At 32.4% G+C, this 72089-nt stretch overlaps 2 protein-coding genes across 5 annotated transcripts in view; one reads left to right on the top strand and one right to left on the bottom strand.

Moving 5' to 3' along the window:
* LOC148628058 (fibrinogen-like protein A) overlaps positions 1-5156 on the bottom strand; it is a 6031-nt gene extending 875 nt beyond the window's left edge. For 2 of the 4 annotated variants that reach the window (XM_088584126.1, XM_088584150.1), the window contains exons 1-7: positions 5065-5156; positions 3956-4024; positions 3317-3388; positions 3074-3145; positions 2572-2631; positions 2210-2358; positions 1519-1642 (exon numbers count right to left, since the gene is read on the bottom strand). In XM_088584126.1, coding sequence (XP_088440252.1) covers positions 1519-1642; positions 2210-2358; positions 2572-2631; positions 3074-3145; positions 3317-3388; positions 3956-4024; positions 5065-5125 — 607 coding nt within the window. In that variant the 5' untranslated portion in view covers positions 5126-5156. The remainder of the gene's footprint in view (positions 1-1518; positions 1643-2209; positions 2359-2571; positions 2632-3073; positions 3146-3316; positions 3389-3955; positions 4025-5064) is intronic. The other 2 variants (XM_088584135.1, XM_088584143.1) reach the window with 2 other exon arrangements.
* Positions 5157-30279: 25123 nt separating this feature from the next.
* Positions 30280-63223, top strand: LOC148628057 (nischarin-like). Its single transcript, XM_088584118.1, has 17 exons — positions 30280-30479; positions 31949-32032; positions 33255-33437; positions 34176-34224; positions 36117-36212; positions 40354-40421; positions 40970-41065; positions 42809-42904; positions 44435-44560; positions 45270-45465; positions 47006-47064; positions 48109-48237; positions 55400-55510; positions 57195-57246; positions 59011-59147; positions 59794-59828; positions 60638-63223. The coding sequence occupies exons 1-17, from the start codon at positions 30405-30407 to the stop codon at positions 63111-63113; spliced, it is 4068 nt and encodes a 1355-aa protein (XP_088440244.1). The 5' UTR covers positions 30280-30404; the 3' UTR covers positions 63114-63223.
* The last annotated feature ends 8866 nt before the right edge of the window (positions 63224-72089 follow it).

The raw sequence follows: 72089 nt of genomic DNA, 5'->3' as shown, positions 1-72089 counted from the left end.
TTTTTCTGCTAAATTGTTTTTAAATATTAACAAAAATATTAGGGCAACAATACAGTCGAACCTTGAAGTGTCGAACTCGGATTAGTCGAAATCTCGTATAACTCGAACTAATTACAAAGTCTCAACAAAAATTCCCTTATTCCAATACAATTTTACCTCGGATGACTCGAACTCGGATGAATCGAAACCTCAGATACCACGAAGTAATCAATCAGTCCCTTCGATAGGACTTCGATGTTAATTAACCCTGATGTCTCAAAGTCAACTAATTAGTCGGAAAACCGATTGCTTTATTACGAACCATGATCGAAGTGTGTTTTAACAACAATTAGCATGGCTTTTAAAATTAAATTGTTGACACTCTTTATGGTTTGATGTGCTTATTTAACTAATTTAAAATTGCGCGTGTTGTTAAAAGAAACGAATTGTATTAATAACACGTCGGAATTTACACTAACAGTGATATCGGATATATTGATATTTTGAAAAAAAAAAATAAAAACTATAGATGAATTGTAATGGTATCTGACTATTAAATCAAACATCAAACAGACGATAGTAAGGGTATTTCAACGACTACATTCGTTTCGCTAGTGAATCTGAAATTTTATCATAATATTGTAGAGCACATGTTTTGACAATACTCCTGATTGTGAATCAAACAAAGCAGCATGTTATGAACTATGACGTTTTTGATATAGAAAAAAATAAAAAGAAAATTTCACTAAAACACTCGGTGCCATGATATACAACATACAAAAAAAATATCTTCGGATATGAAACGAATGACATAACGAAGTACCGTGTAAAGTGAAGTACATGTACACGTTCAAGCATAACAAATGATGTAAATACAGAAAAAAATCATGGACCAAACTAATAGTATTTCTGGTTTATCATCGACCTCGGATTACTCGAACCTCGGATAACTCGAACACTTTTGCATGGTCCCTTCGACTTCGACTTAACGAGATTCAACTGTAGATCCTGCCTTTGTACGTTTTCCTATGACCTGTTCTTCAAAATTGCAATCTTGCCTATTTATTTCAAATTTGATCTTAGCGCCGTCAATAAAAATAAAAAGGTAGTTTCCTAATTTTTTCTGAGCATTTTTGTCTTTGTCTATTATTTTTGTATCGACAATAACACTGTGGTGACCTGAACTGAAAAAAAATATAGTGAACGTTTTAATTTTCGTGGTATACTAATTTTCGCTCTTTCCGCGAATATGCTCATTTCACAGACTCTGCGAAAATTAGCAACCGCGAAAATTAATACATTTACAATATACAGAGACCGGTGAATTATGGTTTACTACAATTATAATGTTTGCATACATAAACAATATATTACATCCATTAAATGTAGTTACTATATATAACTACATTATACAAATGCTTCAATGATCAAATGCTTAACCATTATTAAGTCCAACGCTTTTTATGGAAAAAGCAAGTTTAAATTCACATTGTATTGAAACTAACAAGAATAAATTATAATAAAAATGCATCCTCCTACCCAGCCAGAACTCTCCTTTCAAATCTCCAAACCCGTCTTTATACTCCTGCCAAGTTCTTCCAAAGTTAGTAGAACCGTCTATTCTCAACTGTATAACCTTGATTGATTTTTCCAATAGAATACACTATGGTATTTTAAACGTATAATGTGACAAAAGGTTAATAAAACTTAAAAGAATAATTGCTTTTGAACAATTATAAGGTATATCCATTCTATTCTGCCTCTGCACTGAAGTATAAAAATATCACATACAGTCTCTTAACTTATTTTCAAATAAATAAAATTGTTATTTAATAATTACATATCAAATATTTGAATGTATCTAAATTAGTTTCAAAGATATGAGAAAATTCATTATGAGGTTGTTACCCCATCCTGAAAAAGGTCACTTATGTTGAGTTGCCGAGTGAAAGTCGCAATTCCACTCTCAGAATGTTATTTTGTTACTAGAAACATTTGACACACGCTGAATGTCCCTCAAATATGGAAACAGTTACTTGTTTTACGTATTTCATGTTTACATTTATATGACGGAGTGCAGAAAAAAGTAATTGATAATATTTAAAAAAAAATAACAAGTATTTTAGTAGTCTTTTTTAATAAAATGTTTTGTTTGTCAATTTCTCCTTAAATAACAAAATAATTGTGTTATAAATTAATAATGTGAGCATCAAAATAATAAAAATCTTACTGTCCATCCTCCACCATCTACGTCCATATTACAATATGCTTTGAAAATCTTGCCACTGTCTGACTTTAAGTTATAAACACCAGATTGCTTCTTGTTTCTCAGCTTAGAGCAGTCCTTTACGGCTTTTTGTGGATATTTTTGGCATTCATCTTTAAGGAGAGTTTATGAATACTTTTAACAAACACATTAAAAAAAAGAAAAGAAAACCATAGGTGTGGTTAGAACTTGAATTGTAACCCGATTTGTAGAAAAACAATCGTGTCAGTAAAACTTGTAAAACTAATTTTCTAGTGGTAATCAATTAACAAAAGAAAAATTATTTTGTTTTGATTACAAACTTCAAGCATTTAAACATGACATACCTCTCATATCTCGTTTTAGTAATTGCACTAGTCTTGTTAGCTCTTTTCGGCTTTTACTTTCTAAATTAGATTAAAATCATACATATTACTTACGTAGTCCCGTATAATTTAAACGATTGTCTCAAATAGTCGATAGCCATTATTTTTTATTCAATATTTTGTTCAATACATTTGACAGGAATATCAAAAATACTAATTTGAACACAAAGAAGTAATGGAAACAATATTCCCTTCCTATTTTCTTTTCGTTATTTTGCGAAAAATATAAATTTTTGGAGGAACTTGTTTAGAAATAAACCGAAAATGACTCCTATAATTTTTCTTTAATGTATAACAAATTATTTGGTATTATTTGATTTATTCTTCGAAAATTAGCTCAATGGACTCTCGTACATTAATTATAATACAGGTTTTATTTTATTCAAAAATGATTTTGTTTCGTTGGTTATACTTATTCGTGTAAAATCCTAAAACATATGTATAATTTTTTAATGTTACTTACCAGAAACTATCCAATTTAATTCTTCCCTCAACTTTTTGTTTGTCTTCACAATCTCTTTATATACACCAATATCTGGTTTTAAATACAAGTTTAGTTCAATTTGTTTAAGTCGCTAAAATAATTATTGCTGTAAATTATTTGTTACTCCCAGTTAAATACTTAACATTGTACAAATTCTAATTGACAGTTTTAATATTATATATATGTGTATCACTTGATACAATGAAAAACAAATATACTAGCCTTTAAGGACTGTCTTTGTGTCTTTAAGGAGCTCTTTAAGAGTCATTTTCGAGTTATTTCTTAAACAAGTTCCTTCAAAAGAAATCAATGAAAATGTAACAATAGTATTTAAGTATATCTGAAAAGATGTATTTTCTAGAATGGTAAAATCACTTTTTTTCAAGTCATACAAAATGCATCACTAATGATTTTGCAGCTTCGCATCGATTCTAAATATTGAATTCGTATGAATAGCTTTTATAAACCGATTTGACATTCTAAAGAAAATTTCTGTAATCAGAATTTTGTATAAAATACTATAAATAGCTCGATTTATTTTTTTTTTCACTCTTTGCGTATCTGCTTTTGAAAAGTTGCATGTTCTTGAAAACAAAACAAACTATCGATTTTTACAAGGGAGACATGATTAAAGTAACTGAATATTTTACAGATTCTGCCTTCAAAGGAACCAAGGTTATAGCGGTAAAATTGAATTTCGTATAGAATTTATCGAAGGAAAACTAGTATTTCCCACTTTGTATTAACCCAATATCCTTATTTTCAAAACGATTTGAGTTGTAAAAAAGAAAAGTGTTTCCTGGATAGTTAACCAATAGTATGTACACAAAAGTTTAAACTGAAGTTATTTAGCAATCCTACCTTGAAGTTCATCCATTATGTCATCAACTCTGGTTTTGTACTTGGATTCTTTTTTCGCCCTTTGTAAATCTTAAATAGGAAACAGTGTGCGCTACCGTTTAAAGTTGGAATAGCCAATAAATTATAATTATGGTTTTGTTCCTGTCTTGTCTGTTTTGCTTGGTTCATTTAAATAAGTGTAGTTAGTATCGTAAACAATGTAACAACACAGTAAATAGAGAAATGATTATTTATAATGATTTTTTTTATTTTGACATTTTTGTTCGTACAAAATGAAACACGATAACATAATTTAATTATCTTTAAATTAACTGTTTCATTTGAAATTTTTTTAGATCTATTTATTTATTTTGCCCTTTGTAATTTTACTGTGTTACTGAGTCACTTCCATCAATTCAGTTGCCATGCAGCGTGAAAAACTTGATTTAAAATTTAAAAAAAAGTATTCAAATATCAACTGTCCACTGTCAAAGGTATCCATCCATGAGGCATTATAGGCTGTGATTATAGCAAAAAAAGACAAAAAAATATCAACTTTGTTGTTATACCATAAAAATGACTGCTTTATGGCTTTAGTTAATTGTAATGATGTCACAATAGTGCCAAAATCATATGTTGTTTAACGAAAAATGACGAGAATTGTAAAAATTTTACAAATAGACACATATACATTCAAAACTTTTAACGCCCAAGAAACATATATATTTTCCAATATAATGATTTATATACTGATGAATGTTTTCACTAAACACGAAGTTGTTTCATGGATGAGAACACCAGTTTCTACACCAGAAATATGAGCGAAAAGTGACAATAACCGAAATTAGGTAAGTTTTAAGTAACTCATTTTTATTAATAAAACATTCAGAAGTCCTACATGTTTTCTCAGTCGTGATGGATTCAGGTCTCTAAATGCACGATTTACACTTTCAACACTTGATGATTACATTTCAATTGTATTTAAGGCTTATAAGAGCTGCATGCGTATGCCCCTTCTTTTTATTTCTAAAAGCTTATTTTGCCTTAATTTAACATTGAAATAATTGTTATTCAATAATTCTCTTTGATCTATGAACGAAGTCGAAATAAAAAGAACGGGATTTGCTTACCACCCTGAGTCTGTAGAATACACAACAGAAAACACAAAACACAGCCAAATACCGACCACATTATTGATATTGATTAGCTAAGGTACAACATCAAAAATATTTAGCCAAACAAAACACACTGTATATTAAATTGTAAAAAACATCAATACAGGCTGTCTCTTATAATTATTGCTTTGCATGTAGAATCATGTAACTGATATACGATAGATCATTTTGTATTAAATGTACAATGCTTACAAATCTAACTAGATATCACACTATTCTAAAGGATTGTAATAAAATTTCATTCAGCAGTCAAAATATAAACAGTTCAAATTATAATTGTCTACTGTTATTCCAAACTTTTCTCATAAATTGATTGTCCAAACAATAAAAAAATCAGAATATATTAATAAAGGCTTTGAATTTATCAGGATTGCTGGTAAATAAAATGATCATTCAGTTAAGAAAACTGTCCTTACTTATTTTATTAACACTGAACTTTCTTTTATTTGCTATATTTAATAAAATCCAACCTGTAAATATTTTCTTTAATTGTAGTGAATTATGCACAAATGTAAACATTGAGGAAAATATGCCAAGTCTTGAAATTGAAGTCACTAAATGTAGATGTATGGCCCCAGTTACCATGTTATTACATGTATTCTCAATGTCGTTAAAGACCGAGAATTGAACACCTCAAGAAAGGCCTAAGTATCGTCCTCCAGCCACTATCGCTTGGAGTAATTGTCGATACATCATCCAGGATTCACTCCATTCGTATTGTATGAAATAGATAACACGTGAGAAATTAGACAAGAAAGCATAAGATTCTTTCTTGAAAATAGCTATGAAAATGGTTTACATCCGAATAAAACATTTCGAGGAACACTTTACTCCTAATAAACAAAATAAAAACCGTATTTCCCGAATAACACTCCAATTGAAAGAACTCAGCAAAGAATTGTTTTCGTTCCTGCCTATAAAGATGCAAAAAATATTATAGTTATTTGTGGTAAATTTTATATTGAAATTTTACAAACAGAAATTACGAATTCACCAACATACCATCTGACTAAATTTTCAGAAATTGAACAGAAACTCGTTGCTACCTCTTTACATATATTACATATAAACCTATAACTAAAATCAAACATACAAAGTAACAAAAGCAAATGAGCAACTCGGACTCCACTAAAAACATGAGAGCATGGACCAGGTGCGACGGTAGGGTAAGCGTCCTCTGCTTTTCTAGAAACACCAGCCGAGTTACTCATAAAATACAAGTCCGGGGTAGACGAGGAAACTTGCACAAATTCACCAGCAATCAACCTTTGACTGATACAATTGAATGGGAAAGGGGCTATAAATATATTGTTTATCATGTTTGTGTCGTGTGCAACTGAAACCATTCTGTCCCCAGCGATATAAAATGTATTCAAATCGTGCAACAGTTGCACTTTTTAAACTTTATTAAAATCCATTCAAATTAATGCATATTGAGATGGGGCTTTACTCGTTTTAAGACCTACCCTTAAAGCTATGTTTGTCAGCATCATTTTGGTACTTTTACATGTATATCAGACCAATGAGTTCTGTTTTTACCTTTTTCTTTATGTTAAAGCTGATCAAAAAGAAAGAATTTTCGGTACTCCTTTCAGCATGTTATATATTTTCAAAGGATTATACATTTTCCCTTCCACCTTAAGGTCTTTTTGTTTATATTCCTTGAACATCTTTTTTTTCAATAATATTTTCTCATACAATAAGACAAACCATCAATCCATATAAAATGAAGGGTAATAACAAAAGTACCGAACTGATACACTCTAGGATATAGTCAAATGCAATGACAAAAGGAAAGTCTGTACAAATCAAGGCAAAAACCTATCATTTTCATGTATTTGAATTTATCATAGAATGTTTACAAGTACCATTGCAGATAAATTAATAATAAGAGCATAAACTAAATTTTCCTTATATTTTTGCATTAATGTTATGGTGTCTTGATATTGGCTTTCCTATATTATTTAAATGATATAATGCCTGTCTTAAATTAGACTAAAACAAAGTCCGAAACAGTTTTTTGCATTATTTATTTATTTATTTATTTATTTTTGCACTACACCTTGTACCCAAATTTTAGAAGATACCATGTTGCTTACATATGCATTTAATTATATGTACGTGTTATTTTGATTATTATGAGTTTGTATTTTTTTTGCTCTCATTCATAGGCTTCATTCTCTCCGCACGAGCGAGTGATTAAACCCGCTGCGTGCCAGGAAATTAAAATGTCGCTTGAAGACTCCCACGTTTACCACTCTAACCATGTTCAACATGTTTACAGTTGTTAGTCCTATTGTTGATCAATTAAATACTTGTTGATTTACGAACGTTATTTTATATTTTAAAAGATTAGTTGGTAGTGTATAAACTTATCATAATGGTATTGATATCGATGACACAATGACTTGATGACTGGAGGTCCTTCATTTCTCTCGCGGATTAAGGAATTTTTCCACTGTCGATAGTTAGGTTTTGAATTTAAAGGGGAAGTCCTTTATGTTGGGAGAATTAAGAGTGTAGTTTAATTTATTTTTTATGTTTTTTCATGGAAGAAACACATTCTCCTTCATTTCTCTAGGGTATTAAAGGATTTCTCCACTCTCGATAGCTGGATTTTAAATTTTAACTATTTCGATTGGAAAAATCCTGTAATCTCCTCGAGACTAAAGGAGAATCTATTTTTAATTATTGTATTACGTATTGTTATTTTTTTCGCTTTACAATTAGATACCAACCTGCCGATTATTTTTTTTTTCATTTTTCAATTATAGGCCATTTTATTTCTATAGGATAATGAAAACAAAAATCTTTAATAATCAGATATTCATCAGAATTTATAACATATTTTTGCAAAAATATTTCTAACATCATACGAACGTTGAAACCGTTTACCGAAAAAACAACAAACAAAAAACAAACAAACAAAAAATTGTAAAATAAAAAAAAAGATTTTCATCACTAATGCAGAATTTTGATCTAATACCGTATTTATTGTAGGAGTGCTCAGGTAAAATGAATAGCGCAGGACAATGTCAACAAACAAACAAATAGAAACAATTTGCTTTTTTTGTGTTCAATCCATTTAGGGGCTTTTAATATTTAAAATAGGTCATTGCACGTCATGCTGAAAAGAGACCCATATCACATCTAAATTGGCGTTTACTTTTATCTGGCCACTCCTGCAAAAACATGGACATTTTAGTTGAAAATTTCGCCTTAGGGTTAATTGGAATGTTTTGAGTAGCCAGAATGAGAAAAAGACTAGGTGGAAAGAACAATTTGATAATTCATTAGTAGGTGAAGGTGACATGACAAATAAGACAGATACATGCCAGAAAAAATCGTTCTTGCGTTTCTCCGACATATACTAAACCACATAAGTTGCATTTTAATCCATATATTAATTTTGTTGATTTGCAACTTAAGTCATCGTGACTTCTTGTATGGAAGATCTTGTTTGTAAGGAAGCTGGAGAAGTAAGTCAGTTATAAGAATGTTGCGTGTTTTACAATTTTTAATTGCACATTTTGATATGGTACAATGTGGTTCGTCATCGTTGTAGTCAAATATATCATTTAAAGTGATGGAACATGGTTTGATAATTAATTTGAGAAACAATTTGCTTTTTGGTATATATTAGCTTGACATGTGGTCAATCCAATAAGAAGCTTTTAATATTAAAAATATTTCATTGCATGTCATCCTTAAAATTGACCCAAAGCACATGTTTTTTTATTTATATACAAATGGACTACAGTTACCTACCTGGTGTTCCACTGTACCCTCCCACAGTCAGTTGATTTTTCGAAGATTCTCCACTGAAAGTCTTGTAAACGGCATGCTATGTTTTTCCTTCCAAATTTGCCTAGTCAAAGGATGGTAAAACTCCTGTACGAAACTTTTCATATGCAGTGTTAGTAGAGGGCGAAGAATAATAATTGTTCTTGGTTACAAAAGGAGTGAAATAGGGCTGTGCTATGTCAGGGTTCATTTTCCTATTAGTAATTGATTTCATAATAAAAAGAAGAACCGACAGGAATAAAATGGAACATCACAACAAAATTGGGGGATCTAGACTTCGCTGCCGATCTGGCTCTATACTGTGAAAGTACTTTACTTCGTGGGTGTCAATTGTCGTGGTTTAGGGGAAAATGACAAGTTCGTAGATTCTTGATTTTGTGGATTTGAGGACTATATCATACAAACGAATGGGAAATTTTATTTTCATTGGGAACCAAATTTCATGGTTTAGCAAACCCACGAAAACCACGAAAATTTGTTCCCCACGAGCAATAACACTTTCACAGAAAGGATATTTAAAACAAGACAAAAAGACTATATGTGAATGCAAACCAAGTTGGTCTCAGATCAACTCCAAGAAAAACTAAGGTAATGAGACTGAACTCCAACATCCAGGAAAAATAGATAACCATGAAATAGAGGATGTTGAAACATTCACTTACCTCTGAGGCATTGTAACATCAGCTGGAGGATGTTGCTATGAGGACATCACCAACATATTAGGAAAATCAAATTATAGTTGAGGCGGTTAAAAAAATTGAAGTTTTATGTTTTAAGAAATGAGTGGATTGGTGGTACGGTATTAAATGTTTTCAAAGCAGAACCACTGATTACACCTCATATTTCTGGATCCTCTCAGATAAACCTTGTAAGTTTCATAACTGTAATATTATTGTACATTAAGTTAATGAGCTTTCTTTCTTACAGATGGGATGATAATTGGAAGTATAGTGTTCAGGGTATCATTCATAACAGTGTTGTTAAATTGAACTATTAGAACTATGTTCTATTTGAGGTTCCTTTAATACTAATTGATCACATTCTGTTGAATTGAATACAAGTTTTCTACTCCTACAACGTGTGCGGTTCCGTTTCTCCGAAAGTCAGAGAATAGCTTTCCCGGAATTACTTGAGTAGCAAGTGTTTATGTTTCTCATTTCATGTGTTGAAACCTTTTGTAGACAATTACCATAAATTTACGAGCAACAACCTCTGACAGATACAGTTGAATGGGAAAGAGGCTACTGTTATTTGGGTGACCATATATGAATCATGTGCAATAAATACCATTTGTTTCAGACGATATAAAATGTATTCCAACTTTAAAATCAATTCAATTTAATACATATGTTCCGGTATTAAAAAAAACATACCGTTATAGCCATTTATAGAAACGTATGGTACTATGATACCAATAAATAAAAATAGTAATGAGATAAAGCGAGTTCCGTTTTATTATTTTAGTTTCAGTTAAACAAGAAGTAAGAATTTTCGTCACTATCCCCGGAATATTTTTTTAAGAAGGATAAATATAGTTTATATTCCAAAGACAGCTACTTAATGAGTATGTTCAGCGGAAAGAGTTTTTTCTCAGATTAATTACAAAGCTAATTACCTAATTAACTTATTACGACAATTGAGAAGGGTATTTTAACTTTATGCCAATTTTGTGTATTTGACTCCAACAGTGAAAATTACATGTAACATATAAGTTTTCAGATGAATTGCTCCTTACATTTTTGTACTTAAGGTATGATATCTTCACATTGGCTTTCTTATATCATTTAAATGCTATACTATCTGTCTATGATATAGCTTTAATCAAAGTCTGAAAATGTTTTTTTTTTAAATATATTGTGCACCTGGTCCATGCTGCAAGTTTTTAGCGGTGTCCAGGCTTCGGTTTCACAAAGAGTCGTAAGTGTGAAATTGATCGTAAATCATGACGTCATAATGCTATTTTAGTTGATGACGTCATTACTTACGATCAACTTTACACTTACGACTTTTTGTGAAATCGAGACCAGCTATATGTACGTGTTATATTTTGGTTATTCCAGGTGTTTACCTTTTTTCCTTGTCTAGTTGTTTTCCTTGAATTATGATTTTTTTCAATTACACGTTGTATCCTGGTTCCACATTTTTTTCTTACAATTCAAGCTAAAGGAAAATATTATAAAAAGTTTTTCATATATATAGTATTAGTATGAACGTATCATAATTCGAGAAAATTTAATAGAATAAGAACCACTTTTCGATGTGTACCAGACTACATCTTTAACTCCCTTGCCTTTTCCGTAATATCCATTTAGATTCGAGGCATACGTTAAACAGGTTTTATACCACCATCCTCCCTCTCCATATTCCACAGAACAGTTTTTTTTAACCATGTATCATTATCCTGGTCCTTTGTCGTGAATCTTTGGGAATTAAAACGAGCTAATGAATCTCCTATAATAAAAACGATTCATTAATTAGTTTGGATAGATATCAATTAAAAAAGACAAAAATAAACCAACAGATTTTGGCTTCTAAACATAAAATTTTAATTTGTCATCCTACGCAATTGGCAAAATACCTATTATTTTCATCTATCATAATTGAAAATACCATATTTATTTTCAGCCAGAGCCAGAGCATTAAATATTGTGCTTTACATGTATGACAGTGACAGAAAACTGACAAACTTTTTGTTATTTTCACTTTACAAGTAGATGTCTACCTGCCTTTCCACTGTACCCTCCCATGGTCAGTTGATATTTTGAAGATTCTCCGCTGAGTTTGAATATCTGGTAAACGGAATGCCATGTTTTTCCTTCCATTTGCAAAGTCGATACGTAATTCATACCTTCCACTAGACGTTCGTGTATGGATTTTTTTCGTTATTTTTTAACATTAAAAAACACAGTATGTTTTTGTTTTTACACCTTGAAATCAGCTGTATTTGGTCATAAATGAATTCTGTCATTCTATAGTGAGGGAACAATCGTTTGATTATCGGTTGGGGGGGGCTTAGATTAAATTTCCTAACCTGCCTTTTTATCCCGAGACAAAATAGATCCTGCCTTTTTTCCTCCACGAATTTTTTTTTAGTATGAACAAAAATATTGGGGATATAATAAATCTTGCCTTTGTATTTTATTCTTTTGACCAAATTTCAATCCTGCATTTTTTAACTTCAAATTTTATATTATGGATCCACAATAACACTATAGTGACTTGAAATGAAAAAATACTGTAAATGTTTTAATTTTCGGGGTATACGAATTTTACAAAAATGTATAAATGTATTACATTCATTAAATGTAATTACTTGATGTAATTACATTATAAAAATGCTTTAAGGATCAAATATTTCACCCAGAGTAAGCTGAACGCTTTTTATGGATTTAGAAAGTTTAAATTTACATTGTATCGAAACGAACAAAAATCAATTGTAAAAAATGCATCAGCCAGAATTCTCCTTTCAAATCTCCAAACCCGTCTTTATACTCTTGCCATGTTCTTCTAAAGTTTGTAGAACCGTCTCTTCTCAACTGTATGACCTTGAATAATTGTCCAAATAGTATACAATATGGTATGTTTGATGAATAATGAGAAAAGGGTTAATAAAATTGAAAAGAAAAATTTCTTTTGAACAATTATAAGATATATCCTATCTATTTTGCCTCTGCATTTAAGTATAAAAAATATCACAAAAAGCCTCATAACTTATTTGCAAATGAATAAAATTTTTATTATATAATAACTTATTAAAGATTGGAAAAAAAATCAAGTTAGTTTCGTATATATGAGATCATTTATTATGGAGTCGTTTTCTATACTGAAAAAAATATTACTTATGTTGAGTTGCAGAGTGATACCCGGTATGACGCACTTCATATTCAGTATGTCGTTTTGTTGCTTGAAACTTTTGGCACACACTAAATGTCCCTCGAATATGGTGACAGAAACATTATTTATTGCATGTTTTACATTTTTGAAGTGAAGTGCAGAAAAATTTTAAAAAAATAAAAATAACAAGTAAATTATTGTACTTTAAAGAACATTAAAGAAGATTTGTTTCTTTGGTAAATAAATATTTTGTTCGTCAATTTATCCTTAAACAACAAATTAATTGTGTTATAAATTTATAAAATAAAAATCAACATTATCAAAATCTCACTGTCCATCCATATTACAGTATGCCTTGAAAATCTTGCGACTGTCTGGTCTAAAGTTATATACACCAGATTTCTTGTTGTTCTTCAGCTTAGAGCAGTCTTTTACGATTTTTCGGGGATATCTATGACATTCATCTTCAAAAAGTGTTTATAAATATATTTATAAATATAAACAATAAAATTAAAAAAAAAATAATAATAATAAAAAATAGAGCAAATCTCGAACACAAACGAATTTTGAAAAGTATACACAGAAACTAGTAGCGCATAGAATCTGATCCCCTAAAAATTATTTAAAAAACATATCAGTCTTTTTGATAGCACATAATTCTAACCATTTTCATTTATAACTAATTTTATATGGGATAATTAGTCATTTTATTAGTAATTTTATTCTTCAAATAGCTCAATGGGCATTAGTACATTAATTATAATTAATTAACTGGTGTTATTTGTTTTTCAAAAACGGTAATTGTACTTTATCGTGTACATAAAATTCTAATACATCAATATAAAATTTTTAAAATGTTACTTACCAGAAACCAACCATTTTAATTCTTCTCTCAACTTTTTGTTTGTCTTCACAATCTCTTTATACACACCAATATCTAGTTTTAAATAAAAGTATCGTTTAGAATGTGTTTAGGTCGTAGAAAAAACCTAATTATTGCTGTAATTTTTGTAGGATTATATGTTGCTCCTAGTAAAATATTTAGCATTATACGATAACTAGGTGAGAGTTTTAAAAGGATGTATATGTCTATCACTTGATACAAAGAATAAAAATGCACTAGCCTTTAAGGACTGTCTGAGTGTCTTTAAGGAGCTCTTTAAGATTCATTTTCGGATTATTTTTTAAACAAGTTCCTACAAAGAAATCAAAGAAAAATGTAACAATAGCATACATATAAATTTCTGAATAGATATATTTTCTAGAATGGTCAAATCACTACCAAGAGACAGCGTGCTTGCATCTTTTGCAAATGTTTACACATAATATTTAATAATACAAAATGGGAAGTGCTATTCATTTATAGGGTCTTCCGGAATTTCAAATACACCCTTTCTATGGTAGCGGTATTTATCATGCCCGCAAAACTACAAAATGTTTGAAAAATTGAATTTAACACTAATGAAAACTTCGTAGCCTCGCATCGATTCTAAAGATTGCAATTGTATGAATCACCCCGTTATATATAAACCGATTTGAAAAAACAAGTTCTGCAATCTGCATTAAAATTGCGTAAAATGTTATCAATAGCTCGAAAAAAAATTGTTCAACGAGTCATAGTTTTCTCTCCTCTTTCGTCTTCCCCGATTTGATTTTTTATGAACAACTCGGCGGATGTTTCTAGAAAAGTAGAGGACGCTTATCCTACCGTTGCACCTGATACATGCTCCAAGTTTTTTGGTGGAGTTGCTCATTTACTTCTGTTACTTTGTAAGTATTATCTAGTTATTTCATGTTCTTTGTTGTGGTTGTCTGTTTTCCATGTCTGGTCTATGACCCTGGATTACATGCTTTTGATTTTCCCTAGAATCTTGGTTCCCTTAATTACTCTTATATATGAACCCAATAGCCTCTATTCCATAAGGATTTGTATTGTATAAAGGAAAAGCGTTCTGGATAGTAAAATAAAAGTAAGCACAGCAAAATTCAAACTGAAGTTATCAGTTATTTAGCTATCCTACCTTGAAGTTCGTCCATTATGTCATCAACTCTGGTTTTGTCATTAGATTCTTTTTTCGCCCTTTGTAAATCTTAAATTGGAAACAGTGTGCGATACCGTTTATAGTTGGAATATCCAATAAGTAATAAATATGATTCTTTCCTCTCTATCTAATTGGTGCATTTAGATAAGAGTAGTTAGTGTCGTAAACAATATCATAACACACTTAATAGAGCAATGATTATTTATTAAGAAACCTTTTTGATTTTGAAATTTCAGACAAAATGAAACATGATATAACATTTGAATTATCTTTCAGTTACCTGTTTCAGTTGACTTCTTTTAGATGCATTTATTTTTTTATTTTGTCTTTTGTAATTTTACAGGGGTTCTTCGATAAATAATGCCTGTTTCAATTACCATGCAGTGTACATAACTTGATTTTAAACTTTAAAAAAAAGTAATCAAAAGTCATCTGTACACTGTCAAAGGTATCGATTGGGCATTAGGCTGTTATTATTGCGAACAAATATCAACTTTGTTGTTATACCATAAAAAATGACTGTTTTGTGGCTTTAGTTTATTGTAATGACGTCACAGTAGTGTCAACATTTTACGTTATTTAACAAAAAATGCTGAGAATTGTGAATTTTTTTCCTGACAAATTTACATTCAAAACTTAGTCAACGCCCAAGAAACAACTTTATATTTTCCCAAATGATAAATTATGTACTATGTTTTCACTAATCATGAAGTTGTTTCGTAGGAGAGAATACCTGCTTCTTCACCAGACATATGACCGTAAAATGACAAAAGTACACAAACAATAACAGAATAATTGATTTTTTGTTAAAGTCGAACAATTCTTTATCCTTTTGATTAATAAAAAAATCAGAAGTCCTTATGTTTTCTCAGTCGTTATGGATTCAAGTCTCTCAATGCACGATATACGCCGTCAACAATTGATGATTACATTTCGTCTGTAGCCAATAGGAGCAGTTAATGCCCCTTGTACTGAAAGCTCATTTTGTCCTAATTAAGCATTGAAGTTATTGTAATTCAACAATTCTCATTTATCGATGAACTATGTCGAAATAATAAGAACAGAATGTGCTTACCTCCCCGAGTCTGTAGAACAAACAGCAGAAAACACAAAACATACCCAAATACCGATCACATTATTGATATTGATTAGCTAAGGTACAACATCAAAAATATTTAGCCGAACAAAACACACTGTATATTAAATTGTAAAAACAATATATACTGGCTCTTTCTTATAATTATTGTTTTGCGTGTAGAACCATGTGACTAATATACGGTAGTTTCCCTTTTTTGTTTTTTTTAAGATTTATAGTGCTTACAAGTCTAACCAATACTTTTTGTTTACTAATTTGTCTTATTTAGTAAAATTCACAAATCCAACGATTCGCATTGCAATTCTTTGTGGTTTGAATAATTACATTCAGTAATTTAACAATGCTTCTGGTACCATACCATCAAACCTGAAATTACACTAGGATACGCGTACTTGTATCTAGAAATTATATAAGTGTAGAGAATTTCTTATACAATTTTCATAATTTTTTAATTTAGTTTTTTTGCTTTCTGACAAAACATCATAAAAATAAAAGAACACATTAAGCATGATTCGTACTGCTTCTGTATAATCCTTTTCATATGCATTTGTTACGTTTGATTCCTCAGATTTACAAACACCAATTTGGAACATCATTGTTCACAGCAGTCATTGTTGTAATGTCTTATTTATATAAAGACTGCAAGCAATAAATAACGTATTGTGTAAGTTCAGATGAAAGTATTTAGTCTTCCATTGATTTTCTAAACAGATCTAAAAAAACTAGAAAATTTCCACCTGATCCTTCGTTTCTTTTAGGACTCTAATCTCAAAGTCGTCATTAAATGATAAAGTAATATTAAAAAAACGCATTCATATCTTAAAATTGATCTAACAATTGTTTCAATATCTTCAGTAAAATATGTATCCTGTAGACAATACATATTACACTTTTTAGTTTTGTTCATATCAAAAACATCTTTTTTTCTCTTTTCAAGGCCTGAACCTTGCCAATGAAAAGGAAGAATACTCAAAGCACATATTTTTCATGCATATATAAATGACAACATTGAAGTAAAATACCGTTACAAACTTTCAAATGCAAGTACATATTTAATGTGTCAATAACTGAAATTGTAACACGATTCAAATGTTAAAAGTATGAAAGTTATATATATATACCGGTAATGAATCATATATATATGTACGTGTATATACTTAATTGCAATTTCATTTAATAGTTAAATTTTGTGGTGATTACAAAATATAAATATTGTACTGTTCATGCGTGTACTTTTAAACTCTATCTTCTCCTCTGGAACTTTGTGTGCTCATCTTCAAATAGTTCAAAAAGTCGTAAACCTCTTTCAGTTCTGCGATATACTCAACAGTAATAATACCATACTGATTCTTCCAGTCTTCCAGTTTATTGATCAGTTCCATATTTTGTTCTGTGACATTACTAGAGATACGAATATTGTTTTTCAGTTCCTTCCTCTCCCTCATTTTTTTCCTCATGACATCCCTTCTATGACAGTATTTAGCTCTGATTCTCGTGTGGGAATACGATGTATATCAACTACATATCTCCCCTCTAGTTATACTTTCAAGTCTGTCTTTACTGTCTTTATTTAATAAAGTCTGAATGGAAGTCTTGGTGTTCTCGTCTTGGAAAGTTCATCCCTGTTAAGTTGTTTTCGCGAGAATATTGCTGATTGTATATTGTATTTATCACTTATAATGGCATCTTGGGTAATCTTTGATGTGTGATTTGTGTTTTTCTTCTGTTGAGTAGTTACAAAATATTACTTTAGTTAGCTTATTTTGCCAAAACACAAAGAGTCAGATTTTTCTGAAAGAGTGTTTGCTATTAAAGATGATTCTGAAATTAAATCTTTTCATTTTGTGGTAATTTCAATTAGTACAAAATCCTACTGCTGACTACTATTACTATAGGAATTTAAGTAAAACAAGCAAGTGATAAGGTTATTGAGAGTATAGAGGAAAGGGACTACTAGGTCATTTTAGATAACTTTATCCTCATGTACAAAAGTATACATATTTTATGTTCCGCTAAAGATCCCTCCTGAAGGGCAACAAGCTTTAAACTTCTTAGTATACATTTTGATGTAGACCTCGACAGAATAATTAAGGTTAATTGTGATGATAAAGTTATTCGGATAACAAGTATTAAGAAGCAATAGTCAAGACGAAATCTTACTGTAAATGGAAGAATAACTGCAGTAAAAACACTTGTTGTGCATGTACTGAACCATTTTATTGTCTCTCTACCAAATCCTTAAAAAATACCTGATTTTTCAATCAATGAGCTACTGTGTGATTTTTATTTGATCCCATGTACTTATTGAGTTAGCGAAATGTTTTGATAAAGAATCTTTACCAGAGGAGACCGAAGTTGTAAGATATAAAAAATGTATAATATTATTTTAACAGATGTAAATAGCGAGATTTTTTTCAAATTTGGAACTGGATATGTAAAACAAATATATGATATAACAAAACATGTTTTTGAAAGATGTTTTCAAATCATTGGAGATGATTGTCAAAAAAGAAAAAAAAAGATTTTTTTTATCCAGCCGAATATGGTTATATATCATAAAAAATACCGAAGCGTCAGCAGTGGGATAATTCAAATACGTTGAAATTCAAGATACATGGCCTGAACGCGAACACAAGAAACAAAAATGATTTATACACACAATGTAGCAAACCGAATAAAATATATAACACATTAAAAAAAAGAAAATAACGAAAAGACGTCACACACAATAATAAAAAAAAATAAAGCATTAGCAGTATGAACTCTCACAAAAAATCTGAAGTGATATCAGGTTCCACAGAAGGGCAAGTTTATCCTGCTCTACCAGCGGCACCCGTCAAATTGCAAACTAGTATATTCCGTTAATAGTCACGCAATAATAATGCAGCTCTCCGATATGAGTCACAAAGGAGCCACTTAATAATAAGGGTTAAAGGATAATATAATAAGTGGTGTGAAATCTTGAATTTCGAGGATATTTCCTGGGATAATATCTAAAGACTATCGTTTTTACTTATTAAAGAGTGCAATTGTTACAATGTAGAATAAGTGATCACATTTTAGCAACAAACAGATTTTTATTTGAAATCAAGATTGTTGATAGCTCGCTGTGTGTTTTTTGTAAAGAAGAAGATGAAAACAATATATTTCATAGATTTATAAAAACATGTTACAAGACATTAATATTTTTGTCTGGCGGTGTTAGTTTGCCTCTAATTAAAGTGATTTTTTTTTTAAATATTGCGCTAGAATTCTAACAACTAGGCTTCTGGAACAGGGTTATGTTGCTACAAGATTGAAGTCATCACTACAGAAGTTTAATGGTCGTCATCATGAACCCGTGGATCGTTATGGTGTATCTATCTGCACCATGGAAACTGATTTGTTCAACGTGTCATAGATTTCCTTTCCTCTTTCGTCTACCCCGGACTTGACTTTTTATGAGCAACTCGGCGGATGTTTCTAGAATAGAAGAGGACGCTTACCCTACCGGTGCACATGGTCCAGTCTCCAAGTTTTTAGTCGAGTCCCAGTTGCTCATTTGCTTTTGTTTCTTTGTATGAATTTAGTTATTTTATCTTCGTTGTTGTATGTGCCTGTTTTCCATGTCTAGTCTTTGTCCCTGGATTACATTCTTTTGATTACCGCTATAACCTTGGTTCCCTTGATTACTCTTTCATTTAACTTTAAAAGGGAAAACCAGATAATTTGAGTTTTCTTTATACAAAACAATATATCTAAAACAGTAGACCTATCTTTAAAGGATCTCTCTCCGCAAGCTCAAATAATTTAAGAAAATGAGGTAAAATTATGTATGAACTTGAAAGGGTCATTGCTGTTAGATAAAAAAAAACAGCAAACATTGATACTATGTAGAATCTGTATAGAACACAACTATAACCATAGTGTAAGTTGAGATATGAAGGAAACATGTATACAGCTGAATATTTATTTATTTGAAATATGTTTGTAGTATTAACAAGATAAGATATTCATTAATGATAAATTTTAGGTATAATGAATTGCTCAGATATCAAGAGTGTCCTTTGTTAGATGTTACATAAATTTTATATTCGTAGAAAACTATTCTTAAACTGATTTGTATACAGTTTATCAATGGTTCTCTTTAAATATTGCAAGGATTTATACAGATGTTCAGTGTTTTCTTTAAATATCGCAAGGTTTTATACGGATTTTTAGATTCATTGAAAAATGTTTTACATTGATATTTACGACTTAAAAATATTCTACTGGGGTTATCAAAGTTTTACAAAAAGAAAAAAGTACTTCGTACTATCATAATGATCATATTTATGCAATTTTAGATAAAGTATGATTAAAGATTTTTTTTTTCTTTTCACAGGCGAAGTCATATGTTTCATTAAATATACATACTTTTATAGTGTCTCACAAGTCCAAATAATGGATGGATATTGATTGTTTTACCTATTATTTGGTAATAGCATATTATTTGTGCAGTCAGTTTATGACGCTCTAATGCCTAGGTCATACATTCACGGATTGCATCGCCGGTTCTGCTACGGATTAAATTTCACAGATGACCCCGGAAAAACCGGCTGGCTTTCGATACGGATCCAATACGATTGAAGGACGGTGGAACTACGGCTTTGGACGGACCCACCAAGGACAATTCGGGGAAATGGCTATAATTGATACTGAATGGCACGGTATAATACGGTCATAACACGGTTTAATACGGGTAGATACGTGCCATGACGTATCCGCAAACACAGGCTAGGAAAATTACATGAACTGTATCTGGCTCTTGGTTCATGACTGACAGCAAACATCTGAATCTATTTGCCAGAATACCAAAGGCATTTTCTACTACTCTTCTTACCCTAGATAAATGATAGTTGAAAATCCTTTTATCATTAGCAAGGCCCCGCCTAGAGAAAGGCTTTGTTAGCCAGGTCTTCATGCCAAAGGCGTCGTCTGCAGTTATATAATATTCCATTGGTTTTTCATCACCTGGCAGAGGTGAAGCAGCTTGCATGCAAAACAATCGTCTTTCAATAGCTTTTTTCAAATCACATTGATTCCAGATCTGAGCGTCAGAGCTCCAACCTTGTGCACCAATATTCATCCATCGAAATTTTTAATCGGCGTCGACGAGAGCCATCATAACTACTGTATGATATCCTTTGTAGTTTTCGGAGGACACTGTATGGCTACATGTTTGCCATCCAGAGCACCAAGTGTATGGGGAAACTGTCATCTCGCTTGAAACTGCTCAACTGTAGCCTTCCATCGTTCAGGCTCAGTAGGAATCTGGATAACGCCCTCGGCATACATTGAAACTATGATCTCGCAAATATCTCGAACAATACCACCTATTGTGTTGTGAGGAACCCAAAACTCATACATCAATGTTCGGTAACTGTCCCTTGTATCCAAATATCTCAATGTGATCGCTAGTCTCAATCCAGGATAGATGGACTGCCTATACCAGGTGTTATTCTTAGTAATCCTGGGACCAATGACATGAAGAAGTTCCTGAAACATTTGTTGTTCTACCCTCACAAAGTTCTTAAATGCCGCTGGATTTTCTAATCTAAGTTCAGCCATTAGGGCCCCATACTGTCATGGATAGGTCTTCAGAGAAGCCATTCCCTATACCACAATCTCCTCTGCCTCCGGTCATCCCTACATGTGTCATCAAGAAGCTCAATCATTATTCTTGCTTTTCGAGTCATATCAGTATCAAGTCAATTAACTGCAAATATGAGTTGTTGATGGTTCATTTAGGACTGATGATCTACTGTATCTATGACAAAACAAGTACTTTATCTTTGTTACTAAATGTGCAGGGTATTTGTACAAAATTCTTGTGTCATTATGATGTCAGTTTGGTGGCAGTGTTGCCATATTCTTACGACAGTGCTCCATTGAGCTTACACTGGACCATTATAATCCGTATTTTGTCGGGATGCAACGTACTACACACGTAGTAAACCGTTAAAATTTTTGGGAAACCTTTCTGATCCTTACCAATCCGTAATTCAACGTAATGAGTTCGTACCTTTCCGTTATACATTCGTAGAACACCGTACTCTATCCTTAGCAATAACGTAGTGTAACCGTGCTAGTACGTACTTATTCGTAAGTAACCGTACAAGTCCTTGACAATTACTAATCTACGAATTATTAGGAATCAATACGGATTTAATAGGGATTAAAACGGGTCAGTACAAGCTTATACGGTTAGTAGGGTTGTGCTACGGTTGTTTCATCCGTGGTAACATTTTGAACATGTTTTGAACTTGTCACGGATAACCAAGTATTACTACGTATCATTACGAATCATTACGGATATAATGCGGTAAGCTACGGGGAGATACAGATCACTACGAGTTATGCCGGATCGTATCCGTAGCTCTTCCGGCAAGGCGATCCTTGAATGTGTGACCTAGGCATAATAAATAAGTTTATATATATTACAGACCATTTTGTGGTAAATTGATGAGTATGCTAATCGACTATGCAACATTTAGCACAAAAGGGTCTATTATTTATGTCGTGGAAATGAAAATGTGGAAACCTGTGTCCATACCCAATTCTCGAAAGATCGTCTCTCGAGAGATACTAAAGTCTTGGGCTGTAATTTTCTAACAGTACATGTTATCTATAATATATGCAAAATTCAGATAGAAAGAAATCTTATAGTAAAAAGCAAACATAAATTATTGAAACTTTGACTCCATGACTGCTGGGTAGAAGTTAAAATCCCGCACTTTTTGCGGGGTCACGTGACACGCTACATTTACTATAACTAAACGTTCAATACGAACATTTTACGCGGAAAAAATAATTAACTGTGCATTCACATAATTTTTGAAATGATGTCTTCAATAAGGTCTGATATAAACATCTTAACACTGTTTTTTATTCAATCCGTAGCATATAGTTTGGAGCACGAAAAAGGTGACACATACCTGCAGCTCATCCCTAGCACATTATACTTTGGAAGTGTCCTCCCCCAGTCCGAGATTAATCGCTTCTTGTAGGACAGATGCTAAAAGGTGACACATGTATAACCATTAAATAATAAAACCTTTGACTGATCATTCATTGAACAGTAAATGTCACGAAATGTATTACCCCTCGGTGTTGCCTCGTGCAGTAGTTGGTATCTTGGTGTAATAAATTTACTGCTCCCCTTATGACCATTCAAAAAAGTATACCGATTTTATCTATTCGTGCGTATATGATCTTGCATGATTTATTTTAACCATATAGGTAAAAGCATGCCTTCTGTAAACAATGGTAATAGGGTAATAACCCATATTTACACTTAAAAGCAGTATCAATATTCAGTTGATTATTGCGATTTATTGATATTGGTTTATCTTTGACCTTTCGAAGTGGAAAATTAGTGCTGCATTAACTTTGATGAAGGAACTACATAATATAATGAGGGAACGACATAATAATATATTGAGGGAATGATATAATTATTTTGTGTGATTTGACAGAACTTCTTGCGGGAACAACATATTATACAAAACAAAATTGCATGGCCGCATTCTGCAACCTTGGTATAACGTTCAATAATTCTATTCCAAAATCGTTTATCACACCTTTAAATCCAATACGTGGTGTAAATGAGTTTTCCTTCTGTGATGAAGTGTTAGTCATTAGCGAATCTATTGAAACTATACGTACTTGTTTGTGTTTAGGCATCATGCTTGTTATCACTTCCTCTCTGTTGCTTTATTTTTTTATTGTCACGAAAAATTTTTTATTAATTAATGTTGACCAACGGCTATTCCTTTGTGCGATTTTAACAGGTATGACGACATACCTACTTAGATAAAGTAATAACTGTTTTCATATCGTGTTTTGAAATTAACTATCATGGATTATAGAAGTATTTTAGCCATTATTTCTTTTGTCACGTGCCGTCAGTGAATTATTTTCATATATCACATTATTTATACCTTTGGCCACCAAAAGTATGACAAAAAAAACAGACCGCCTTTTCTTCGACAATAAGATGAATATTGCCGAAAATGTAAGTCGTTTTTTATAATTTTTCCCGCTTTCAAGGGTTTTGCCATGTTTTCTTTGAACTAACATGTATTAACAAATATTATTTCATTTCGTTGAGATTGAGAGATGCTATCAGTGTAGCGCAAAACTTTTTCTTCGTATCTCCCGTGATGATAGGCTAATGAGCTGGATTTTTTTTCAATCGTTTAGTACATATGCATCATTAACGTGGAGCTGCTTTAGTAATGCCGAAAAGTGTCATATATCTTAAAAACACTGTGTACAGTCATTGAAAAAAATATGTTATTATAGTCTAAGCAAGTAAGAGTGTATTAAGATGTTAATGGATCACTCACTCACGTTTGCCTCCCCACTTTCTTGAGATTTTACTTATTATACTCTAACGTAACGTTTCGAGAGAATTTTAACCATTGTTTTCTTGCATGACAGAATGAATGACTTATTTGTGGCAATGGTATGTTCTTTTTTTCCCCATTACATATGCACGTTGAATTCAGTTGCTAAGAAGTAGTTTTTTTAAATTACAATGTAATTTGAAAATTAATAATTTAATGTCAACCATAGAAATTTTTTTTTATATTATTTGCAGACCACCGACAACAGTTTACAGAACACAAATGTCAACTTTGTTGGTATTCTGTTGTCAACGCTGTCGTTGGTTTGTGTTCTTGTCAATATCATACTCATTGTAGTATGTTTCAAAGCTCTGAAGAACACTTTCCATCATCTCCTCATCTTAGCTTTGTTCTTTAGCGATGGATTGCTCAGCATGTCTGCAGCTTTATTTGGAATATCTCCATTCTTTGGTTTCCTCAGAGAGAATATTTCAGCTTGTGTTATTCAGATGTTCTTCATTTTCTACGGTCTATTAGTCAGCTACAGCATACTGTTTTTACTGGCTCTTCATAGATTCGTTGTCTTGCGCACGAATAATATTGGTATTTGGAAAAAACGCATGGAAGACAACAGATATACAATTGTAGCTGGGACCATTGCTGTGACATTTTTGTATCAAGTGATGGATTCTTTGTTAGTACCCAAAGTGAAAACAATAGTAAGTTGTAGTGCTCCCAACTTGTATGGTAGACATATTCAGGTGTTTACTGGACTAAACATCGTTCTCATTACTATTTTATTAATTTCAACGTTTCTTTTTTATCTCCGTAGTTCTTGTATGATATGGAACCTATTCTTCGTGAGGTCAGTCGCTCCTCTCGAAGAAGGCAATGAACGACAAGAATGCTCAATGGCAAACATGTCAAATTTAACACTGTTTTCAATTAGCACAAAGAATCGAAATACGAATGGAAATGTTGGTAACATGTGCTCTGCGTCTAAATGGTGTGGATCGACTGGAAACGGAGAACTAACAGTTGTTGATTTTAATCCTTGGCAGGAAAAACAATATCTTTCAAGAGCATTTGAAAAAGAATCCTTTCACAAACACGATATGAATAATGCAGCATGCCAAGACAATAAATCCGAAATGTCTGTAGTAGACTTCGACACATCAACGGAAGTTGTCTCGGGACATCCTGTTACGAATATGGACATTGAGTTACAAGATGTTCGTGTAGATTGTGGAGCTATGCATGGTGATCAAAGACAATGCGAAGATAGCCAAAGAAGTTACAACTCTTGGGAAATTCGAGCCTTTTTTACATGCGTCATTATAGCATTTCAGACAATCGTCTTAACGGGCCCACTAATCGGTGGATTTTGGGTAGATATTGTTACAGGTAAACCCGTTAGCCTGCAGATCAAGTTCATCTTATCATGTCTATATATGATAAACTCTCTGACCAACTTCTTCATATACGGATGGAGAATCCCAGAGATAAGAGAAGAGTTGAAGAGAATTTGTTTTAAATTTCGGCTATAATTAAATTCGTATTATTTTAACTGACCAAATAAATATATCATTGTAATGTCCATTAAGTGTGGAAAATCTACTACTTAATTTAATAAAAATAATTTTTATCGCATAATTTGATTTTCATTTTGAAATGCATGTTTATTCGACAAATTATTGCATTTTTTGCTTTCCGACAGGAATGATTTATTTGTGTGAAATGACACTAATCCATGAGGAGCGAAAAAATAAATACATGTATATGAGCTGCTTGGTGCACTATAGAGTGTGAAGTGTAAACATTATAAATATGAAACGTTAAACATTGAGATTTAGCTGTTAGCCTTTTTTCGTTATTTCCAAGAAAAAAAACGAAATTCAGAATTTAATGTAAAACGAATTGAAACATCTGAACATTCAACTAAAATTCAAATCGCTCAAAGCAATTTTTAGACCTATTTAGACCTATTAAACAACGTCTTTACGGACGGTCGGACACGTATCAAAAGACGGACATTTTTTTAAAAGCTAATAGACTAAGTATCCTTTTCATCATTATTTATGTTCTTGTTTTTTTTTCTCTCTCACGAAATAACGAGCTTATCGAAGAACAAGAAATGCACTTATTATCTTGATAAGTTAGTTAACTTATGAACTGTTGTTTCAATTATTCTAACTACCTCGGTGGTTTTCATGGTAGCGTGCTAAGACCCTAACGCGAGTTTTGGGTTCCGGTAGGTTCGATCCCAGGTCAGTCACAGCAACGACTTTAAACTTGGTAGTCGCTACTTCTATAACAAGCACGCTGTATTTCAGGGTATAGAGTGACGACTAGCCAGCTCGGAGCCAGAATAATGTGACCGAGTCGGGTGGCATGCCTACAAGCGGTCTGTTGACTAGCACAGTAATATCCTGAAATGCATAAAATATCTGTTATAGGACGTTAATCCGTATTCAATCAATCAACCAATCAACTAGTCAAGTTTTCTGTTAAATTTGATGAATGCACATGTACAAACTTATTATGCGTGTCTGTTTCTTTCGCCTGTGAAAAAAAATGTCGAAAGTTAGTATTGTATTCATGTACACATAAAACTGCAAATTTATGGACTAGTTTTTGCCTATAAATATTCAACGAACATGACACAGGGAACTCGTGTGGTGTTTGTAGATGGTTTTGTACAGAAAAGGTCGGTTCTGGTCGGGTCATAATCAACATTAATAAGTTATAACAAAATTATTACCAGTAAGATTAGGGAATCGATGGCGAATCCCTTTGGGTTGAACTTGTCTTTCCAAAAACAAAAACAAAAACAAAACAACAAAACAACAACACAACAACACAACACAACACAACACGATAACTATGGTTTGTGTCGGTTTTCGACATCCAATGAAGTCCCTCAATTCTGGGATAAACTACAGTCCGTCGGAACGGCATTTGATTTTTTGTTTAGAATACTTACTTCAGGAGACCAAAATGTTGATCTCGTAAGTATACTAAACCACAATCTTAGTAATACGAGTATGTACAGACCTGCATGCAACTTTTTTTAAAAGTTTAATGAACTGGTAGCTGCGTTTTATTGATAAACAATAATAAAATCTCCTAACTCTGGAGACAACAGTTTCTAAAAAATCTAGTAAAATGTATCAAGATGTTATGCAGGGATGTGTTACTAGAAAAAAGGTATATCACGTTCAACTCGGAGGCAACGCTGTGTATGACCACCTCTTGCAGTTATGACCACCTGAAATTCCCATCTTATTGTGCATATTTATTGTTCTAACTGTGGTTGAAATCCATTTAAGCCATGGCGATATAGTTTCAATATCCACACGCAACTCCCATCGGAGAGGAGAGGTAAGAGGTAATACAACGATCTCGAAACAGTCAATTTACTGTTGATACCGTTAATTTAGATTTAAAAAAAAATAGTTTTGCTCAGTTTTGCAATGAATATAATGGGGTGGACAGGGGCGGGTACCAGTAGCAAAAGGGGCGGATGGGCGAGAGTCGGGAGTGGAGGCCGCGTGAGGGTGTCTATTTTAGGCGATACAAATCTCGGCCATAGTTTGGCGGACTGATTAAAAGACAACGAATATAATAAAAAATGAATGTCTGTTTACGGTTACACTGATTGAAAATTTAGATAGGCAGGTAGGCAAAACTATTTATTAAATCTTCTTGAAATTATTTTATGTATAAACCGTAATAGAATTCGAAAGATTCATAGACTCACAATGCTTAGCCAAAATCATGACAATTCGCGACTTTTATGGTTAAAAATGGTTTATAGAATAGGTTAAGACAGGCAGAAGAAGTAATATATGTACGGTAACCTTAAACAGACATATTTTTGCATAATACAACCTCGTCTATGATCCATCTTGTAATATTCCATTAATATTCCATTCAATGGACGATATCCGTAACAGTAAAACAAATCTAGCAAATTAGAGACCCCTCCAAAGTGTATGCACACTCCATCAACTGGTAAGAAATGCCGATTTAGTATTGAATTTCTTATAAATGACCATATTCAACGTATATTCCTTCTCCCATATCTGCACTGAGAATTGTACTCCTAGTCTGCACACGCGATATTTAGATTTTTGCGTCTAGTGACGGCTTTAAAATTCCAATTTTGTTTTGTTGAGTTGTTTTTTGTTTTGTTTTGTTTTGTTTTGTTTAAGATCGTTCAAATGGACTCAATAAAAGTTAAATGAATTATTACTGAATGAGGGAAATGAATGAGAATTAAACATTTTTTAATGTTTGCACTGACCACCCACCCTGAACCTTTGATATATTCGACCTTTTATGGAACGCTTTTACCACCAGAAATACAATGTAACATATGCTTGATAATCACAGAGTTCCCTGAAATATTAGCTTGTTCAGATAACTACCTCATTTTTTTAACCAAGACCTAAAGGTTGACTTTCCTGTGTCCGTACCGCCTCGATTTTGTATCCCCGGTATCCACGTATCCATACCCACAAATGTGTGTCTGTACACAGTGAATAATGTCCTAGATTTTAACTTAAGGTACTTAAAGTGACACTTCAGTTTTTCACACCTTTTATCGCCCAAGCCGTCCAAATGGCGGTCGAATTCGACTGAATGGGTGTAATTCTCCCCGTGATTTATTATCGAGCGTTCTGTCTTGTCAGTTTGAAAAATCGGAGATCGATAAATAAAAATAACAGAATTTTTTTGCATGTCTCCTAAGTATGATGGAGCATAATTATACGGAAGCCGATAACGGCCACGCATTTTTTTGGGTTTTTCCTGAAAATTCAAGATACGATAATAACTTGTAAATTCTAGAAATTTTGTTGAATTTTCAAGTTATTATCTTGTATTTTTAAGGAAAAAAAAACGTAAAAAATAAAAAAAAAAAGTGCTTGGCCGTTTTCGGCTCCCGCACAATTAACCCCGACAAAATAAAATAATAAAATATAAAAAAAAAAACAAAAAGAAAAAAATGTCGCCAGACAAAGTGTGTTTTTTAAGAACCTACAAACATTTACATTCACACAGAATTTTTTTTTTTTAAGATACCATAATACCAGAACATAACAAAAAAAAAAAAAAAAACAAAAAAACAAAACAAAAAACAAAAAGCCAAAAAAAAAAAAAAGATATGAAATAAAGCATGAATAATTACATCTTTTTTATGCAATTCTTTTGTTGGGTTTGTCGAGTTCGAGAAATCGGAGATCGATCGATGAACCAAAGATTATTTTATTGAGAGCATGTTGGTACTTTGTACTGTGAAATCCCAGAAGTTCGAGCCATCCGTGTACAAGAGAGTACAAATCGACTATTTTAAAAAAGGAATCAGATAAAGGCTCTACGTCATTTCCATTTTTTCCCTATATGATCGATTACTATATGTCTCGATTTTAATATGTATTGAAGCCTAACACCGACGAAGGCCGTAAGGGCGGATATTTTGGACTCACTTTCTGTGTTTTGATACGTTTTATTGATATTTTATAAGTACGTAATCCCATTTTGCTTTTTAAATGTGGCTATTTTTCACTTATTTATTATTTTCGTTTCCGCTTTCTTCAATATTTGTCTTTGATTTCGAGACTCTGACAAATGTAGATATATTAATGTATTAGATGGTGGTATTAAAACTTGCTAAACAACTTTGTCATTAAATAAAATTTACTATATAAAGCACATAAAATGAATCTTACCAACGCGTTCTAAATTCGGCAATACAGATTATTTTCTTTTCCAGACACACAGTGGCGGACCGGTAGTAGGTATTGCCGGGAGGAACACCTCTTTTGGGTTTTTTTGGTTAATTCCTCGCAAAAAAAATGAGTAAATGGTAGCCTGGAAATCCCTTTTCAAATCTCTGGATCCATGCCTGACAAAGTAAAAATGAAATATGAAGCTTTTAAGCCAGTGCCAAATCAGGCTGATATTTGTAGCTGATGGCGGGATACTTATCCGGTACGTTATGCTACCTTATCTTTTTGCATTTGCATTGGTGTTCAGTTGTACCAGAGGAACAGGAAGTAGGACCAGAAATTTTAATTTGTGTTTATTTTTACTATTTCGACTTTGACAATGCTGTGAGATCGATCCACACAGCTGAAAACAAAAAGTATGGCACAGTTTGGAAGAGAACTTGATACTGCATCGATAAAAATTATATCATCGGAAATTGTTGATAAACACACTGTACGTTAACACTTACATTTTGCCTATACATGTACTACTACACTAAATCATGAATTACTTCCACAATAAACTCGATGAAATCTTATACTGCATGAAATTTACTGACAGTAACCTATCAATTTTAGGTTATAACTGACCTAATTTACACAGCTTAGGGTAGATTGCGACCCTAAATTGCAATGTAACCAGTGAGTGTGACAATATCCATATTTACTCCTGAGAGTTGTCCTTCAGAGGATCAAGCCCAAGATGACAGTCCAGAGACAACCAATTAAGATTGTTCATCTTGCCAAGAAAATGCACAGGCTGTTTACTACCAACTGCAACCCATGTATGCTGTTAAGACTGCCAGACTTCCCCTTCTCAAGAATCTTCAAAATAGCCTGAACCACACTTACATGTACATGTACACTAGCTAACAAAACTGCTTGTTTTATTTTTTTAAGTTTGGTGCATGTGCCTTCTGTAACTGGAGATTGTGATTCAGCTAATATAGTTTTACTTTTCATTGCTGACTATCAAAGAATCCTTGTTGACAGCCCTGTGCCAAACTGAATCAGCTAAAATGAGTATAAGATTAATATTTTAGCCATGTCATTTAATTGGCTACATGTATTTGAATCTGCTACCTGCTACAAGCCTACAACTCAGGAATGCTGTTCTTCTACAACTGATTAATTTTAAATAATTAAGCAGGGTGTGGCCTGAAGTTAATTCCACTGTGGCTTCTGTTAAACAACTTGAAAGATCTCCATATTTTTGTGCAGTATACAGTGTACAATGTACAGAACATGTACATGTAAAGTGTAGCATCTCGGCATCAAGACTCTAAAATGGCCTGGGGAGATCACTGCATGTTCAGTTGTATTATTGATAAACTTGTACAGTGCATTGAACTAAATATTTCAATGTTTCTTTGATAATGCGCATTATGTACATGTACATGTAGAATTAACTATGAATAAACAAATTTTTAATCAGTTTTCTGAATTTCAGGATTTTCAATTATTAGAGAAATTTTAAAGTTGCAGATTCTACATTGATGTATTAAAATAATTTGTACTTTCAATTTGTTTTATTTGACTATAAATAATGACATTACAATATATCTTCAACACAAAGCTCAATATACAATGATACATTTGTACATGTATGCAGCAATATTCATCTTCACACTATATAATTTAAACTAATACACTCATGACTGTATATCTGACAACCACATGTATAACTCACGAAATTACAAGTACGTGTACATGCACCAATTGATGTCTAAATGTGTAATTTTACATGTTCATGCATTGACTGTTATGAACTACTTTTTAAATTAGCTTTTAAATTGCAAATTGTTGTTAAGCAACCTGGAGGCCATCCGGGTTTTTTTTTTTCAGATAATACTGATAATACAACCTGAAAACTTTTACTTTTACAGAAACATGCATTAAATATGGTTTTTTTCTTCTTCTTAGGAATATTTGATAGAAGTGACTGTTGGAGCCTACACTTGGACTGTAAAGCATAGATACAGTGATTTCCATGAACTTCATGAAAAAGTAAGACATTCAACAAATTACTCATTCAAATACATGTGTGTACATGTGCAATGTAGTTGTCAATATAATTATTGTTATACAATTTCATTATTGAGTTGTATGATAAAGTATTGAGAGAAATGCCTATTGCCTATTGTTACCATAACAGTTTAATGATCACAAAAATCAGCTAATGTGGAGCAACACATGCAGTTATTATGTATGCAGTTGTCTCATTATATTTGTAAAAAAATATAAGTACAGAAAATTGAAATGCAATTTATATTTTAAACAGATAATAAGATTTTTATGTTTATAATGTAATAGCTTATTTGAATGTTTTAAGGTTTTCACATATTCTTTTTTGTATTAAATGGAATGACCACCTTTGCATTAAGTTAGGCTCTTATGATAAATCCTACCCATGTAAACAAAAATAAATAACCTTTAATGCAAAATGCGCTTTTATATAATGCTCAAGGCTATGCAAAGTTTGAAATCTTTGAAATATAAGTGGATAGTCATCTTGCAGAACTCTCCTGTCTGAACGAAGATCATAAGCAGACTTTATTGATTTTTACAGATAGCTTCCGATTGGCTTGTGACGTCACTAAGTCGGTTTGGTTCTTGTACAAGTACTGCAAATAATATGTAAACAAATAATATTCCGTACATATTTCTACAATCCTGTTTATCTAATCACAAAAACATTTTGTCTTGTCAAGCTTATAATTACTCAAATGATAAGAGAGAAATATACTAAAAAATTTTTGACAGGCAACACAAACATTCCTCGGAAGTAGCCATTAGAATTTCCTCAGACATACTCTATAGCTGCAAATCCCGTTGTTCGTCAAAGTCGTCTGACATTTGCTTACATGTTGTGCCTCAATCTCTTCTTCTGATTATTTTGGGTTGAAAATTCATATTTATAAATTGTGATTAATTAGTTAAGATGAGGAAATTATTTTGTTTCAGTATAATTTTCATGAATATTTAACTGGTTAGTTTCGATACTTAAGACTTCCACAATGACAAAATCTTCTCCTTTAACAAAAATTATATCAGATATACAAATATTTTAAAATAAAGAGATATACAAAATATACATGTACATGTATGTTGTTTTCTATTTCATCAACTAAATATGAAATGATGACTTTATTTTAGGAAAGATTTGCTCACAAAAAATCTTTCAATATATTGGTACTCTCTGTTGACAATATTTTGTTTATTATTGCAGCTGATATCACAGTGTAAGATTGACAAATCTTTACTACCACCAAAGAAATTGTTTGGTAACCAGAATGAAAACTTCATCAAGAAAAGACAGACAGAGTTGGAGATTTACCTGCAAACAGTTTTGTTCTATATGGCACATAAGATTGCCTCCCCTTTAGCTGCCTTCCTTGATTTCCACAATTATGTAAGTAAAACTAATTTATATATATTATATTCCGGATAACTGATATTCGACAGTTCTAACATCGTTGGGAATTTTTCAGACCTTTCTATACGTTTACATATTTTCCTTGTATCAATATACATGTAGTTTACCTATATCAACAAACAATGATCAGACACATGGAGTGCCATAAATTTAGCAGTCCTGCAGTGACATACAGTACACTACAGCTTACATGGATTTTAATTTTTTCCATGCATATACATGTAATAAAAAACACACTAACATTCCTGAAATTAAAACACACCAGTTTATAGAAATGTGACATTCTAAAATAAAAGTTGCAAATAAAAAAAACTCATCATGAATAAAAAACTATGCAATATTCTAAATGTTTGATCATAGAATGTAGATATGCTTATCACAAATCAAAATTCAGAGTCCAGCAGTTCTGGAGATATGCTCTAAATTCAGAAATTATTGTAATGTATTTATCAGAGATCTGTGAATCATGTGAATTGATTGTTTTTGCAGTAATTTTAAAGTGGCATTGAATTTTTAGCATAATGTTTCTTACAGAAATTCACCTTTATTTGCAACTATTCACAACCATACAAATGTTTATGAGGTGCATAGTGATAAAAAAATTTAAAAAATGTTTGATAGGTCTGTTCCTTCATAATGACACCTTCTAATTCTTTGTAATGTTGACGTAATACACAATTTGTACGGTGTATTTGAATGCATGTAATTTTTTAGGAGATTCATGGAGTAACACAGAGTATGGCAGAAGATCTTTATAACAAAGGTTTGATGTATAATGTGCTCTGTAAAACTATTTATTTGTGATAAACCATTAGGATTGGATACAATTCCCCTTGGGGGATGTTCTACAGTTCCACAAATGTAACACACATTTTTAACATGCATGTACATTGTTGAATGAAATTTACATGTGCCAGCTGATGCCTGCCCTGTGGTGTGGGGTTTCTTCGTTCTTCATTGAAAGTCTTTTGATGACCCTGAACTGATATTTTTCATTCCGGTGGGGTTGTTGTCTCTTTGACATTTTCAACATTTCCATTCTCATATATTTTTATATATTTAAAGTTAAACTGCCAAAATACTGACAAAACTGCAATATCTAATGTAGAGCTGCATCATACATACATGTACTTGAGTGTTACCAAAAGATGAACAATGATTATTATGAAGGAATTGGTAGCTAGTTTTACATATCATTCAATCAGTCTTTCTCTGATGCTGGTATGGCGATAGTTCTCTTTCTCTATGCTAAAGCTTATGTAATTCTATAATCGTGCTTAGAAAAAATCACAAATTTGACAGTGTGGGCAGGTAGTTAAGGTCTAATGAAGAAAAATTGAGTGTTTGTTTGTCTTATATCAGGGAATGCTGAGTTACAGTAGAATGATGGGGGAAATGATTTATCTCCCTTTGATGATGAAATTGCAATGCATACATGTACCTCAAATTACCAAAATTTAGAAACTAGAAAAAATGTCATTTTTGCATTTCAGTTAACATTTTGATTAATAAGATTTCTTGGAAAGACCTTTATATTTTTTTTCTCCCTGATTCACTGAAATAGTATTGTGGGTTGAATTTGGTCATTTTTGTGTTTTAAGTATGAAAGAAAAGCTTTTTTTTAAAAAAAAATAAATTTGTCGAATCTTGATGTGTTGAACTCGGATTAGTCGAAATCTCGGATTACTCGAAATAATTACAAAGTCCCAGCAAAGCTCCCCTTACTCCAATACAATTTTACCTTGGATGACTCAACCTCGGGTGAATCGAAACCTCGGGTAACTCGAGGTAATCAGTCAGTCCCCTCGATAGGACTTCGAGGTTAATTAACCCTGATGTCTCGAAGTCAACTAATTAGTTGGAAAACTGATTGCTTTCTTACAAACCATGATCGAAGTGTGTTTTAACAACAATTAGCGTGGCTTCTAAACTTAATTTGTTGACACTCTTTATGGTTTGATTTGTTTATTTATTTAATTTAAAATTGTGCATGTTGTTAAAAGAAACGTATTTACATTAACAGTGATATCGGATATTTTGAAAATTTGAAATTTTTTTTTTTAAATACAGATGAATTGTAATGGTATCTGAATATTTAATGAAAAATCAAACAGACGATAGTAAGGGTATTTCAACGACTACATTCATTTCGCTAGTGAATTTGAAATGTTATCGTAATTTTGTAGAGCACATGGTTTGACGATACTCCTGATTGTGAATCAATCAAAGCAGCGTGTTATGAGCTATGACGTTTTTGATATAGAAAAAATGAAAAGGAAATTTCACTAAAACACTCGGTGCCGTTCAGTATTTCAAACATGATATACTATATACAAAAAAATATCTTCCGATATGAAACACATGACATTACGAAGTACCGTGTAAAGTGAAGCACATGTACATGTACAAGCACAACAAATGATGTGAATACAGAAACAATCATGGACCAAACTACTAGTATTTTCGGTTTACCCTCGACCTTGGATAACTTGAACATTTTTGCATGGTCCCTTCGACTTCGACTTAACGAGGTTCGACTGTACCTGAAAATAACAAATTTTAAGTTAATCATCATTTGAATAGAAGTATCACAGCCACCAAGCCCAATAGCTGGTTAACAATGTCCTGATGAAGTCAGTAATGTATGTATTACAGGTGACATATTGTTACAGTCTAAAGAGGTGTATACAGTATCACCATTACAGCTTCACAGTCTGACAGAAAGATTAAAGTTACCTGAACCTACCTGTGGTAATAGTTACTTGTATTTTTATTGATGTTTCTTTTTGAAGTATGAATGATTATTTGCATGTGAAAAACCAGCTGAAGCACTTTTATCTTCATTGAATCATAGACTTGGCTACAGTATTTTTGTTTAGTTAATCAACTAGTTATATCTGCTCATCAGAATTTAATACATTGTGAGGATATGATAATGTCTTCTGAAATTTCATTTTTTGTATGCATGATATTTGTTTTCTAGTTGTCTAAGGGAATTATTATTACCTGTAGATACTTTTTAAATACTTCTTTTCTTTTGATTTGTATGTTTTTAGTTAGAGGTATGTAATTTTTTTTAATGGCTTGCATCCTCTCTCCATTGCTTCACACTCTTTCATCCTATCATCCAAGTTTGTCTGGTTAGATTGGTGGAGATAATATTTTTTCTTAAATTTATTTTATTTTACCTGTGTGCACCTGAATTTACTGCAGATATTCAAAAATAAATTGGTTTAAGGGTTTGACTACCAAATAATATATTTTACTATAAAGATAGCAGTGTTTTATCAAATGTTCCCAGTGTAATAAATTTCGATAATTCACACTTTAAAATAAATTTGGTAATTTCACTCACAGACTTTCTCCTGCCAAAACGTCACAACATAGATATCAATCCGCCAATCACAGAAATTAAAATTCATGTTGAAAATATCAATGAATTATTAAGAAAATCTTTATAATAAATAGGATAATCAATTGGTTAGCGTGAATAACCAAAAAATGATCGCTTGTGCCAAGAACGCTTGAGGATTTAACTTGTGCGTGGATCAAGTTCCGCACACTTGTTAAATCTAGGCGTTCTTCGGCACTCTTGATAATATTTTGGTTATTCACTCTTTCCAATCAATTATCCAATTTTTATTGGACCTTAATTATATCTTGACCAAATAATTTACTTGCACATTGAGGGGAAATACTAAGTGATGAAATAAAATCTCAGTGTCATTGTCTGTTAATGAAAATAATTTGGAAAATTCTGTCATAATTGAAAAAAACAGTAAATTCTGTGACACACATTTTTGATAAAACGAGTTTGATTGCTTCATTCATTCCCTGACTTTAGTTCTGTTTTAGAGAGTAGATAGAAAGTGTGAATGATCTAATTTGATATGTGGTATTTGGAATATTATTTTTTACACACATTTCTCAACCTCTAGGGGACACATAGTGATCTGTTAGTTCGTTGGTTTGTCATACACACTTTTGATTTCTAGAAGACAAATAGAGAAATGCTCTACAAAATCTTGTTCAATTTTTATCTCAATGCTTTTGACTACAGAAACAATGACAGTTTGATATTTGTGTGCACTGTTTTTACTATTTAAGATTTTTCAGGGATGAAAGTTTCTGCGGATCCATGGATTTCCACTTTTTTTGGACGATTTTGGTCATATTTTTTTAGATCAGTGTAAATCGTTGAGAAAATTTTAGGGGGGAATGTTTTGCTCAGTTAGCCCATTCAAAATGCTTGTTTGTGTCTCTGATTAAATAGAAATCATCCAGAAAGTTATGTCAGTAAAATGGACCTGTGTTCTGGATGAATTTCGGCATATTTTATTTGAACATTCCTTTTGTAAACATTGTAAACTGGTTCCATAGTGGATACCCTTATCAGATTCTGGTAACGACTGAATCATGAACCAGTCCGGACTGGTGTAAAAACAGAAATTGTTGTCTTTAGGTGATAGGGTTATTCGTAAAAAGGAACCAGTTGACATTGTTCTTTGTGGGTCAACAATCTTTCCGAAAAAGGACAGACTTCAAGTGAAGGAGATCGATTTTTGTCTTGATCTCCAAGTTCTTTGATTTGATAATTATAAATTGTGTAAGAATAAAAAAAAATCAGTAGTTTGCATTTTTTTTCAAATAAATGCAAAATACTGGAAACCATACTCAGGCCATGCCAAAAATAGGTTAAAAAACCTGAAATCTCAGGATTTTCCAGGGCTGCGCACTTGGACCCTGCTTGGGGGCTTAAGGCAGCCCCCAAACCCAGGCCAGATCTTCAGATTTTGTCAACAGAAGTCACTTTCATCTCTGATTTATGCACTTTTTTTATTTAAAAATGAAATTTTGGTATATTGTCAGATCAAACTTACCTAGTTCTCTTTGTTTAAAGTTTTCATTTTAATTTTTTATCTTTACTTTTGCCTTTGAAATTTTTTTCAGATTATTAAGTGTCAGTCTTCGAAAGAATCAGGCATAGGGTGAAACATTGTATGAAAAAAAACACCATTTTGAAAGTTTAATTTGACTATTTGCACCATCAGAATCTAGGAAAAAAAAGATTTTTTAAATCATGTTGGTAAATTGAGTTATAGTTTCATTCAAATGCACTGAAAATGAACATTAAAAGGGCAGATAACTTTGTCAAAAGCTTCATTTTTCTAACATTCTATTGCAAAAATTCTGAGCATATCCTGCATTGCATAGATCAAATAATAATCTTTTCAAATAGATACTGCATTCATGAGCGAAATTATATTGTCACATCTGTGGGATTTTGACATGCATGTTTCTGATTTTTCCCATTTTGCCTAATTCTTACAAACACTTACACTTAAGTTGTTTATTAATTTTCTAATTCATCACAAATCTTCTTCCCTTGAGAAAATTAAATTACATAGAAACCAGCTCACATATAGAAGCTAGATGTATTGGTACCCACCAGATATACTTTCATATTTTGTTTTCGGAAAACTGTTACAATTAGGGTTGTTACTTGCTATATTAAAGTGGGAATAACTTTTATTTAGTAAAGTTCAACAACTTAGGGAAATATAATGCAGAATTTTTCTCTCAGGTTTTTGAAAACAACTAGTAAAAATGTCTATTTCCTTTACAATTATAATGCATTCAGTGTCAATGACATCTGAAATTAATTAGAAATTGTAATGACAAATTGTAAGTCCTAATCTAGACATCGATGAAGTTTTAGTAAATTCTATTTGAAAAATAACAATATTGACATTGTCTACATGTATGTAATCTATTACAAAAACTTCTCCCGTGTTAAATACAAAAGGGAGAAGTGAGCACAAACAAGGAGAAGTTTTGCCCATTTCTCCCTCTTGATTAGGCCTTTAAATTATATGTTAAATTAATTTTATGACATTCAAATCATAAGAAATATATTTATAGTGATGTCATAAGCAATGTACATTCTTCTATGTGAAATCGCATTTGAATGTTTTCTTATGTTAGCTTCGTTTGTAGTGTAAAGAGAGATTTCTTGCTTAAATTTTTATGCAAACTTTTTTTTATACAAAATTTACAGTAATAATGGTATCACACTGTTGTCATCATCATGCATAGACATGTGGTTTTCTGACAATAACTTAAGTACCGCTGTCTGAAATTATATCACCACATTTGGAAGACTTGATTTGTTTTTGTTGGTATTAATTAGAGACCAAAAAGAGAACTCTTTTTTCATGTGTCAGAATTTTAAATGTGATCAAATTTAGTGCTGTATTAATCTTTAGTGGTGTGTCCATAATTGCCCTTACTTTTCAGGGTTTGACCTCTGTAATCATATCAAGCTGCACCATTTGGAGCATTTAATCATTGATTGTCACATTCTTTGCATATGAAATATAGAGGTTTCAAAATGCTTTTATAGATTGATATTTTTGATAACTCACGAATTAGATATTTTACAATTACTTTTGGTAAATGATGATTACAATTTGATTCTGGTATACCAACTTTGACTTCAATCAAAACTATTTTATTTGATCTTTTTATCTAAGTTAGCACAAGGATTGTTTTCATAGAAAGCTCATATTGAATGATTTTTGGGTCAAATTAAATTTTACTAAGTTTCAAATCACAAAACAATCCTGAATTAAATTTATGATAAAGAAATACATATAAATGTGTATTTGTAAATTGTAGTTTTAGAAGTGTAAAAAATTGAATTTAGGTCATTGAAGCTTCTTATCAGCAAGGGAATAAATTTAATTTCACTTTTGATCAAGACAGTAATGCTTCATGCTGGATGTACATGTCAAAGTAGATCCAATTTTTTCCCTTAAGAAATGATGAACTAGTTAGAAGGCATTTATTGATGCAAAAAAAAATCAAATTGTTGTTATATTTTTTTCTTCAGATAGTGGAGACACAAAGAAAGATATTGGTCATATACTGGATTTTATCACAAGAGTCAAATGTTTGCAGGTAGAATTATCTAATTGTTATAGGATCATTGAATTATTGTCTTGCATCTGTTAAAAACTTTATCTGGTGAGAAGGTCTTATTACATTAAAGTACTTTTCAAGATAGAATCCATGCAGAGTGTTGTTTTTATCATAATGACCCATTTTTTGACTAACATAGTTTGTTATTGACATTTTTGTCTTTGTAATCTTCTCCCTAGAGAAGTGAGCACTAACATGGAGAAGTTTTTGCTACTTTCTTCCTTTAGATCAGGTCTTGTCAAACCAAAGAAATTTCATGCCAAAACTGCTATATTGTGAGCCACATCAACACACTTTGCCCTTATGTGCAATCTTTTGACATTTTTTCTCAAGTTATCAGTATTATCAATGTCAGTTACAAAAGCTAACTGAGACAGGGTTATTTCACACTTTTGCATTGTTAATTAAGATTTGTAAATCTGGTATAAAAACTCAAAAGTATACAATATCTTTTAATCATGACATTTCTTAAGCCACCACTGTTAAAACATTTGCCATTGTTGTCATGACCTTTGTATATTTTATAGGTTAAAGGTCAACAGGATCCAGTTGGAACCAGTAATATAAAGATGTCAAAATTGAAATTTGATTTAACATTATTCAAATCTTTAGAGTGTTTGGAGGTAAGCAATATTCAAACATAGTGGAACTATGTTAGAAAAAAAAGAAATGGTCTAAAATGTCATTACAGATTTTTGGGAAAAATACTTTTAGATAAGAATGGATTTATACCATTATGGTAATGTGTAGAAGAGAAGCACTTTTCGGATTTACATCTTGATCCCATTTTAAGCCATTTCTCGAATAGAGTAACACTATAAAGTGACCCTAATGTCAATTCCTTGGTCTGTCTGGCTGACCTTTGCATTTACCCTTCTGAGTTTTCCTATTTTTTTCATATTTTGAAACTTTCGAAGAAAGATGTTCAGGTAATTACAATTATCCATGATTACCAGACCATCTTTTTTTTTAGTTTTTTAAGTCTGTGGTTGCTTGCTCTTTTAAAAGTTTTATTTGCATTTTCTTTTGTTTTTGTATGTTTATTGTGTTCAGGGGTTGAAAATTCCTAAAGCCCGACGCCTGGGACTAAAAAAAATTGAACCTTGGACTTGCCGTTTTTCAATAAAATAAGTCAGTCGGGCATTGCAAATTAAAAAAAAAAAAAAGAAAAAAAAAGACTTTTTTTTGAAAGGTTTTGTTGTCATTATTTGTACTATTTTGTCTATCTATTCCCTGATCTATAAATAGTTATAACTTTATTTTTAGAATAGGTATTCACTAGATCAATCTATTGATTGGTCATTCTCGTGTCTGAATCAGACCTGTGCTTGATCATACACATTTTTTTTACATACTACAAATTTTATTAATCAAGCACTGGAATGATAAAGATCAAGCTTCGTTGATAAACTTTTGAGGAAAATATTGTTGCTCAATTACAATTTCATGGTTAAAAAAACACAGAAACGGAAAGCTGATTACAAGGCATCAGACCAGGATACGGAATCTATTGATACTGTGTCTTCTTCCCTGCAAACATAGAAATATATATACTTATGAAATAATTCATGGAGGGGGTAGATTTGTACTCATTTTAACATTGGTAGGGCATTTATATTTGATTATTTAACACTGAGCGACAGCAAGATGTTAAATTAGAATACAAATGCCAAACCCATTTTAAAATGAGTACAAATCTAACCCCGGAAGGAATTATTTCTTTTCTAAAATGACAAATATGGTAATTTTTGTGACAAAAAATTCCCTAGATGTAGCCGAAATAACGGCTATTCCGTTTAACCTCCCCCATATGGAAATTGGATTAAATTTGTATATTGATGTCATCGTATGTGTTAAATATGCATATTTATATAATTGATTTCAATTAGATAACCTCTCAGCCATTAAATCATAGCGTAAACTTTAATAAATGAGTGTATTGTCTTGAAGTGACAGCGAAAGAAAAGAGACAGTGCGCAGGTGCTAAAGGTGGAGTCATTTGACGATATGAAGACGTCATATTAGAAATAAGAATATCAGATAACAAAATTGCATTTAAATATCTTACGATTTGGACTTGGCAAAACATTGTTCGGGCTTTGTGTACAAAAGATGAAATAGTCCAGGGCTGAGGTCTTCCCATAAAAATTTTCAACCCCCTGTGCATTGTTTCTATCTAATTTTTCTTAGCTTTGTCTGTTTCATTGATTAAGTATTTTATCATTATTTTACCTTTCGTAGTTTGTTAATATAAATTAAGCCACTTTGGAAGTTTTCAAAGGGAGAGAATCCTACTTCATCAGTTGTTAGGGGAAAACACTGACATTTCATGAGCTTATTACTGTTTCCATATTTTTTGTTTACAGTTGGAGCATTGTGACCCATTTTTGATCCTTGGTTTAGAGACAGTTAAACAGTCTATAGAACATCTGTTTATAAGATACACATTAAATGCAATTAGGGTACGTATAAGTAGAAAAAAAAACATGATTTACTCTAATTAGCAGTCTTTGTAATAATCAAACTGAAGGTGATTCATGCATGTGAAAAAAAATGACTAATTTATTTTATGATGCTCATTCAGTAATATTTACAGACATAACTAGTTTTAGTTTGTTATTTGGTTGTTGCACTTTTGAGGTAAAAATTATATAGATTGTTTATATGGGTTTTTATATACAATCAATTACCTGTACCATAGGCAGTGTCTGAATAGTATATGGGTAGATACTTAAATTTGTTTACTTATATTAGTGACTTGTAATTTTAAAGACAAAAGTGTCAAAACTTGTTCATTTTAATAGGTCTGCATGTTACTCCAGTGTTCATGCCTTCATTGTTCAGGGCTAGCAGCTTTGCTCAGTGAACATTATTGATTGATCTTTAGAAAGTTCCTTAAAACATAACGAAAGTACAAATGTTTAATGTATATATGCAATGCATAGGAAAAAGTTTATATTTAATTTTTTAGAAGAAAGCTGATACTTCGATAAGTGAAGTGTTGATTTTTTAAGAACAGAAATATGATTTAAAAATAAAATGTGTATTATACATATTTGGCACATTTTGATAGATTGATTGATTAATTGTTGGGGTATAATGCCCGAGCAGCTCTATTTCTGCTATATTTAGGTGATGAACATGGAATTATGATGATGAGATGAAAAAATGGATGGTACACAGGGATAATAAGGTCGACAAATTTTGATTGCCACTAGAAAAAGGGAGGGATGGGTAGGGTCGGGCAATTTAGCCTTCTGTGGCAGAGCCCAAAGGTACCTACTCCTATCGAATACCACAGCTGGGTTCATTAACGTGTGAGGAACATGGCATCTTTCCCAACATGGTGCACCACTGTGGTTTGCGGTCAGGTTTTCTGTATTATAGCCTGACAACCCCAGCATGTAACACACCAGGGGTACCCCATTCTACCACCTGGGGCACACAACCCAGTTGCTCTGTAGGCAGAGCACCTAGCCCTGGCTAGGTTTCTGAGCACTATTTAGTCACCTTTTGCGAAAAGCTTAGCGCTTCTGCAGGCCTATTCTTTTGACACCCGGACCTGCACAGTGCAGTACATTTTGATAACCAGGTTGATATGTTGTATATCTGATTTAATTGATACTCCTATATTGTTTATTTTAGGATATTGTCTAATAAGATATTTTTATAAGTCCCCTACTGGTGATATTTGATATTTTGTACATTGCATTACTATGGCAAGTTACAGATCAAGTTCATATATTTTTCTGGTTTGTTTGATATTTTGCCCAATTATGGCCCTTAGACTTAAAAGGTTAATGCAAACTTGAAGTTTCCTCATTTTTCTTGTTAACAAATTTTGATTGAGGATTGCATTCTGTTCCCTTCAACAGATATTTCTTTCAGTAGGGAACTCCCTATTGCCATTCAATATTCTCAGAATGCTTGTTTTATATATTTTGATGATCTTTCATTACAATAGACATTTTTGTTTTTGTTTTTTTATATAGGATATTGTCCTACAAGACATTCATCACTGGAAGGCAGAGGATGGTACAATGGTTGTTGCCCACTGGGAGAACTTGATAGAGGTTGACATCAGTCACAATTCAATATTACATATAGATGATAGTGTGGTAGGTACAATTATACATTTCTTAAAAATAGAAAAAAAAATTTACAGACAAACAGAAAATTGTCAAAAAAAAGTACTGAAATGTCAATAGTGGTGAATGTTTTCTGTACCATTGTATTTTGGTTTGTGAGAAATAAAGATATATGATTCATTAAACTAGCAACGTCACATAAAGGGGATAAAGGCTTGTAGTCACTTAGTTAAATAGTTTTGCATGTGTTCTTTTGGATTGTTTTTTTTCATATTAAGAGATACAAAATGGCTTGCAATTACCGGTAGTTTATTTATAGCAAGGAAATGAATTATTCCGAATCATATTTTGATTAATCAATCAAATCTTAAATGGAACATTGAACTCCCCAATTACCATAAAAGCTTACTGTTTCAAGAGAATTATTAATGATCTTGAGGTTGTTTTTAGCCTTTCAGGTTGCTTAAATGACATAAACTGTCACTCTGTACACTACACCTTTGTCCTGTAATGAAGTGTGAGAATTATTACTTTTATTCTGTCATCAGACACATTTTGAAATTTTCTATATATCACAATTTAGAGACCTACTGCAATGTAGAGTGCATATAAAATAAGGCAATCAAAATAGACCTGCTGCTTGCAGTAAAAAATCATTCACAATTGTGTACCACTAATCTTTTTATGTATTGAAAGAACAAATGTATTCCAACTTTTGTCATTTTTTTTCAATTTCCAGCAATTATTTCCTAGAGTGGAAGTATTGGATCTGAGTTTTAACAAACTAGATAGTATTGACCACCTGAACTGGTTGAGCCAATTGACCATACTTAATCTTTCTTACAATAACATTAGTCATCTTGACTCCCTACATACCAAATTGGGCAATCTAAAGAAGCTTAACCTTGCTGGCAACAAGTTAACTAGCCTCACGGGTAAGGAAATCTTTGATAGGAGAAAGTATCCATGTATACCAATATGGTGTAGAATTTATGAACCAGTCAATTTAGAATTTAGACATTTCCATTGGTAGAGGTGATTCAAAGTTCTGAAAAAGCCATCAAGTAAATATAAGGAGAATAGGTATGGTGAATATGTCAAAGAGACAACAACCCCACTGGGATGAAAATGTCAGCCCAAGGCAAATCATTGGTCTTCAATAAATGATGAGGAAACGCTCACACCACAGGCTTCAGCTGGCCCCAAAACATTATCATGCACAGGTACAGCAAAAGAGTTGTCCCTATTTATTTGAGTAACATAAAAATAAACTAAAGTTGAGAACGAAACAAGGCATACAGAGGCCAGAAACTCCTAATTTTGACAGGCACTAAAAAGCGGCAGGGTCAAAGTACTTATCAATGCTTTTTTGATCTACTTATGCTATATTTTTATGTAACTTTATCCCATTCTCCATACAGAATTGTATTTTGAAGAAAACTGTACATTCATCTCAGTCTTCAGTTAACCATATCAAGAACAATTACTTTTGCAAAGTGCAATTTTATGTATAGTCCATATATTTATTGCCACTAAAAGGGCAACAACTGAATGACACACTGATTAGGTAGTAACTTTTGTGGGGTTTTGGCATGCATGAATAACCTCCCATCTGTTTATAAAAGAATGCTACATAAAATGCTAACTTAAAAAAAAAAAACGACTTAGTAGCATCATGATGCCTTTCCTATGTATACAATATATTGAAAATATTTATGAATGAATAGTTATCCTTCATGATGACATTAATGCTACAAGTGATTTATTATATTAATTTTCATGGTAGCTAATTTTCACGGCAGCTAATTTTCACGGTTTCTGCGGGTATTAATTTTTTTTGCAGTTTTCAAGGTTGAAGAAATAAAGTTTTTGAATAGTCTCGATCTTGGCAGTGTGTGATTCCTCTTTTGATTATTTATTTTACCGTTATTATTTCAATAAACTGTTACAACTGTGAAAATTAATATGTTTACAGTAGATATCAGTGATTTACCAAATGATCCTTGTGTAAAAAAAAAAATTTGGTAATTCGCACTGTGAAATAAATTTGGTAATTTGGCCCTCAGACTTTCTGCTGCCAAGACGTCACATCATGAAAATCAATCCACTTATCATGTAATTTAAAAATTTATGCTGAAAATAGCAATAATTTAAGGGGAAAATCTTTATGATAAATAGGTTAATCGAGTGGTTATCACGAGTAACCTAAATATGATCTTCATATGCCAAGAACGCTTGAATATTTAACTTTTGCATGGGTCAAGTTCAACAGACTTGTTGAATATAGGTATTCTTTGGCACTCATGATTTTAATTTGGTTATTCATTCTTTACAATTAATTATCCCATTAGTATTTTCTGGTCATACATTTCTAAAATATTCAACAAATGAATTTTGTGGTCATTTTCCCTGTTAAATTGAATGGTGATTTATTTACTTTACATTTGTCACAATATTTTTAAATATCATTTGTAGGTCTGTCAAAGCTGTTTTCTCTTGAAACATTAGATGTCATGGACAACAATATTTCTCTGGTATGTTATATGTAAATTTTCTTACTTAAAAATATTGTCTTGTTTAGTTCAAAAATGGTATTCAAATGATGTTAGTTGAACATCACCTGTATTTCTGTTTTATTGAGATTCAATGAATAGGGGAGAAAATGTCTTTGGATTGATAGTTTCAAATATTTTCATTCAAAAAAGCTTATGTATACACATTTTCTCAGTTTTTTTAATTTCAACAACTTTTTTATAAGATGCTGCTTCAAAGTTTGAAAGAAAGAAAACTATATATTCTTGTATGTGATTTATTATAATATTTATTTAAAGCTCTGTTTAACTTATTGCCTTTATATACCTGTCTGTTGATACAAATATTTTTGTTGTCTATCCATCCTTTAATCTCTCCCTTTGTCAACACATCACATTAAGAATCAAAACTATTTTGAAGATGAAGATAGTGAATTGTTAATAAAAGAATTCTCCATTTTTCTTTTATTATAATTAGATATTTTTATTTCAGAGTTAAGAAACTGAATGATGTTAAAAAGTTGTGTAGAGTACATCATGAAATACATATATCTTTTTGTATTTATGATTTACTGTAGAAGAGTTTTTATTTTCAAATGTTGATACTGTGAAAGTACTTTTATTCATGTGTATTGATTTTCTTTGCTTAGGGGAAAATAATCGGTATGGATTCTTGAAATTGTAGATTTGACAACTCTATCATACCAACGAATGGAAAGGTTCGATTTCCTTGAGAACTAAATTTTATAGTTTATCAAACCCACAAAATCCACAAAAATTGGTACCCCATGAAAAAAATACTTACACAGTAATTTAAAATATTTTTTGTTTTATTGGGGAATTTTTTTCACATAATTTAAGTGATCTTTTATCTGCCATGTATATGCCTAAGGAGGAATAACTCTAAATGTTTAGGATTTGTAATTTGAGTGTTTTTTTTTTCCTGCCCATCACTTATTGCGATTATAGCAAAAATTAAATCATCTGAAAAAAATAAAACAACACTTTAAATGGTATGTCATTCCAATGACTTTTTTTATTCAACAGATATCTGAAGTAAAATATGTGTGTGCATTACCTTGTTTGGAGCATCTGTATCTAACAGGAAATCCTGTTACAGCTGTATTAGACTATAGAACTAAAGTATTGGCCATGTTTGGTGATAGAGTGATAGAGGTAAGTTTTCTGGATTAGACTATAGAAATAAAGTGTTGACCATGTTTGGTGATAGAGTGATAGAGGTAAGTTTTCTGGATTAGACTATAGAAATAAAGTGTTGACCATGTTTGGTGATAGAGTGATAGAGGTAAGTTTTCTGGATTAGACTATAGAAATAAAGTGTTGACCATGTTTGGTGATAGAGTGATAGCGGTAAGTTTCTTTGATTGGACTATTGAAATAAAGTGTTTGTCATGTTGAGTGAAAGAGTGATAGAGGTAATAAATTCAGTAAAAAAACTCCCATTGCTTCCAATGCAAACCCATATTTTAAGTGATGCCCCTTGTGAATAAACCTTTAGAAATCAAGAAGTTTTATGTATTACTCTTTAGGATTGATAAACTTTTACCTTTTGCAACTTTCAAAACATAGGGTAATTTGGCATTTTTTGGCCATTTCCATGGCTTGTTTACATACATTGTGAAAATATACTTAGTTTTTACCCTAGACCCCTGCTCTGTTTAAAGTGCTGTGAAAAAAAATCTGAAAAGCAAAATGAAGAACTGGCATATTCTGAATAGCAAGAATGAAATATCTTTCAAATTACATTAAATTGAAAAAAAATACTATTCAATCCCATAGCCACTGGTCTTCACTTCAAATAGATTGTTCTTGCTAAAAGGAGCAGTCGTTGTGACGTCATGAGTATTTACTATATTTGTACCTGAAGAACTAAAATGTTGGCCACGTTCAGTGATAGAATGATAGAGGTAAGTTTTTTGGATTTTGTGAGTTTGTGGTTTTCACTGAAAAGTACTGACCAGGAAAATAGTGTGCATCAGGATTGCTTTTACATATTTTCACTTTGTTTGAAAATTCTTCTACTTGAAAATTCTTCTAATTGAAAATTCTTCTAATTATGAATAAATTTATTGTGTGAGTTAGATGATATGATTTTTTATATCCCACCACAAGATGTGGCGATATATTATGTGATACCATACCAGAAGTTGCCCTTGCATTCATCCATCCAGGTGATAACTTGAGAACTGATCAGTGTTTTTCATTAACTAAGCAAAGTTGTTTAGCAGGGGCGAGTCCAGGTGAGAGCGTAATGGGCGTATATTCCCTTCTCATCTGGAAAAAATCACTACCGCAATCTGCTAAATATTGTATTGAATATGGCAATTTAAAACATTCTTTTCACTGTTACATGGCAGGGTATTTTCTAATGTTCCATTAATGCCCTATTTTTTAGGAGAGTGTTTTCATGCAAGAAGTGTTCATAATTTGGTAAGAAGAACTCTTAAAAAGAATAAAGTGTGGGTATTCAGATTAGTCTTTTCTATGCATGAAATAACTTAAAGAACGGGAAATTGTAATTAGATATTGTTTTCTTCATCTGTCAGAAACTTTTTAGTGTTTTTATTTCTTTTACCTAATGTTTTAAGGACAAAAATAGAATATTTAGTTTGGTTAAGTAAATACCACCTGGTCAAGTCAAGTCATATCTATTTATAAGTCGATACATTATTAAAACAAATGATGAGCTTTTAAAATCGACATTATATACATAACACGACATGAAATAGAATATATTTCATATAAAATGCATACAAATATAGACATACATAAGTAAAGCAGACATTAGCTATAAGGCATGCCATACAAATGCAAGTTAACTAAAAAAAAGCATTTTATACAAAATAAAAAAAAACATGTAAATAACAAAGATATGTATGATCCACCTGATATGCACTAGAGTCTAAAAGATATGTGCTATTTGCTAAAACTGCATTATACATGTATATCCCTGCCCCACTTTCCAATGAGTCTCCTAAAATGCTCCAAAGACATCCCTTCCCTGAATTACTGTGATAAATTGTTCCATAATATTTGGGGCAGCATATCGAAAAGAATGTGAGCCATATCTGTTGGTTCTTACCCTTGGTTGTTCTACTCTGTTCGAATATCTGAAAGAATATGAGAAGTTCTTAGATTTGATGAGGTCTTAGTAAGTTTGGGTATTTCTATTGATAATCTTCAAATTTGTATTGCAAGAAGACGTAATTGTCTAATTCTCAGTTGTGGGACTTACAAGTAAATAAAAGAATAATATATTGTCAATCTTCCAAGATTATTCAGATGAGTTCCAATCCTTTTTAGAACATTTAGCTGTTGAGATGCTTTTTGACATATTTTTGAAACGTGAGATTTGAAATCTTGACAAAAATCAAAAGTTACTCCTAACAGCTTTATTTCTTCCTCAAATTTAATAATGTTATCATCTAGATCAAATGATATGTTTTCATTGAAAGTCTCTTTGCCAATAGCTATTGTTTAAAACTTATCTGGATTAACTTGCATTTGATTGACAGACTTGTTTGATAAGTACTTTGATTTCAATCTCAAGAGTATTTACTAGGCTTTCTACAGTTTCAGCATCATATGCTAAGGTATTGTCATCTGCATATTGTATAAGTTGCTATTATCAATATGGTTAAAAATTTCTTTATTGAAAATGTTACAAAAGCAAAGGACCGAGAATTGATTCTTGAGGTTCACCTTTATATTGTGATAAAAAGTACAATGAACAGATCCGATTTTTACACATTATTGCCTATTACTTAAACAGCTATTAAAAAGAGATAAGGCACTATCTGAAACACCATATGATTTGATTTCAGTAACAATAGATTATGTGGTTAACAGTTGAAAGAGTACTGTGAAAGTATTTTAATTCATGGATACCAATTTTCGTGGATTAGGGAAGAAACACAAATTCACAGATTCTTTAATTCGTGGTTTTGAGATTTTCAGTGTACACATCATTAAAATTTCCTTTTCATTGGGAACCAAACTTCCTGGTTGAGCTTATCCATGAAAACCACGAAAATGGTATCCCACAAACAATAATACTTTCACATTAATCAAGAGAACCAAGATTCTTGTGGAAATCAAAAGAATTTAATCCAGGTACAAAGACAAGACAGCCTTCAATAAGTCCATTAAAATTGCAGCAACAAATTAATTTTTATCCAGCTCTGTTCTTCAAATTTCTGATATTTTTATTAAAGTGTCCTGGCAACTATATCCATCTCTAAAAGCTGATAAATAAACATAAAAATTTTCAAAGAAATCATATATTAGTATATAAATTGCTCTTTCAAAATGTTTTAGATTGATGATAAAACACTGATAGGTCTATAATTACCTTTTGTAAGTACCTACCGGTACACTATCCTTTTTGTGCACTTGGACATGTGCAACCTTAAACTTATCTGGAAAACTTGAGTACATAAATTTGTAACCAACTAGGGATTTCATACTGTATGCCTTTACCCTGAACAATTATTGAAAACTGAACTTTGAATTTGGATTTATTAAAAAATAAAAATTGAGATCTGAGCAGTAGACTCATATGAATCTTTCTTATGAAATGGACATAATGTCATGACTAGCTACACATTTTAATTCATTAATTTGACTGTTGGTTTTAGCCTTGTATTGGTATACTGCTAACTATGGCCAGGTTGTTCAAACATCTCCTCTAGAGCTACTGAATAGATTTGCATGAAACTTATAATGACTGTTCCTTAGAGTATCATGCACAAAATGACTGTTTGGATTTTTGATTGGTTGAAAACATGGCCACCATTACTAAAATAGAACATAGGGGTTAGACAGTGGATTTTTGCATATATCTCCAAAACTGTCAGGTTTAGCCAAATTTTGACGAGTAGAAGTATTCAGCATGATGAGATCTATTTTTGGTCAAATTTTGGTGAAAATCTGTTGACCCATGTTGGAGTTATTGCCCTTTTTGGATGTTTTTTGCTGTTTTTGATGTTATAAATTAAAAAAATCTTCTCAGAAACTACTTTACAGAATTCAATGAAAGTTGGTATTTTTGTTCTTTAGGGTATCCTTAACAAAACGAATGGTTAGATTTTTGATTGGTTTAAAATCATGGCCGCCTTTACTAAGAATAGAACATAGGGGTCTTACAGTAGTTTTTCGCATATATCTCCAAAACTGTTAGGTTTGGCCTATATCTTTCATTTCTGAAATATCCTTATTATAAGGCCTACAAAAGTCTCTAAGGGATCAAAGTTGTCAGACAACTCCATGTAAGGGTTATTGCCCTTGAGATGTGAAAAATGACGTTTTTTTTTTTTTACAGTTTTCAGCCTATATCTTGAAAACTATGATAGATAGAATGAAACTTTCAATTGCCGAAATGATTCTTATTGTAAGGTCTACAAAATTCTCCAGGGATCAATGTTGTCAGATGACTCCATATGAGAGTTATTGCCCTTGAAAGGCAAAAAATTACGTTTTTTGCAGTTTTCAGTCAATATCTTGAAAATAACCGGGTATAACAGATAGAATGAAACTTCAGATTGTTGAAATGATCCTCATGATAAGTCCTACCGCAGTCTTCATGGAGTCAAAATTGTCGGAAAATTGTTGTTAGAGTTATTGCCCTTGAAAAGGAAAAATTTAACAAGGTGAGCGATTCAGGCTCCTGGGAGCGTCTTGTTTGTGGTGTTTGTGATCAATGTACTATTGCATAGTTTTAAATTTGTGACTTTTTAAAAATTAGGGCATAGTCTTTTTGAATGAAAATATTCTCTACCACTTTATACATTACAGCTCTTACTGTGAAAATTGCCATGAAAATTTCGCTGTTTACACAAACAAACTTTCATAACTTCTCATTGTATCTAGTGATCATACTGTCTGCTTATCCTGTCATCCCCTGTTTTCATGCACTAATCCTCAGAAATTGCCTTGTGGAAATTGATGAAAATTTCTCTTTCTTTATCACAGGATTTTGTAGTGTGCCTCTTAGTTTGGTATCCATCTGAATTAATTTGGGGTTCACAAGTTTGTCATTTGTTGATGAAAGTGAGACCACCTTCCTTTCTTAGACTACTTTGTAACTACTGAATGGAATTTGATGAAAATTGCACTAATTCTTTATCACATAATGCCATTTGGCTCTTCTTATTTTGCATTTCTGTCTGAATTATTACTGGAGATTCATCATACAAACATGGACTCCTTCATTTGTTGACCAAGGAGATCATCTGTCCTTCTATGACTTCTCTGAAACCATTAACTGGAATTCAATACGCATTTCTCATTATAGATAATGCCTTTGTTCATCTCCTGTTATGCATTTTCATTGATAAGTGAGTTCGCTTACAGCATTACAAGCTTTATTCATCTGAAGAAAAGTTACATTGTAAATATACACTGAAGTTTAAAATACAGTCTATCTTACTGTTCTATCTTAATATCCCTTGTTAACATTCCTAAACCCAACTTCCTTTAATCTTTTGAACATGGTACATACTTAATACTCTGGAAAATCTTAAACCCTTTTTAAGGTTATAAGTCAAAAAGTCAAGGTCAAGGTCCTATTTTTAAACAACTAAGATATGGAACACTTTGATTTGCCTTAAGTATTGCTATATTAAAAACCACAACTGTTCACCATATAAATTTTTCTCCAGTATTCTTTTATGCTTGGAATATTCTTTAGGCAGTGTATATCCTCATAGGGATTATTAGATATGGCTAATCCTTTAAGAATTTTCTCTAATTAATTAATCAACTGGGAATCAAAGGAAGGATAAAGTTTAGTTTCGTGAGGTGTAGTATTGAAAGCATGAATTGAAAAAAATCGATATGTCAGTTACTTAAAACTTCAAATTAATTGTCAGCTGCGCCATAGAATTCTCTTCTGTTGTTCCTTTGATCTATAAAATGAAATTTCAAGAAAGTAATCTAAGAGTACATGTGCTATCCCAGCCCTGAATATTGTAATTAAAATATTTCCTCAAGATTAAGCACTAAAGCTTATGACAAGTAAAACTTAATTAAAGGTCACTCTGACATTTGATCTCTTGGAAGGATATTGACATCTTGACTATCTTGAACATAAACAAGTATTTTTTTATTGTTACATCATGAGAACATTTTTTTTCTCCTGCAAGAAAAGATCTTATATCATAAGCAAGGATGTAATTTCTGCCTTTGTTAATTCTTATGGTAATTCAACAGAAGAGTTTTAACAAATCCTCATGTTTTTTCCAGTTAATTATTAATTTTTCAGTTATATTTTTGGCCTATAAGACCCCTTTGTGTAGTTTTGGCCTGTAGGACCCCTTTGCATATTTTTGGCCTATTGGACCCCTTTATGTAAAGTTAACCTATAAGACCCCATTATTTGAATTTGGCCAATAAGCCCCCTTAATTTCCCTTCTTCTTTGTTACTACCTTGTTGAATAATAAATAATAGTTACAGTAAAAGACTAAAGCTTTACCATAGCCTTAGTGACCTGAACTTATTGACAAGTCTATAGAATAGATACTGAATATTACATGTCAAAATCTGTATCACATGCTGTATCAACCAGAGACTCCTATATCATCCCAAGGGCCATCGGCCTGTGGGGTGATATAGGTCAAGGATTGATCGGCCTGTGCAGTGATATAGGTCGAGGGTTGATCAGCCTATGGGGTGATATAGGTCGAGGGTTGATACAGCACGCGATACACATTTTATAGGGTTTAAAGAGACACGTATAATACATTTGCAAAAAAGTTACATTTTAATCTAAATATACGATATATATTTATAATAACTTAATGGGTAAAATTTTAGGTAAGTACATCAATAATATCTAGAATCTACAACTTTGGTTGTCATGAAATGCATCATGATACAACCTCACTGAGTACAAAAATTCCAATAATTTGTAAGAGTTGTGTCCCTTACCCTAGGTTTACCTCCTTAAGAAAGCATTCAACTGCTTATTTTTAATATAATGCTTTAAACCATAATGCACAGGAATAGAAATGGTATATTACATTTTACCTTTCAGGAGTTATTGCCCCTTTTACTGCAGAGAAAGAAATTTTTCTTTTTAGGTGTGAATCTAATTGAACCAAATCTTTTCAAAGTTTACAACAATAATGTGGACCTTTAAATACAGACCCAGTCTTACTGAGGTGTACTTCACATTTTTCAATCAGGCACCATATTTGGGTTGCAGGGGTGTCTATGATGACCAGATCCAATGCCTCTACTACAGTAGTTTTAATCAAAGGCTACAATATGTATTTATGTAGTTAAGGTTAATTAAAATATAGAAATGTCTATTGACAGGCAATTTTAGACAGAGAGAAACCTACAGAAAAAGAACTTGATACAGTGAGAGTTGTACAGGCTATACAGAAATCAAAAGAGAAAAAAGAAAAGATGCAAAAAGATTCCAGTGTAAGCATGCTATTTATACATAGTTATCAGAATATTATGGCTGTGGTCTAAGGAGCTTTGGAGCAAGTCATATTAGAGCATTAAATCAAGAGTAGACAACTCTATTTCCTGAAGATTACTATATTATTTGCTGTAATTTATCTTTACCTTTTATGTTTTTTTTACAGTTGTTATTATTTACCTGAAAATTGTGGCTACCCTTTTCCTTGTTGAGATTAGTCTTGTATCATTGAATTTTGTTTTGAAACTTGGTTCTAAACATTATGACAGAGAATATTGAGTAGGATTTTTTGTCAATGTTGGAGGGGCCACTGTGAAACCCTGTTCAAAACATTATGACAGAGAATATTGAGTAGGATTTTTTTGTTAGTATTAGAGGAGACATTGTGAATTTAGTTACAGAGTAATTGGACAATTACACATTTTGATATGACTCAACTAAAAATGTACTATCAGTATTTAAATATCATATCTCATCTGTTGGTTAAAATAATTTTAATTTGAATGATATTTAAAGGATGTCTATTTTATTCAAACAAGAGGGTTTTATTATATGTGGTATATTGGAATGGATCACCTTGTCCGTATGCCATTCCATTGATCCAGATTTCCTCACAATTATCTCGAAACCCAATGAATGAATTGATTTCAAAGTTGGTGTGTGGCTTTATGTAGATGGGACATATATTGTAAGAGATATTTGTTGTCTAATATCAACATATCATATGAATAGGATATATCTAGCACAAAGCACAAAAAAAGACAAATTCTGAAAACAGAAAAAGAAAAGAAACCCTTGATGACTTGTATTGTACTATAGGTAAAAGCCAAAATCTTCTTTTAAGTAGTAGTCTTCGTAAAAATCATTCAAATCTGTAAAATGTGATACACCTCAAAAAAAGCTATATATTTTTATTTTTGAAATTACATGCAAGTTGTTTCATGGGTCTATACTATGAATTGTGTAATTATTCATTCCAATCTGTCTGCTCTTAGAAGATAATCAACATTGAAAATCCAATCAAGTCTATTGTATTTGAGTGGTATTTACAGAGTTATCTTCTTCCTTAATTTTGAATTCTACAGTGCAATCTATATAGTTTTTATCTCCTAAGAACACAGGTTATATGAAAAACCGAATGTTAATTTCTGTTTACTATGGCAATTTAAACAAAATATTAAAAATAAAAATATGTAGGCTTTTCACCCATGAATCACATTTTGCATGATTCTTAGCTGGAGTGCTACTTAATTATGAATGAAGCAAACTCAGAAGGTGTATTTTCTGACTGAAGTTAGAATTTTCAATGACTTTATGATAACTAATTCAAACTGCCTCATGGGTCTCAGAGTATCATGCTTGCCTTGATTGCAGGGGGTCATAGGTTTAATCCCTTACTAAGTCAAACCAAATACTTTAAAACTGTAACTGCTATTTTGCTAAACATGTGGCATTTATGGGGATAGAGTGATGACTGGTTGGCTTCAAGTAAAAAAATTGTGTCCAAGTATGGCCACATGCCTACTTGCCAGCTGTTGCTTCTCTGAGCTAGCACAATAAAAATCCAATTCAAGGCAGGGTCTGTTTGATTGGCAAATGGTTCTCACCCTGAAATGCATGAAATATCTGCGGAATGATATTAAACAATAATCAATCAACAACTTTTTAAATAATTTATTTCAGCATTCATCGTATGTTAGTTTGAGATCAGAGTCCTTGACCAGTCAATCTTCAGGTAATAATGTATGTATCTTCCTTCCTCTGTCTTGTGGTTTGTCGTCTTAATAGACAAAATTACACTTCAGCTTAGGTGCATTCTGCCCTATCCACCTGTTCATTGTGGACAACTTTTCAGAAGTCTTACAAATGTTAAAGCCTTTTATGATCTATAAAGCAATATTAGCCATCAAAATGGTGAAAATAATTGTATAGTGTTTCCATGCAATGTGGCATTTGTAATGTTTGATATTGTTTATCTTCTCAAATGGCAAAATTAATCTGAGCTGTAGTGTGTGTAGATGCTAGAAGTATGCATACCTGGACCTAGTTTCAATTAAAATCTTTAATTGAGGGTCTTATTAAAACCCTTTCTGAACCTCATTTTTGACCAATCAGCTACCGGTAACTTAAAAAATTTAAGGAAAACTCAAGGTGTGGAGGAAAATATCGATTTGAGATTTTTTATATGAAATCAGGTCCTGGTATTTTGTTAAGGATTTGTAGTACTTAATTTTGCATACCATGTTTGATCTGTGATTAAAATGTAAGATGAAAAGAGCATTCTTATATTTTTTGTTTGGTTTCATAATTTTTTCAACATAAAAATAACAACACAACATAAGCAAAAAAAATCATTTCATAATGGTTATTGAGAAATTATTTTTGATGACTTTGTCTTATGTAATTTAAAATTTTTTGTCATGGTAAAGAAATGTTTATCATTTTTACTTTCATAAGTAATCAATTAGAATAAATACAATCTACAACACACTATGAATGACCATTGTAATATAAGATTCAAGCATTTTGTTGCTTAGATGGTTACAACGTAGTCTCATATTAACTTATACTTTAACATTTTCAATTTCCAGATTTAATATAAGAGTTTGAAAGCAGTGAGGGTCTTAGGTCTAAAACTTTACGAAACAGAGATCAACCAAACACTGCACATAAGTTCTGTTTTTGAAATAACCTAGATCTATTGCCCTGAGTCCCAAAACCCTGTGGTTTGGGTTGGACAATTACAACAAACCTTTCTATCAGAAAAGTGTGAAGAATGATTTTAAAATTGATAAAACACTACTGAAGTTGGAAAAATTTTGTAAAAACACCCTCCCTTCTCATTTCCCCTTTACCCCCCTTCCCCACAAAAAAATAAAGAAGAAAAGAAAATCTTGCTGTGGTCTGGGGTTTGTTTTTCTTGGAGGCTGATATGTATCATATACATTAATTTAGCACCTACATAAAACCAAACCCTCTCACCACTTAAACTTTAATGCATTGGATAGTTATTAAAAACTGAATTTATTTACTTAGGTTCACCAGGGTCAGCTACACATGTAAATGTATAATTGATTATTTTTGTGTTATTGTGTGGTCTATGTACACCTGCAGGAATAAATTCCACAAATTCTGGTTAGGATTTTTTTGTACATTCAAAAGGTATTAAGTTTTGGTAAACGAAAATACATTCCATAAAAAATCAGTGTAAAAGTTCAGTATAAATTTGTGTGTTTCAATAACCAGTCAGAACTATTTAAACACTGTGTTCTTTAATGTGCTTTAACTTTATGATTGTTTGTTTTCTAAACTTTTCTTCAGTAAAAATTGTTTGACATACATGTACTATTTGCTTACTGAACATTTTGACATACATGTACTATTTGCTTACTGAACATTTTGACAAATAACACAGGTTCAAGAGCTACAAAATTAAAAGGTAGTAACAGAAGTTGATGGATAAAATAGGTTCCAGTATTTGAATATTTACTACTTTCAGAGTTAGGTTGGAGCACAGTACGCCCCCATAGTCTTTCCTCATCTAGTTACCAAGATCCATCCTCACAGAAATCATCAGACCAGAACAGGAAATCCAGCTCATCAATTTTATCATCACTTTCTCAGACATCAGCCGATGTAAGCTATGGCATGGTGACATAATTGAAGTTTTGATTCATCAATTATTTTTATTTAAAGATTTTTAATTGGTCTGTCTTTCTTTTATTTACACATCATGTGTAGATTTGGATGGAAGTTTCTGTTGCTAAAAATAGGGTTACATCTTTATTAATGCACATTATAATATGGAATTAGATGCATTATCATAATTCTTAGTTTGGAGCCAGTATATCACTAACAACATATTTACTTCTGCTTTTAAACTAAGTTTTTGGTAGATGTAATCTTATTACACTCTCACATAACCCTCACCTTGCCCCTCTATCCATCATACTGCCCATCTGAGTTTCATTGCAATTTTAACTAAGTTTTTGGTAAATGTAATCTTATTACACTCTCACATAACCCTCACCTTGTCCCTCTATCCATCATTCTGCCCATCTAAGATTCATTGCAATTTTCTTGACTCCTAATAAATGGATTGATTTCAATTTGGTATGTGGCTTTATATAGATGGGGCATGTGTTTCAAGCTATTATGGTTGCTGTTGGATATCAACTTATCCTTCCCCCCAGTGTAAGTGGTGTATACATAACAAGTCATCATTTACAAAAAGTTTTTTGACTAACATTCTTTACGAGTATTGTGTATATTTTTTTTTCAGGTAAAGCATGATAATTTAGAAGAACTAACTTCAGTGTAAGTATATGATGTCATTTGTTTTTTTTTTTTAAATATGAGATTCATGGACTTTAGTATTATAAACTTTATACAGATTGAATAACATATAATGAAAAAAAAAATTAATCTATAACTACAATATCCACTGACAGGTATGTTGCCTCCTTTAGATTAGGTTAAAATCATTTACATCTTGCCAATTATTCGGACTTGTAAACATGTTCTTTTAAAACAAGGAAAAATGCATTACTTCTGCATGGTCTACACTTTGTTTGTTACTTACTTAAACACAATATTATTATTTTAACAATGTGATGAGGAAGTGTTAAGGAGGTAAACCTGGGTAAGGGAAATAATTCTTGAAATCAGTGAAATGTTTGTATCATATTCAATTTCACCAAAGCCTCTTAAGCTTTCATTTGTAACAGAATGAAATCAGTTCAAGTTACTTTGATGCTTACATGAGATTGATGTAAAATACTGAGTACAAGTGTTCCAATGATTTGTAAGATTGTGTCCCTTACCTTAAGTCTACCCCCTTAAGTTATTACAGTGAAACACATCTTAAGTAAATACTGAAGACCCTGAAGGCCTTTCTTAATTATATGCTTTTTAAGTCACCAATCCTTCTGATCCATTAAAATAATTTTGAACCTAGCAAAACCAAACACCTGTGTCAAGCAAGCATTTTAAAGAGGGTTTGTTAGATATCACTGTAAAACAAAAAGAGAAGAAGAGGAAAAGGTGCTTATATTTATTTATTTTGACATTTAGATGTAGTACATTTTCTGTATTCACTATTTTACACTACATTTCATTTTTTTTAGAGGTCACAGAATGACAGACAAGATGTTGAAAACTTCAAAGGCTAGTTCAGCACTAGAATGTAGCAAGCTGCCGACCATACACCATACAGAATTTACTTCCTGGATGCAGAAAAGGTTGTTTGGGACTTTATCAGATTCTGAAGCAAACATGGAAAAGATAGTGGATATACTGTGGTGCATTGCTGTCCAGTATTCTAATCAAAAGTCACTGGAGGCCAGTTGTGTTGTGTTAACAGAGAGAAGAGTCTTTATCCTTAGGCTGAAAAGGGGCAAATCTGACTTTGAAAATATACCAGATATGGAAACATTCTATATAGTTCCCTTGTCCAACATTCATGAGGTATTAATAGGTGCATGCTATTCCTTCATTAGACTTGAGGAATCATTTGTCTCCTCCAGTGGAACTTTTGCCCTAGTTGTGACTGATGCGGATGCTGGGAAAGCTTTTGCAGATGCTATCCAGAATGCTTTGAAATTGGATGAGGCAGCTGCAGCTAATCCTCCAGTGACAAACCATTCTCAATATGGTGACCTAGCCAAGCATATATTTAAGCTTGAAGATGAGCAGGGGTTAAGTACAGGGCGTCTTGCCTTTGCAATGTGTGTAACTATAGCAGGCATTGACCAAATGACTATGTTGTTATTGTCTGAGAACTCTGTGTATTTAATTGACTTGGATTGCCTGTTCTGGCCTAAACCATCATACATAACAGTGCTTGAGGATATTAAATCTCCTAACTTCTCATTCCTTCAGAACCATTCCATTAATTCTAAAATTAGCGATATAACTATAAACATAGACTTCAAAGAAAATCCTCAGAAAACTCATGGAGCACAGAAAATGGCAATGAAATTAGAAAAGTATGGATTTTCTATGATATTTCATGAACTCATTGGGCCTGTGGGTTTCCATGTTTCATTCTTTTCTAAGAAATCAAGAGATACATTTGTAGACAGATTGACAAATCTTAGATCAGAGCACGCACATCAGATGTCACCAACCATACGAGAGGAACCTGAAGGTGGTAATGAATCAACAGACAGTGTTGATACTTCGTCAGAGGATGACTGTGGAGATGTCAGTGTTGGAATAGTCCCCCATCAAAACTTGTCCCCTCGTCATGATCGCTCTTTCACAGTAGCTGGAACTAATGCTCAAGCAGAACAACTTAGTTTGTCTGGTTTAACAAAGAAAGTTATGGAAATACCATATCTTACAAAGCAGCTGACTACACATCTTCAAAAGTCCCTTCAAAGTTATGACCTCATCAGACCACTTACATCAAAACTTGAAATGCTATCAAAGTCAACTGGTAGTGATATTGCTCAGTATTTTCACTCTGATATTTCCCTTATTGGGTCTGAGCTTGAACAGCTGCATCATGTATTATGGTGTACTGTTGTTCCTTACCAAGATGCCAAAACTGAAATAGTCACTTTAGTCATGTTTAGTACAAGATCCATGTACTTTATTACAGAACAGTTGGTCAAATCACCAGTGGTTGAAAGGCCATCATGGATGACACACTCTCGTAATAAATCAGACTCTGTCATTGGTTTCCAGGTGAGGCATTTGGACAAGCATCACACATCAGGTATTATCCATAGCTCACAGAGTCGAGGGACAATTATCAGGTCTTACCATGTGTTTAATTATGGTGATCTGAAGCAGGTCAATATTGGGTTGTTTGATCAGTGCATTAGATTGACAGGAAAAGATCAGAACTCAGTTTATACCCTTGTTACTAGGGATTCCATGGTAACAGAGAAAGCATTGCAATACATCAAGTCAATGCTGTCAATATTCCAGGCTTCTCCAATGCTAGACAAAAGTTCCAGTGACTTAGAGCAAGATTTTTATAGAGCATTTAACAAAAGGACCAAAACGACAGTTGAAGGAATGGAGTACACACATCCAAGCCGTGTACAATTTGTTTATCCTGGGGAAGATGTAATCACAGACCTCCTTTATGTTATCACAGACCACTTAAGATTACCACTGCATGCTAAACGCAAGGCAGACATCTTGATGTATGTGCAGGGGTATATGAAATCCACAGAACTAGATGAAGGAGATTTGACCTCAAGCTCAATTGTCTTGACCAATCAATATCTTTGCATAATAAATGAGGATGTTGTGAGTTACCCACTGCCAGATTTTGTTAGAGGAATACCTAGCACACCTAGATACTCTTTGACAGAATATAAAAAAGTTGATTTCTTGAAAAGATTGCTTCTCTTCAAATCTAATAGCAAAATGGTAATGCTCATCTTCTCTGATGAACTCGATGAGATAATTGTAGATGCAGATCATTTTAGCCTCGACAGCGATTCCAAAGGTAGACAATCTCCGCCTGAAATGGAACTTACATTGTTTATCAAAAGTCAGAAAGAAATGGATAAGTTTGTATTGCTACTGAGGAATCAATGGAGAGATTTACAGCATGGAAATGAGTTGGAGGTACATGTTTTATAAACTACCCCACGGGCTTTGCAATATCATTTGAGAGATGCTTTCTATCTATATATATTTTAAAGTCGTGATACCATTTTATGTTACTATTGTAATAAATTTATATAATTTAGCATTTTGCATAATTTATTAACATGCATATGTTATTGATCATAAGGATTACCAAAACAGAAGACATTCCCGTATCTGAGTTAAGCTATTATTGGAGTATCTGGATAGTATTATTCATAGGGAACAGACTTTCATGGCTTTGTGGTTCTTACAATTCCCAATGAAATGTACAATTTTTCTTGAAAACTTAGGGGTTGTTTTAATTAATATCAATGAATTCAAAACTCAACGAATTAAACAAAATTTTAGAAACCACGAATAAATTGATATTCACAAATTCAAAACTCAACGAATTATAAAAATATTGAGAAACCACGAAAATTTGATACTTACGAATATAAACACGTTAAACAGTATGCCAGGAAGATTAAATAATTGGCACCCAAAGACTTATCCTGAAACATTACTTGTTTTGAAATAAAATTTAAGTTACAACCAGTTAATTGTTAAAACAAATAAACTAAACAAAACAAAACAAGACATACAAAAATAAACAGAAAGCAAAAATGTTTTCATAAATCAGGATCAATATCATTATCTCGTTATATTCGTCTATCACTACGTTCACACCAATTGCTAGATATCTTATTTCCCATTATCAATACCGTGGTCTGTAATAAAATACATTTTTTTTTCAAATTACTAAACTATTAATTTTGTGCTGCATGTTAAGTTTTCGCATTATTCGAGATTTGGTTTAGACAGGTTTCAATGACTTGGTTCATAACCTACTTTACATGGAACGTTTAGTTTTGAACCAAATGTAAGGTTCAAGTTCATAAAAATCATTGTAAACACTGTCTAGTTTCTTTCAATACATATTGATGTCCTATATCACGATTTCAGTCGTGATTAAGATCTTTAAAAACATCGACTTTGAACAGCGTAACAGATTCTTTTAAAAATGTAACAATGAATGAAAATTTGTAAACTTCTATTTTTTAACTATAATTTTCAGAAATTTAAATTATGACATTGCAGCAGTTGAGATTTGCACACAAAAACAATCGCTTCGATTTTCCAAGCATCGCCAAAATGGTACGAGGAGTGTAATTGTATTTATTCATTTCCTTGAAGAACGACATACGACCTAAAATAGGATCTCAAAATGTTACCGAGATAATTTATAAATATTACATCAAATAAGACAAAAACCATTGTCTTAACTCATCCAGTACATGGTTCGTCCTTTAAAAATCTTATTGTACAAATGTATATGAATTATGGTAGAGACTTGACACGTGCACGTGGGAGTGCAAGACGGAATATATTCAACTATTCTGTATATTAAAATCCCCAGTGTGTAGATTGAAATCTCCAATCAATACTTATTAAATTTTGTCAAGTTTAATCATGTGACCTTCAACTATGGATCGTAATTCGATGGAATGACATTTTTCCTAGTAATCACCAATTATTTAAACAGGTGATTTAAAGGTAGCGTGCTCACCTCGTATACTGAAAGTCTTGGGTTATAACCCCGACCGAGTCGCACAAAAAACTTTAAAATTGGCAGTCATTGCTTTTTCGTCAAGCACGCTGTATTTAAGAGCATAGATTGACGACTGGTTGGCTTGGAGTCAGAATAATGTGCCTGAGTGGAATGATATGATTCCTGTGAGCTAGCACAATAAAAGAGGACTGAAGGAAGAGCATTTAAAAAAAATTCGCAACCTCATTTTCGAGGATTATAATTTAGAACTAACTATGATTACGTTTGACATTGTAAACATCTAGATCTTTTTAAGGATTAAGAATATTATTTGACAAAGTTTGGAAAGATGGCCTTCTTGTAAAACTTCTTTGATTTGGAGTAAGTGGAAGAATGTACATGGGCCTACTCACATCTGTACAATGGAAGGGCAAGAGTACTCGTAGATGGGAAGCATGGCCGAAAAATACTTCTAAAATAGGGTGTACCACAGGGAGGAGTATTACCACCGACTCTCTTCATACTCTATATGAATGACCTAGTTCCAGAGCTACCAAATGGTGTACAATTAGCACTCTACGTAGATGATCTTGTCCTCTGATGCTCTGAAGAGTATGCAAGTACTTCAAGGTACAGGATACAAACAACATTAGATGTGGTTGTCAAATGGGCCAATGAGTGGTGTGTTACCATCAATAGAGAGAAAACAACAGCAACCCTCTTCACACTCTCACCTAAAACCCAATCTGTCAAACTGACCATGGATGACATCCATATCACAATGGAAGATCAACAAACATATCTTGGTGTAACCTTCGATAAAAGACTTCCATGGAAACAGCATATAATGACAGCAGAAGCCAAAGCCAAACGAAAACTAAACATCATGAAAAAACTAGCTGGTACAAACTGGGGTGCTAATGAGAAAGTGTTGAAATCTGTCTAAGAAGGAAATGTACGCCCACATCTACAATATGGCTCTAGTGCTTGGATGACCGCAGCTAAGTCTCACCATCAGACACTATATGAAGTCCAAAATCAGGCACACAGCATCATCACAGGAGCCATGAAATCAACACCTATTGCTAGTATGGAGGAAATTACAAACATACAACCATTAAGTAAGAAAAGAGAATGTAAAGCTGTGATACAGGCCACCAAATATCAATGCTTACAAAACCATTCAATGAATGAGAGACTGAAACAACTATCCTCAGACTGAAGAAGAAGCACTTATCCATGCGGCAAATTACATCAAGGAAACCGCAGAAAATATGCAAGTAGTATTCCTAACAGATGCCCTCTGCGTAATACAAGCACTGACCAAAAACAAACTACCACAACTTGAAAGAGCTATTTATTCCATCAAGAGCCTTAAAACTGCCATACAGTGGATACCTTCATATTGCGGAATCAATGAAATGAAGCAAGCAAAGGCAGGCGCTCAATAACAGCAAGATAAAAACCATCATTAAGTGTCTGCACAATACCCCTTAGATGCAAGATAGCTACCATCAACTAAAAAGATTTGAGCAAACTACAATCTTCAGGCTCAGGACAGGACACAACTGACTCAACCAACATCTGTACAGAGTTTTGAAGGTCATACCATCACCTATGTGTCCCTGTGGAGAAGCAAAGCAGAATACAGAACACTATGCAGACGTGCAAATTACACCAGGCACAGCGAGAGAAGATATAGGATAAACCAACCTCCATTACAGAGAAACTGTATGGACCTGTGGAAAACCTACAGAAGACGGCCAGATTTGTTGAGACTGGCATTCAAGTGTAATAGCGAACGACAAGAAGAAAAAGAATATTATCATACAAACTTTGATTAAAAAAAATAGATTGTTTACTATTGACACAACAAATTGTTAAGGTAACGTTTACATTTGAATAAGATCATCAGATACAAGTTTGGTTCACGATTTTCCCCCCCAAAAAAAAGACGAAAAATATATTTATTTTGGTCAAAATCTATCGAAGGAGATGGATTTTAAAATTTCCATTATGATGTTAGTGAAGATTGACGGTAATATGTTCTATTAGTAACACCTAGGAAGATAAATTAGTGTAAATGTCCCTAACGCCAATATAAAGTACTGTTTTAGCCGGTATAATATATGTTAGACGTTTATCTAACATATTTCCCAGTCGAGATATAAATGCCACTTTAGGTTTATTTCGGTTTTACACAGCCTGCAATTATTCTTTTATTAATGTTTATCATTCAAAAGAAGAAAGGTCTTAATTATTTTGGACATCACATAAATATAATTATACCACCAATTAGACCTGTAAATCAACCTAAAGTTAAAGTAGGGATTTTTATCACTTTCAGGAGTTAAACTAAGTAGCGTAGCGATGTAGGAAAAAAATGTTCCACTTTACTGATAATGCGGTAGAGCGATAAGCAAATACGGTGTTATGAAAGGGATGGTAACAGCAAAGGCTTGAATAGACTAATTTTAGAGAATATAGATGCTAAACCTATCGAAATGTATATTCTCTAGTAAGTAATGATAATGATTTGCTATTTCAAATGAAACTAAACAAGTACTATCTTTAAAAAATGATAGCCGACGCAGTAAAATTTGTTATTTTTGCTTATAATTTTCTACATTTCATTTAGGAAATAACACATGGCACGCAATTTGAATTTCCGATACAGTTTTTCGAACGCCACTAAGTTAACAGTATTTAATCGAGAAACATAATTTAGGTCAGGTGACTTGCGTTTCCATGGAAGAGCATCTTTAAAGTCAAAGGGTAAAAAGCGAAACTATACCGACTGCGTCGGAAAAAGAAGAAAACTGACATTTATCACAGAACTGTAAAAAAAGGTAAATTTAATAAGGAGTTTTGTACCATGTTTTGTTCAGTTTTCATGTAAGTGTTCGGAATACGGTACGGTTCAAAATTGAATTCACATCGAGAAAGGTGAAGCGATGCTACTTTTCAGTCTTTTGTATGATTACAATTTCAGTATTATCGCGAAGTTTTTGTCTTCCAGAAACTACCGGATGTGACATCAGCATCCCGACAGGCGTCCGATTACCTGCTCAATGTTTTTTTTTCCTAATAAAAACCGGGATGATTATGGTTTTTGGTTTGCTGTCATATGGTGTCTATATGGTGTCTGCTGTTGTCTTATAGTTTTGCGTTTTCCAAAGTCCAAATATAACTCTTTCCGCGACCATCATTATTCTATCTATTTAAAATATTGCTCAAGTTACTTCATGAAAGTTTATACAGCAGTGCTTAACTAAAATATTAAGATGTAGGGGCTTGTATCGATATTATACTGTTACAATCTTAATCCTATAAGTGGAGGTGGTGTGTCCATGTCTCATGATATTTTAGTTGTTCCCACTATTATACCGTTACATGGATTTAATTTGTGTGAGCGACATTTCTATTTTTAGCATAACAAACAGTTAGACATAAGAAATTATAAACGAGATGTTACAACCGTGTAATTTTATTTTGTTTTTAGAAGACACAGAAATTACTCAAGATTGTTATTGTATCGTGACAGCTAGTTTTGTCCTGATACCACTGGTGTCAATCGATATAATTGAGAATGTCACTTACTAACTTAATACTATAAATCTAAATTCAATATAAAGTTATTTTTAGTTAACTTAACCTCTTGCAGCGAGTAACATAATAAACTTGGTCTTCCCTTAATGAAATGACAATCCCCCGGTGAACTTACAACTTTGACTCCGTTAGGTAAGTTTACTGAACAATCGACTAAGATATTTTTAACTTATCAAACGTAGCAACAAAGAGTGAAAAGGACTGAACTTTGTAAAGCCTAATAAACGTCACACAGTATAGACGTAATAATATAACGGAAATAGTTATAGTGAATACGTCAAAGAGACAACCCTATCGGGATGAAAATGTCAGCCCAAGGCTACCCATTGGTTTTCAATGAACTACGAGGAAACCATCACACAACAGGGCATGCTGGCTCAAAACATACATAGGTACAGCGAAAGAGTTGCTCCTATACACTCGAGTAACACAAGAATGGACTAAAGGTGAGAACGAAACCAGGCGTGCAGAGGCCAGAAATTTCTGACTTGGGACAGGCGCAAACTATGCGGAGGAGTTGAAGTACTAACGTCAATGTCATTGCGTGCGTTTTGTAGAGCTATATATTCTCAACTTTCTCTAGGTTGCAAAGAGAACTGAAAACATTAACTTCTGAACGCATTTACTATGCGTTTTACAGAGAGCACTGTGATATCTCTAGATACTATTGTGGAAATTGAATTTGGATCTACTTTTTTGAAACAATTTTGAAATAGTCTCTTGTTACGAATAATATCGTTTTGCTTTATCGTTGTGCAGAGCAGTACTTCTCCACAAAACACACAGGGTCTATTTCAAATAATGCTTGGCGTCTTTACATAATGGGGGACTTCTAATACATACCTTTGTTTCCTTTGTAACTTGAGTCGAGTGTGATACCAAGTCATTCCGTTGCTGTTTGGCTTCAAGAATATTAACCTATTTTAAAATGCACTTCCTTATTGTAGCCAAATTCCACGAATTCATTCCATTCTGTCGTGTTAAGATTTATTTTTACCTCCTGAGAATGACTTGAATAAGTAGTGTTCTCTTAGTATGAGTTGATATACGAAGTGCTTCTAAACTTCTGATGTAAGTTTCTACTTTATCGTAAAAAATTCGTACACTGTAAACAGTATTTTATGGCGCTGGTAGGTTTATTTTTTTTAATGTTTGGATGATGGTATATATGATGTTATCGTTTGTCCATACAGTTCATTTGCTCCGCGTTCACGTAGTTGGCATTGGAAAGAAAACAATCCGCCAGTAGTTTGTAATGCTTTGTCTGAGCTTTCAAATTTGGTCAAGGAAGGGTTTTTGTAGAAGGAGGATTCAAAAGAGTCCAGAATCAAAATTTGCCCATCGAACGTAGGAAAGATAAGTTATGACAACTTATAACTACATGTAGTTGACTCTGATAACGGATTATTTGTCACATTCGATATTGACAAGTATTGAAATCAAATGATGTAGGGAATAGAAGGATTCGTAAATTGCGTATCACGGAATCTAGATTAGTCGTGTACTCATTAGAAACAAGAATAGATATGGTAAAACGCAAAAATGCACTCCCACCGAAAAAAAAAACGAACAAACAAACAAAAACAAAAACAAAAACAAACAAATTAAAAAAATGTTAAATACTTTCAGAGATCACCAAAAAGTCTTCAACTAGTGTAAACAACCATTTAAGTAAGCTCAGAAAGGCCGCGAGAAATAAGTATTAAAATCCATGGTAATAGAACGATGTCACATTTTTGAGATATATTAAGAAGTAAAATAGTAACTTAGCTGCCATCATGCCTTTCACGGCACCAAAATGTCGTAGAGAAACGGAGGAAAGGGAAAGAACGCAGTTTGCGTGTTGAATGTAGAAAGCGTAATAAATGTCGCATAATCTAAACGTAACTGTGTCTGAGTCTGGCACGGATTTATAATTCCAAAGACGTGTAAAACTAACTGTAACGTTTATTACAAGAGTAAAAGCGAGCTCTTTGAATATACAACATGTTCAAATATATATACTATTCAATTATATAAGACACATCCATTAATCAATGTGAATATGGACATAAACATTCTATGTGTCTAGTTTACCCGCCCATTTCTTATTTGTGTACAAGTATTTTTGTCCTCCAGGTATTTCTTTTGACTTGCTTATTACTTGTTACTTGTTGTTTTTCATAACATGTTCTTTTACTTCCCCATTTTGGTTGTTTTATACCCGTAAGCCTTTTTGGTTGTTTTATACCTGTACATGCATATAATTCAATTCATAGTTAACATAAACAATATTAATTCTTAAAGTCATTACACATTCCTCCCTTTCTCAAAAATAACAATTTAATCGATAATTTCTAAGCACTATCCTATCACATTTCCTCCCTTTCTCAAAGAATTATCGCAAATAATTCTGCAAACAGGCCGTACTTGCATTGTGGTAGTACCCGCTAAGTGTGTACAGTGAAGTTTATTTTGAAAAATCTGTCACCAGAAACTAGGCACACATCAATTGAGAAAAGTTATATAAAGATGAGTACGAATCTGAGTGAACTCCTCAGCAATTGCAGAACTACCAGCATTGGTACACTACCTAATATTGGTTATCTTTGTCCAATTGGTTGTTAATCACTGCAATTGTAAACATGAATTGTCAATGTCCGTCACCGCATGAAGATCATAAATGAAGTTCCAATCCAATCGTTACTGGAACAACAAGATTGAAGTACGTTCAATAATATAATATAATATAATATAATATAATATAATATAACAGATCAATGCTTCTATTTACAAATCATCCGCGCTCCAGCTCTCGTCTGCTCCATGATTATATAAGGTAAAAGTTCGATTATACAGCTACATGTTCACCAACACCGTCAACTGCGCGCCAGCTCTCCTCAGCTCCATGATTACATAATGTAAAAGTTTGTTTATACAGTTACAAAGTCACCAACACCGTCAACTGCGCTCCAGCTCTCCTCTGCTCCATGATTATATAGTATCGTCAGTTTGTGTGAGGTTGCCACAGTCGTCTCCCGTCTAATGGCCATCACCGCTAAGGGTTGTTATCCATTGTGTTGCGCCTCGAACGAGGGATATATCTTGAAGACTGTTTTCATGACCACTTGTTCTACTTTGTTTTCATCTAAATCGCGGTATCGTCTATTACGTAACCCAGTCAGCATCTGTTGACATCGTTGGCACCAGTTTATACCCATTTTCAGCTGCTTCATGTTCGTCAGACTTGCTTCTGTTTTTTTTTCTGGCCAACCATAAGTATCTGCAAAAACTAGCTTGTCGACAGTAACAAAATATCCCAACCCCAATTAATATGGCAATTAACAATGAGATACCTGTATACCCCCAATTTGGAATTTGAAAACTAGTATCAATTGTTCGTAAATCTTTTAGCTGATTGATTAGATTCGTCATTGGTATGGTTTCCATATGTTGCAATGTGTTGGGAAGCTCATCAATAGTAAAATTAGGCAAAGCTAAATGAATAGGGTTCCATATTGTGAATTCTGATATATTGTAAATTTCAATTAACGTTTTTAATGGTTGTGAACTTTGAAAACGGTCTTCGCCATTGTAATATAGTAAGTGTTAAAGAATCACTATTAGCAGAACAAGAAGTTTGTAACTCTACTAATCCAATAGGTGCATTGATTCTTGTGGTAGATAATTGGGAAGGATGACGACAAACTACAGAGAGCCTTAATCTTTTTTGTGTGGCTATTACCCAAAGACCTTCCCGTATGTGATCTGCCATAGGGAGAATCGAATTATAATTAACGAGTGTTTGACAACGTTTGTCTAAGATATTATCGTTTTTCATGAAAAGA

This window comes from Perna viridis, chromosome 1, assembly GCF_037379345.1.
Source record: "Perna viridis isolate PV_CMFRI_1.1 ecotype Kerala chromosome 1, ASM3737934v1, whole genome shotgun sequence".
In the NCBI taxonomy this organism is placed as follows: Eukaryota; Metazoa; Mollusca; class Bivalvia; order Mytilida; family Mytilidae; genus Perna; species Perna viridis.
This window is presented reverse-complemented; position numbering and strand designations above follow the sequence as displayed.

Coding starts and splice junctions, on each gene's coding strand:
- LOC148628057 (XM_088584118.1), top strand. CDS start 30,405: ATGGCACAGTTTGGAAGAGAACTTGATACTGCATCGATAAAAATTATA. Junction 45,466..47,005: donor CAAGTTAACTAGCCTCACGG/GTAAGGAAATCT, acceptor TATCATTTGTAG/GTCTGTCAAAGCTGTTTTCT. Junction 55,511..57,194: donor AGATGCAAAAAGATTCCAGT/GTAAGCATGCTA, acceptor AATTTATTTCAG/CATTCATCGTATGTTAGTTT.